This window comes from Cnephaeus nilssonii, assembly GCF_951640355.1.
Source record: "Cnephaeus nilssonii genome assembly, chromosome: 1".
NCBI classification, from domain to species: domain Eukaryota; kingdom Metazoa; phylum Chordata; class Mammalia; order Chiroptera; family Vespertilionidae; genus Cnephaeus; species Cnephaeus nilssonii.
The window spans coordinates 68134026-68206114 of NC_137072.1; positions in this window are offsets into that span (position 1 = coordinate 68134026).

Here is a 72089-nt window from a genome sequence, read left to right on the forward strand (position 1 = left end):
TGGAAATGGCTAACTAGGTGGGGATACAGTAGGATACCTCAAAGCTTAGCAGAGACCAAACCACTGAGGAAATAAGACAGTGGCTTTGGTTTTATTAGCACCACTCTGGACACAGTTTATGAATAATAGTCATGATTTTCCCATAATCTATTAATTCTTCTTACTACTTAGTGACATCCATGCTTAATTAAGACCATTTGACAATCTAAGGAAGCCAGGAGCAATTCAGCTGAAAAGAATAATTCTGCATTAAAAATAATCTCAGTAAAAGAGGCATGATTGTGGTAGTGTTTATACTACTTTGCAGTTAAATGCCTGTATTAGTTTCCTAACGCTGCTATAAAAATTCCCACAAACTTAGTGACTTAAAACAACACAAATTTATTATCTTCAGCTGTGGAAATCAAAGTCTGAAATAGGTCTCATTGGGCTAGAATCAAAGTGTTAACAAGATTGTATTCTTTTTGGAAACTCTGGAGGAAAATCCAATTTTTGCTTTTTTTTAGCTTTGAAAGGCTGCCCACATTCCTTGGCTCATGGCCCCCTTCCATCTTCAAAGCCAGTGAATGCAAGTCAACTCTTTTTCACTTCATATCACTCTGATACTCTTCTTTGCCTTCTTCCTCCACATTCAAAGGATCCTTGAATATCTGGCCTAGTCAGATAATAAATGATAATCTTCCTATTTTAAATTCAGTTATTTAACAATCGTAATTCCATCTACAACCTTAATTCCTCTTTGTCTTAAATAACCTAAACTTTTCATAAGTTCCACTGAGTAAGATGTGGAAATCTTAAAGTGGGGATGGGAGTGAGAACAATTATTCTGTCTACAACATGGCTACAACACATTATAATGAAAAAAGCACAGATCTAGGAAACAGTTTTAGTTTGAGCCCTAGAACTAACCAGAAATAGTAAATTAGACAAGTCCCTTCAAATTTCAATTGTTTCTGGTGAAATGAAAAGATTGTCTTAGCTGATCTCTAAGGCTCCTTCCAACTCAAATTCCCTTGATCCTATGAATACAGTACATCTAATTAAACCTTAGAGTTAGAAGAGATTAGAGCCTAATTCATCATCATAAAATATATGAGTTGAAAGCTTAGCAGTGTTATGGGAACACAGAGAAGGGTCATTAATAACTCTTCCTGAGTGGCTATGAGTGATTTCATGGAGTGATAAGGTCTGAGCTTACATGCTCCTGGAGTCAAGGACAGAGGCCCTCTGAGCAGGGGAACCAGAGTAGAGGCACAGGGATTGAAGGGGCATGGGCTATGTGGAGAGTAGTGAGAAATTCCATGCGGACAAAGCATAAAGAAAGATGCAGGAAAACAGCTCGGAAGTGTAGAGTTAGAACAAACCGTGGTGTCTTCTATAGGCAAAGGAGAGACAGTGTGTGTTGTTGTTTTTTGTTTGTTTTGTTTTTTCTTAATTAAACAAAGGAATGCCATGATAGGTTTTGCATGTGTTATAAAGGTCATGCAGAGATAATGAAAGAGGTTCTTTTTACCTGCTTTACTCTATTGAACAGTCTAGCTAGTAGTGTTTCATTAAAATAGCTTATCAGATACCACAGCTTTTCTTAAAGATCTAAAAAGCCAAAAAGAGGAATAAAGCATTTTTGCGTCTAATCTTACTATTGTTTTTCATATTTATAAATATCTACTTTTTAAATAATAAAAACATATTTTAAACTCACCTTTTAAAAACAGAATTATATAAACTGAGTAAGGTCACCAACATAAATAAAGTTAGAGAATTAAATAAGCTTTCAACCCAAAATGCATTCAACCCCACTGAAGTGACAACTTGCCCCATTTAGCCACCTTTTGTGGGAAAATACTTCTTGAGAGTCCAATCCTATAGGTTCTTATTTATTCTCTACTACTTGGTGGTTTAGCAGAGTCCAAAGTCATAGGGTATTTAATTGTCAATTAACATGATCTCACCTCTTATCAGAAGCACAAAGATTTTGAATGAAGAAATGTGTTATTTCAATTGACTCTCACATCTTCGCGAGAAGTGTTTAGATAAGATAGGACTCTTCTCCTTCCTCTGGTCCTCTTTGTCTAAGCTTCCTTGCAACAGGGGCATAGTAGCACTTATCCAGATTGCCAGGCATGTGGGAAAAACCAATTCCATATATGCCTAAGCACAGAAGGTAGGATTTTCTGTTCCTTACAGCAAAACAATTGATACATGTGACACCTAAGGCCTTTTAAACCCTTTCTGACCTCATTCCCCATCCCTCTCTCCACCCGCTCTGCCCAACTCTGCCCCTCTTGGCACATGTGCCACTGTTAAAACGCCCATTCATCCTTAAGGACCCACACTGAACTTTCCATGTCACATCATACAAAAAGACTTTCTTAACTCAACACTCTATTTGTTTACATGATGTTCCTTTTACTAAAGTGTGAGCTTCTCTAGGGGAAGAACTGGGTCTTTTTTGGTTTATCTTCAGTGCTTGGCACAGCAATTACAAGTGTGATTAAGTTATCAGTAAATGTTAAATGAAGGAAGGAATTGCTACTCTGATTCTTGTATCATGCCATTAAGGTAAATTACTGTCAGTTTAATCTGCACTTTTAGCATGAAAAAAGGTGAAGAAAGCACAATATGGTGAATTTTTTAAATTGGCATAGCCCATTTTTTATCTGAAATTTTACTGCTGCATTTGAAAGTTTCTTCAAATACTGCCTTTAAAAAAATAATTTCACATATCAGACCAAACAGAAATGTTTACTTAAAATACTTTTGCAAAAATCTCATCTTTGTAAAAACAATTTTAAAAAAAGAACTTTTTTTCCTCACCAACACATTCAATTTCATTCTTTGGTTTTACAATCCACAGAGGAGTAACTTTCAATGTTCTGTTATATTTGAAACTGGGTTTTCCCCCAAATTATGAAATACCAATAATATCAACAGGACAATTGATACTTTATGTCTAAGTATGTTTATTAAATACTTTGATGTGCTTCATGCATAAGTTAACTGTCCTTTCACTACCCAATGTCAATTATAACATCCAGCTCACTTGAAACCTTTTATAATTCTCTGTACATCTTCCACACGTTTCTCTTCCCACTTACTCGACTGCTCTCAAGACTCCTATATCACCATCATTCCTCTTTCAACTCATGAAGTCCTTGCTCCATTGATTATTTATTCTCTTTTTTTATCCTCAAACTTCCCCATTTCATTAACTCCTGCCTTTCAACAAATTCTGCTTTAGTTTGGGATCCTTAGAAACAGACCCTTTATACAAGGAGTCCAGTGCAAATATTTTATTTAGGAAATAGGGAAATAGGGAGGGAGGGGAGTGGTGATGTGACCCTTTAAATAGTGAAAACAGCAACAGGCCTTCCTGTTTCTGGTCTCAAACCTCCACCACCACCCCCCTTCCCCCATTCATTGTTCTCACTACTACCAGAATAATTTTTCTAAAATGTTTAATCATCTCCTGCTTAAAATTGTGGTAAGTAACCACAGTCTGATCTGATCATATAACTGGGCAGGTCCTGGTAGGTAGTCAGGCCCCAGGCATATAACTTTCTAGTAAAAGGTTTATCTTTGCCTTAAGCAAGCCCTGTCCATTGTTTCTGTGCTTATAGGTTAACATGCCTTTGAAATTAACTGTAGCCACCTTCAAGAGAGCACATTATCTTAACTATCCTGTTATGCAACCCCCACGTTGCTTCCTCCCACCTCCACGTAATGTTCCTTAATTTCAAAAACATAAAAGAAGCTGTAATTCTGGGGAGCATTTGAGATCTTGCACCCCAGCATGTTGTCAGTTTGGCTCAAATAAACTCTTATAAAAATCATCTACAGGTTTGGACATTTCTTATGTCAACAAGATCCTCCATGTTTCCTATCATCTATCAGGAAGAAGGCAGGCTGATATGAAAGACCCTTCTCTTCCTGCCTCTGCCTGTCTTTCCAGGTGTGCTTCCCACTACTTCCTCAGCAAGCCACACGAAGCTTCCTAAATGCGTGCTCACACTACCATTTGTGTATAAGTGATCTTATCTCCTCTCAACCCCTATAACTGGACTCAATCATATACATTTTTTAGCTCATGTCAGTCTTTTATTTCTCCTGTGAAGCTCCTCAAACTTCTTCAGGCAGACTTATGACCAGTTCCCACCACACTTTCACATCCAAGCCCAAGCCTATGGCACTGCCATTATTTGTTTGCAGGTCTAGCTCCCCTGCTTAACCTGCAAGGTCAAGGAACGCCCACAGCAGGGTGATGCTATGAAAGGCCATGTGAAAACAAGCTTTCATTTATTTAACAATTACTGAGCTACCTCAAAAGCAAAACTACAAGGATCACAATGACACAGACCTCCTGAAGGAGTTTTCATTATAGAAGGAAATTTGAATACAAACAACTGGAAAGCCAGGCATAGAACTACACATTTTATAACTAAGGTATAGTTAGACAGTTGCAAAAGTTTGTGGTTGAGAGAGAAAGCCTGTGGCCAAAATATCTTACTTTCACCAATTATAGCTTACATTGGACTTTTCCAAGTTTGACCTGCTCTTAAATATTCAAAATTTCCTCTTTGGAAGAAAATATCCTTATTTAGAAAACAAACAAACAAACAAAAAATGAAGGGCTCGGTTATCTTGACTGATGTTTATGGTTACTCTCTAACTCTCATTTCACAAATCCAGACTTCTCTTTTGCTTATTTTCATCAGTGTAATTTCATCAAAAAAGGCATATATCATTTAATTCATTCATTCATTCATTAAATACATCTTGAAAATTTATTATACAAAATAAAAGGTGACTAGAGATAAATCATAGGAACATTAATAAGTTAAGTTTTCACCACATTTACTACATCTCCAAGGGGTAAACATTTTCACCATTAACAGTTATGACTATGTATTTTAAATAGAAGTTTGTGACTTTTTATTGCTATTTTAACACTGTTTTTTGCCTCCACTTAAAGATAATTCATTTTCTTTGTTCTACTTGTAGCTTTCTGTTTCAATGACAACTTTGTAATACTCAAAATAAGGTAGAATACCTAGACTAATTGTAGATGAACACGGAGGGAGAAACTTTATTATAAGTAAAACATAATTTGTATTTAACACTGTTTTGTTGTTGTATTATTGTTATTGCATTTTCTTGGAAGTATTTCTAAGAATCAACTATTAGAAGCAAGTTTAATTTGCTGAAATGCATAAATGGTCTGCACTTTAAATACTGGAGGTTAAGAAAAAAACAAACACATCTTAAAAATCCTTCCCAATAAACACAAAGAAAAACTGCATGCCATCAAATGACACAGCTGGGAAGAGAGAGAGTCTCTATACTTAATAGGAATTGTTAAGGTTTTGCACCTCAGAAGTAACTGTTATGCTCAGCATTTAAATAGCCGCAGTCAATGAGAAGAACAAAAATATTACTTTTCTTCATGCAGCATTTTTTTATTTCTTATTTGTCTGGAATAATATAAAATGCCGCAGTTACCCTGTAATGCCTGTGAACTGAGTTATTAAATAAATGACTCCAGCCCTGGGCAGCAGTGGGCCATGACGTGCAGCTATTTGCACTCACAATGCAAATTCCGCTGGATGGATGAGCCTGGCAGCGTACATCCTCTCTGGGACACGCATTAGCCTCACTTTACAGCTGTCACCAATGATATCTGTTATTCAGCTCGACCTGGGCTTTGAGAAAGAATTCTATGGCCACTGATGGTAAAACATGGAACATGATTTGAGAAAAAGAAAACCTATTTGAAAAGCTGACAAACCAAGTGGGAAAAAAAAAATCACCATCTCTTCATCTTAGAGGATTAAAATGTAATAATAACAATTATAATTACAGATTAGAGCCAGACAAAGGCTCCCCATTGAACCTTACCCAAAAGGGTTCTGTGACAGCTTCTCAGACTGGTCTCCAAACCATACGTTTAACTTGTGTCTAAGCTGCAGTGTGCCCCTCAGGTACATAACTATCACTGCTTTCAGTGTGCTCCCCTGGTGATAGTGCATGCATTCCAATCCTCCAAGCAAGTGAGGGGCCTTAGTTGTCCCAGGTGCATTGCGATCATTTAGGGGCTTTGAGGGAAGAGGTGCACCCCTTACAGGACAGAAGCTGACTTGCCAGCGGCACTCAGCAGCTCACCAAGACGTCTCCTCTCCATCCTTGGAACGCCTATAATCCTTTTATCTGCACTTGACAAAAGTCCCTCTGTGAGCTGTATTGTCTTTCTTCTCATACATCTCTCGTCCTTACCCATTAGATTTACAATTTTGACACAACTGAGAAATGCCTCTTTTTTTTCTCATACCTAAAACAGTATTATGTATTAATTGCCTTTTAGTACACTGTTTTTTTAAAACCTTTAATAAATATCTGGACAAAACGTGAAAACCAGTGATGACGCCAGACTGGCGATCCCTGTGTCCACAGTTCTTCATCTGCAAGGAGGCCATCTTGCTCCCTGAGGCTTTATTTACACTGTTAAATGTAAAACAAGGGTTCCCCTGTCATCTGTGAATTAACTCAGATATTCCTGTTAGCAGAAAGCATCTTGCCAACAGCTTAGAATTCCTGAGTCATTCCAAAACTTCGGTACTCAGAAATGTTTAGATTGCTATTTGGATTTACGGTCAACACATATCATTACCACGCTAACCAAACTCAACAGGTATTTGATAATATATTCATAGTCTTTTAAAGGAAATCTCAATACCTGGGGAGGGGAGGTGGAGGCAGAAAGAGAGCTTCTTTAAAAATGAGTGGGCTTATAGCATTTTTCAGTGCGATGTTTCCTGAACAGCAACTGACCTGAAATATCTCCACATGGATCATATAAAACCTTTAACAAGACACTTCTCAGGAAAACAGCACCCCAAAAACACACGCATGTGTGAGGACACACACACCACTCACACACAAAACACTGTTTTTAATAGCCAAGGGCACTTTGGCACAATGCGGGGCGGTGGTTGTCAACATAAACAGATGGTCAAAGAAGTGGGCAAACACTTCGTGTGAACTAGTTCCATAAAAGAATTTTTTTTTATTTCATTTTAAATGCCATACTTACTCAACCAGCTTTCAGACAAGATGATACATGTAGCCAGTTGGAAAGGGTTCCCTGCCAGGCTTCTGTGTTTTTATGACAAAATTAAAAGTCCACAGATGGAATAACTCAAAGCTAATTCTTACAGAGTTTATTTAGTTAGAATGGGGGTGGGCTGGGGAGAGAATACCATATTGCTTCAAATTAAAGCCACATCTATAAAATAAGAGATTTTTAATTGGGGAGGGAAGACATGGAAACAGCTTTTTAAAGAAATACCATAACTGTTTTTTTAAGTGAGTAGACTTATTTACCCATTAAAAATAGCACCTTCCCCCAAAGAGCTTGAGGATCATCTAGGAAATTCCAAACCCAGCCCCCAGAGAGCTTAGCATCCTTTCCATCAGTGCCTTGAAAAATATCATTTTGCCACTTCAGCTGCCTTCTAAAGACACAATCTTCCCATCGTGACTTCACTAGCCATTAAGCTTCAAAATCAAAAAGAGCCCTGGCTGGTGTGGCTCAGTTGGTTGGAGTGTCCATCAGGTACTCCAAAAGGTGGCGGGTTCCATTCCCAGTCAGGTGAGTGCAGAAGCAAATCAATTGGTCTCTTTTTCTCTCCCTCTCCCTCCCTCCCTCTCTCTTTAAAATAAAACAAAAATAAATAAACACACACACATACACACACACACACACACACACACACACACACGACAGAAAGGCCCTTGCATGGGAATTATGGGAAAAAAGGTGCTGTCAGAGAGGAAATATATAGGACACCAGCTGTCCAGGCATTGTTCATTCTGTCAAAGATTTGTGACTGTTAGAATATTTAGCTGTTTTATTTAATGAGAAAATAAAATAGACCTGATGTTTTGTCAAACATGGTGGCCCATGTCTAAACACATGAACTGTATGCAATACCATCTATTGGAGAAAAAAGAAAATGAAAAGAAAGAACCCAAAATTAGGGAAAGCTCTCAGATTATCCATATCAAATGGAATATGTTACCCCAATCTTCCAATTAAAACACACAAACTTAGGCATGTAAAATTAAGTTACAAAAATTAACCTGACAAAGAGATTTTATCTATAACTTTTTCAATGTAGTAAATACCCACTCATAAGTCCAGAAGCAAATGAAAAGGGAGGGGGGCAAGATGTAGTCAATAAGATAATTGTTTAGGCCTACAAAATATTTTTTTAAAAGTTTTCATTTTTTGCCAATTAACTGATTTCACTTGATATAATCAACTTGCTGATTTCAGGTAAATTGAAGTGTCTATCTACACCAATAAAAGAGAAAGATGCAAATTGACCATACCTTCGTGACACCCACCAGCCAATCTGGAGTGAGTATGCAAATTAACCCAACAAAGATGGTGGGTTAATTTGCATATGCAGGCACAGAGCGTCCGGGGGTGGGACGCTTGCATCATTGCCATGGTGACAATGCAGGCATTCTGCACCGCCCCAGCCACTCCAGACCTCTGGGCAGCGTGGGAAGGCAGAAGGGCGGCTCCGGCCAGAGCGAAGGCAGTGCCAGCAGCCAGGGGAAGGAAGGCCCATTCTTGCACGAATCTTCATGTATCAGGCCTCTAGCATTATATAAAGGAAGTAAGCTTTCCTATCAGCTTCTATTTCTCTTCTAGAAGTATACTAGTATGTACTTATTTCCACAAAAGACCTTTTCACTGCCAAAGGTTGGAGGAGGGGAATTCTTAGCAAAACACTACTTACAACATTTGCTAGGAAACAGAATACTGCTCTGCTCCCCAAGTCTCAGGGAACATGAGTAAGCTCTAACCAACGCATAAAGTAAAACCCTAAAGAAAATATGCATTTCTTTTCTCCTCTACTTGGCATTCTACAATTAAAGTCAGGAGTGCTACTGTGTTTTATATGCAGAGATCTGAGTGAATGGATCACATTGAATCAGAACTTCTATGTCATTCACTGAAGGGTTCGCCTGTGATTTCAATTTTTTGAGGAGAAAATTGGCCCTGTTATGTGACATTTCCTGTTTTACATTTGATTATCCTTTATTTTTGGAATTCTTCTTTGTGACTTCATTTGTTTTCTCTAGGCTACTATCCATAAGAACCCCAGGCAGCATCTTTGTGGCTATCATATTTTTAAAAAACTCCCTACCAGTAAGAAAGGGCAGTTTTTTCAATCATTACCTACTATTTGAGAAAATCACTACATGATTACCTTAAATATTAGTATTTGTTTTAATACAATGTAGACTTCATCAAAAGAAATAGCAATATTCAGTAGTTGATAAGTGTTCTGCAGTCATTAGAGTGCTAGAACAGGCAGGCTTTGGATATGTTTTGACTGCTGAAGAACCATCAGGTCTTTAAATAAAAGACAGAAGCTATCTCTGTCTTAACTGGCTGTTAATAGAAATGTAGGTGACCTAGAAAAAGTGAAAGCCAGTATTTTGGATGCTTACCAGTAAATGTTGTTGTCCAGGGAGCGCAGATTTTAAATTGTGAAAGAAAACTCAGCAGGTGGCACACCTTAATTCTCACTTAAAATTATTTTTTTATGAGACCTAGAAATCCCAAACATTATCTTACCACAATGAGAAATTTAAAACAACCTTTAATGATAGAGAAACAGGTATATTGCAAACAAGATGGAACTCAGTAGGATACAATGAATGGTATCTTGGGAAGAAAACAAACAGCTCAGGCCCAAGGAACTGTCAAATGAAAAAAAAATGACAATAGTCAACACAATAGCCATCCAATATGAATGAGTCAATATTATACCTATTTTTTGTCAGACTGACAAAAATATATTTGTGTGTGTGCCATAGAACTTGAGTAATTAGTGTGCTGTGAGATGCAAAAGGTTGAAAATTTATGTCCTAGTGAAATCTGAGGGAATCCTTTTTCTGCAATGGTCAAGACTATACCTTTTATTAGAGAAGAATTTACCCCAAATGTTAATTATTGACTCATGAAAAGAGTTCCCTGGCCAAATATGTTTGAGAATCTCTGGGTTAAAGAGGTTTCTCAATTTCAGGACTTCTTAAAGCGTCAATATACTAAGGTTCAAAATAAACCTAGCAGGAGCCTTCTATTTTTAGTTTCCCAACTTATTTGACCATGAAACCCTTTTAAACTAGTGTGAGACGATGTTCCACAGAAGTCACTGAAAATGGCAGTTATTACTACTGTGTCTTTTCAGGACCTATTATATCTAACTAAACTTTACTACCTGAATAGCAAACACTTAAAAACATTAGTTATAGATCATTTCCTTCCACAAAGAATTTGTTTCTTCCATTTTAAATCCTTATAATTACATGGAACTTTCCCAAAACAGGAACTTTTATCCCAACATGACATGGTGTTTAAAGAGAAAGTGGGGGAGAGAGTAGAAGCTATACCGTGCATCCTAGCAACCCCCTTGAGATGAAAAGTTTTACAGCTATTATTTTTCTTCACATCCAGTGGACTCACACATTACACAAAATGGTGCTAGGATCCATGCAGTTCCTTTAGTACACTCCAAATCCAGGTTCACAGAGGAAAAACATTACCATCACAAAAACAAGAATAGGGGGCCAGATACTACTTTTCTTAACTATGTTTAGATAATTCCTGTAAAGACATGCTAGAAGAAGGGCTCCATGAGGTCAGGGACTTGGCACACTACGGTTTCCACAGAGCCTAGAACAGGGCTTGGCACAAGGTAGATGCTCAATAAACATTTGTTGAGTGACTGATTAAATGAATAAATCCAAAGTATTTGATAAAAATATTATAGTATAAAATTATAGTTTATATTCGGCTCTAAGATATTTTAGGCCACTAAATAGATAATAGAGAAATTATTTATAGAGTTGCTATTGGCACCAGTTATTGAAAAGCACTTTATTATTCTTTCTCAGAATAAATGCATCCATTAGAATGGTGACTGAAGTGCTCATTAGTCAACCTGAATACTAAAAGTGGTGGAGGTTAGCTCACTCAAAGCCTGACCTTTCCAAACATTTTGCTTCTTAACAAAACAAAACAAAAAATAGACAACACTCCCCTCCCTAATCTTCCCTCTTTGATCTTCTCGTTAATTGGGGAGCAATCTCTCTTTTAACTTTGCCAAATATTGCAGAGTATTTTTCAGTAAATGTCACCATAAATTGAAAGTGACATTAACATGGTAGATGTGTTTCATTTTCTGATCACGTGTAATGAACTTAGTCATCGCTCCTGTGCTTTCCCTATTAGCACTGACTTTCCAAGTTGATAATGGGTGGCGGGAAAAAGACTCCTTTAAGCATTCTCACCCCCTGGCCTTACCAGAAGCTTAATTGTTGCTATGAATACACAATGGAGATATTTTAATACCTCAAAAATAAGCATTTATGCTACTATTCTGATTGTGTTATACCCTCATTATTCTCATATTTAATACTGCAGAAATGATTACTTTAGCATGCTGGGAAAACCAATCAAGGGAAAAACCAAAATGTCTGTGATTGCTAATATCCTCCACCCATAGGACAATCTTTGTCCCACCAGGTATTACTTGTGACTCTGAATATGTCATTTAATTTTTCTGATTCTTGGCCTTGTCTCTAAAATTGAAATACTATGTGGCTCATGGAATTTCTTTAAATATTAATTAAGAAAAAATATAAAATACCTCACTGAAGATATGTCCAGTATTTCCATTCAGACGCTTTATCTGGAGTGCCTGGCAAAATTAGGAGTATCGGCAGATGAGCCTTAATAAAAGAACTACATTTTAAAAATAAATCCCCTAGTAGCCACAGACTGAAGTGGCCAAACCACCCACAGACGAGTCTTAACTCCACAGTTTAGTGCAAAATTAGTATCTTCCTAAAGCAAGCGTTTTCTTCATTTAAAAGCAGGCAAAACAAGAGGACACAGAATCAGGAGCAGGTTACATAGCTTCAAATCAGCAGCACAAGGTCAGAGACTAATAAACTATGAGACTGTTAACCAAGAAACTTAACTATAATGTGCCTCTGGGGTAAAATTCCTCCTTAATGGAAACCACCTTATGGTCTTTCAGTCTCCTTCCTGTTCACTGTCGTCAATCATGACCACAGCGTGTGTCATTTCTTCCTTGAACTTTCTAAGAAGTGAAGGGAATCTCTCAGAGCCGGAGGTAACCAATACTCCTTTGAGTGAGGGCATGGAGTCCACCGGTAGCTGGACAGCCGTGCGTGGGCTGTGCCCCCCGCCTCGCCCACTCAGGGCAGGTGCACAGGCAGCCAGGAAGTCCCAGATGTGAGCCAGAGCAGCTGCCTCTCTGCCATCTCCACAGAGGAGAACACTGAAGACCAGAGAAGTGGGCACGGGCTGTCATGGACAAAATCTAGACTCAAAGGCACATCCTCCATACCAAATAGGAACACATTCCAGGCAAGCAGAAAATAATTCTGCATCCATTCACCTATAATATGGGGGAAATGGTCTATATACACTAAGGATTTGTAAACTCACCAATGTTTTGAACTGTTAGAGGAAACATATGTGGCCCATATATAGTCCCTCCTCATATTTTATAATTCCTTTTATTAGTATCACTAAGGTTCAAGTTTTGTAATTTTATTCTTTCACCTGAAGCAACAAATTCCATTCTTTCATTTTCCACGAGTTAACTTACAGAACATGTACATACTCAAAATCACCAGGAAATACTCTCATCATCTTTTATCGGTAAATAGAATGCTCATTGTTATATGTGCTCTGGGTTTCTGCTTGGTACAGGACCAAAGAAATGTTCTCTTCCATTTCCTCAGGAAGCACTGCTTTATCATGAAAACCAACATTTTCTCTCATTCTCCTGCCTTAGCCAAGACGCTCTCAAGGATTAAGGCCACTGTGAGGTCAAGCAGATTAGGAAAGACCAGCTTGGCTAAAATGGTATCTGAAACCATGATGTGTACAGCATTTCTGGAGAACCTTTAAAGAACAACACTCCTTAGGAGAGGTTTTGGAAAAAAAGTAGTCAGCGATATGGCAAAATCACTGAATAAACTTCAAAGAGAATATTCCTGGATTACTGCTTTAAAACTTACTTTACCAATTTTATTTTTAATGTTCAGAGTTCTGGCATGGAAAAGAGTGGCTACACAACTTTCCCCAAGTCAAGCTGCAGAATTTTTCCTCTCTTCTTTGTAATTATTATAAATGACTGCTAGTTCTCTACCAAAAATAATTCTAAAGAGAAAAAATATATAGAACATTACATGTGAAAAAAATCAAAATCCTATACTTTCTTTTCTGTTTTACATCAACCGTTGTTGTTTTTTTTTTACCTTTTGACTCCCTTCACCCATTTGCCTCCATGAGCTTGGTATTGGGGTGTTTTTTAAGATTCTACATATAAAAGAGACTATATGGTATTTGTCTTTGTCTGATAATGTCCTCGAGGTCTATCCATGTTGTTGCAAATGACAAGATTTCCTTATTTTTACAGCTAAATAATATACCTGTGTATGTGTGTCTACACCACCTTTTCTTTATGCATTCATCCATCAATGAACACTTTCGTTGTTTCCCTATCCTGGATATTGTAAATAATGCTGCAATGAACATTACGGGCATATGTATTTTTGAGTTAGTGTTTTCATTTTCTTTGAATGAATACTCAGAATTGCTATTCTAAAAATAGAAGTAATGGTAGTTCTATTTTTAATTTTTGAGAAATCTCCATATTGTTTTCTCTAGTGGCTGCACCAATTTACATTCCCAATGATAATGCACAAAGGTTCCCTTTTCTCCACATCCTCACCAACAACTATTATTTCCTGTCTCTTTGACAACAGCCTTTTAACATGTGTGAGTTGATATCTCATTGTGGTTTTGATTTGAATTTCCCTGATGATTGATGACTTTGACCATATTTTCATGTACCTGTTGACCATTCATATGTCTTCATTGAATAAATGTCTAGATCTTCTGCCCATTTTTTAAAAATATTGAGCTATGTCCTTGGATTGTTTATGAAAAATTTTCCTGCCCAGATGACTTTCTGAGCTTTTGTAAATATCATAAGTGATATCTAATTATGGGTATTACTTACATAACATTAAGGGGTAATATGAATTGTGATGGTTAATTGTATGTGTCAGTTTGGCTGGGCTACAGGACCTAGATATTTGGCCAAACATTTCTCTCGATGAACATTTAAATCAGTGGATTTTGAATCAAGCAGATTACTCTCTATGATATTGGTGAACCTCATCTGATCACTTGAAGGCCTTAAGAGACCAAAGACTGACCTCTCCCTAGCAAGAAGGAATTCTGTCATCAGACTGGCAGCTCTTTCCTGAGTCTCCAGCCTGTCGGCCTCCTCCACCAAATTTTGGACTAGCCAATCCTCCCCAATCACATGTGCCAATTCATTAAACTAAATCTCTATGTACTTGTATACATGCTGTTGGTTCTACTTGTCTAGAGAAGCCCGAAAAACACATGCACAAAAATAAAAAATTGATCCTTACCCTAGCTGGTTTGTCTCAGTGGATAGAGCATTGGCCTGTGGACTGGAAGGTTCCAGGTTTGATTCCAGTCAAGGGCACATGCTCGGGTTGTGGGCTCGATCCCCAATGGGGAGCATGCAGGAGGAAGCCAATCAATGATTATCATCATTGATGTTTCTATCTCTAGCTCCCTCTCCCTTCCTCTCTGAAATCAATAAAAATATATATATTTTAAAATTGATCCATTAGTATCTATTTTAGATCTACTTTTATAACTGAAATTTACACATTATCTCCATATTACCATGTACTATGACTTCAGATTCACAAAGACTTCAGCAGGTTCTGGAGAGCTACATGTGTTTATTAATTTACTAGAGGCCCGGTGCACGAAATTCGTATACGGGGGTGGGGAGTTTCCTCTGCCTGGCCTGCACCCTCTCCTCATCTGGGACATCCCTCTCGCAATCCGGGACCTCTGGCTCCTAACCACTCGCCTGTCTGCCTGCCTGCCTGCCTGATCACCCCTAACCACTCTGCCTACCTGCCTGATTGCCCCTAACCACTCACCTGCCTGCCTCATCACCCCTAACCTCTTGCCTGCCTGCCTCATCACCCCTAACCTCTTGCCTGCCTGCCTCATCATCCCTAACCACCTCTGCCTCTTCCCCTGCCACCACGGCTTCGTCCGGAAGGACGTCTGGAATGATGTCCAGAAGGTCATTCGTCTATCCAGTCTAATTAGCATATTACACTTTTATTATTATAGATGAAACCAGCTGGTAGGGACAAGACTTTGTCATCTCTTTCCTTTTCATTTTACTCATGGCAAGATCAGTTCACGTGGACCTAGTCTATGGAAAAGGCAGATAGCTCCTGGACCCTGTAAGGAAAGACTGTATAAAAAAGGGACAATGTAGCTCTGTAGTGAGAACATTTTCCTTCTAGTCTGGATTAAATATAGCAGCAAGAGCAGCTGGAATCAAGGGAACGAACAGCTCTAGCTCCCAGTAAGAGTCTTAGATGGAGTTTCTATTGTCAGGGAAAGTGCTGTGGGCTGAATTCATGTGAACTCACATTACAATAGATATATAAAAAGGAGCAAGAGAAAAATCATAACAGAGAGATATAACAGTAAAGCCGATTTTTTACAGCAGTTACCTCTGAAAAAGCTACGTGCACAGTCTATTGAGCATTGTGGCCAGAACTCCCAGCTTCAAGGTCTCCACGTCACAGATGGTTTATCAGGAGAAAAATGATAATGGCTTAAAACTGCATGGTTTTTTATTGTTAATGGGGGCATGGAAAGGAACAGACTGATATACCACGAATAATGAAAACATCATTCTCATTGTTATACAGCACAAATTACAGATGAAACAAACTGCTAACTCCCGTTAGCAGTTTCAACCATTGTTGAAATAAGAAGTTTTATGATTTTTAAGGACAAAGATAGGAGACCTGCCTCTTATCCCCACAATTCTCCACACCTGTGATTCTAAGGCTACTTGATTAATGTCTGGTGTCATTTTCCAGGGAAAAGGAAAGAACATGATAACTTGGGAATTTTCTTCATGCCTCATGATGCACACAATCAACCATCTTCGGTGCTTTTTTGCTACTAGAAGAAATATATCAGCTGAGACTATTATGCAATTGGGCACATAAGTTACCTGGTGCCAAATAGTATTTATAGTGACCATGCCTGAGATAAGAACACCCATGTATTTTTAAATAGGATATTCAGGACTCACCTTCCTTCAGACTGATCATAGGCAGAACCTGTGTCCAGAATTAAGCAGCAAACTCTTTCACCAAACCCTAATGGGCAGTGTGTGAATCCTTATACATCAAGAATATCATTTGTCCACAATCATGTGCTTAAAGAAAAAAATATTTTCCTTTCAAGAATAATCTGTCTCTCTTAATTTAAAGAAATCTAATCATTATATTTGTCTAAATATTCCTTACATGCTGGGCAGTGGAGTGGGGAGGGACAATAGATAGTTCCTTTTGAATATCATTTGCATTGGAATAAAAGGTCAATTTCAGCTCTTTTGTCTATTTGAGCTCCTGAATATCTTTTGCTTTTATGGAAATTATGACACACATTGTGATTAATGTGATTTTCCCTTATTTAGAATCCACAGATGTTTTATACCATCTTTATTAATGTACATCTTGATTTATGTCATACTTGATGTTTCAAAGCTAAAGAGGCAACTGCTAAATGAACGGATATAACCATTTGTAACTCAGCCATGGTACAGCAGCCTGGAATCTTTAGATACAAACATTTCCATTTCTTCCACAGTCTCTATGTAGCATTGATATTGTTATAATTAACCTGGTTATCCTATCTAATAATAGAGTAAATGTAAATTACCATCACTCCGCTACGCCCACGATTGGGCGGCGGGAGGCTGGGGGGCGGGACTCGGGGTGGCCTATCAGGCCATTGAGAGGCGCGGATCTGCGGCCTCTGAGGGGGGCTACCCTGCTGTTGAGAGGCGCAGGGGGCGGGACTCCCGCCCCCTGTGCCTCTCAATGGCCAGATCCGCGGCCCCTGAGGGGGCCTGCCGCGGACACCCAGCTGCGCCTCTCAACGGCAGGGTAGCCAGGTGTCCGCGACAGCCCCCCTCAGCGGCCATTGAGAGGCACAGGGGGCGTGAGTCCCGCCCCCTGCGCCTCTCAACAGCAGGGTAGCCCCCCTCAGTGGCAGTGGACCATCAAAAGTGGGAGAGCTGGGTGCCTGTCTGATCCGGCACCAGGCCTTTCAGAAGCCTCCGCCGAGCCGGAGGCTTCTGAAAGGCCTGGTGCACCAGCGGACAGGCACCCAGCTCCACCGCGAAAAGCAAAAGCATGTAGGGGACCCTACACGTGCATGATTCAATCATGCACTGGGCCTCTAGTTTATTAATAATAAGAAAGTAACAAAGGGAATGCCAAACACTATTAGCAAGTCATTTGGGCAGCTTCACCAGGAAGCTACAACTTTGCGCTCCCCAGGGGTCCAACAGAGGGAAGACAGCTGCATGCCCAGTAAAGTTGAAGGAACTAGCAAAGGTACCTGTCCTTCAGTCACATCTGAGAACAGGTCATTGACCAGAACAGACATGATCACTGCAAAAACATAAACTGATGAACAAAAACAGATCCAGAGACAGAGAAGCATTGATCAGACCGTCAAACCTCAGAGGGAAGGTAGGGGAGGGTGGGGGTTAGGGGGAGAGATCAACCAAAGGACTTGTATGCATGCATATAAGCCTAACCAATGGACACAGACACCAGGGGGGTGAGGGCATGAGTGGGGGGTGGGGGGGCAATGGGGGGATAAGGACACATATGCAATACCTTAATCAATAAAGAAGTTAAAAAATACAGATGTGATCTTTTAAAAATATAAATAATATCATGTCACTCCTCTTCCCATCTAGGCTCGCAAAAGTTGCTTTTAGTGGTAATAGTTGGGTTACAATGATGCTTTGGGTCTCCAGGTATCAATGAGCAACAAGTTCTTAAGATTTCTATGTATTTCCATTTATTCAGCATGTAGTTACTCAAGCAAATTGCCATGGGTGTCTTTTGGGAGGCACTGCCATGCTCCCCTCTAGATATACGGCATCTCATAATGCATTCTGGATCTATACACAGGCTCAGGTCTAGAAACTGGGCAAAGGATGTGCCCTCGGCCTCTTGCTCATGCATTCCTCATATTGTTTTTATTATATAAACTAGAGGCCTGGTGCACGAAATTCGTGCACGGAGGGGGGTTGTCCCTCAGCCCAACCTGTACCCTCTCCAATATGGGACCCCTGGAGGGATGTCCGACCGCCCGTTTAGGCCCGATCCCACCGGGATCGGGCCTAAACGGGCGGTCGGACATCCCTCTCACAATCCAGGACTGCTGGCTCCCAACTGCTTGCCTGCCTGCCTTCCTGATTGCCCCTAACCGCTTCTGCCTGCCAGCCTGATCACCCCCTAACCACTCTGCTGCCAGCCTGTTTGCCCCCAACTTCCCTCCTCTGCCAGCCTGGTCATCCCTAACTGCCCTCTCCTGCAGGGTTGATCACCTTCAACTGCCCTCCCTTGCAGGCTTGGTCCCTCTCAACTGCCCTCCCTTGCAGGCCGGGTGCCTCCCAACTGCCCTCTCCTGCTGGCCTTCTTGTGGTGGCCATCTTGTGTCCACATGGGGGCAGGATCTTTGACCACATGGGGGCAGCTATATTGTGTGTTGCAGTGATGATCAATCTGCATATTACTCTTTTATTAGATAGGATAGAGGCCTGGTACAGGGGTGGGGGCCAGCTGGTTTGCCCTGAAGGGTGTCCCGGATCAGGCAGGGGTTCCCTTGGGGTGTGGCGCGGCCTGAGCGAGGGGCCTGTGGTGGTTTGCAGGCCGGCCACGTCCCCTGGCAACCCAAGCAGAGGCCCTGGTATCTGGAATTTATTTTCCTTCTACAATTGAAACTTTGTAGCCTGGAGCGGATCCAAGCCTGGGGCTCCCTCTGAGGCCGAGGCCGGCAGCCATTTGTGTTGGGGTTATAATTGAAACTTTGTTGCCTTAAGCGGGTGGGCCCAGCCAGGGTGTGCAGAAAGCTTTGCTTCCCCTGTTGCCGGCAGCAACCCTGGCCTGCTCTCTCAAGCTCCATTCTGCCGCCATTTGTTTGAATTTGTTTACCTTCTATAATTGAAACTTTGTAGCTTGAGTGGAGGCTTAGGCCTGGCCAGGGCAGGCGGAAAGCTTGGCTTCCTCTGTTACCTAGGAAACCTTGCTCTCTGTGGCTGTAGCCATCTTGGTTTGGTTTAATTTGCATACTCGCTCTGATTGGATGGTGGGCGTGGCTTGTGGGTGTGTCAGAGGTATGGTAATTTGCATATTTGTCTATTATTAGATAGGATTAACCATTACCCTTGTTAATCACTCACTTACTCTGCCCTTATGGACACTGTGGTGAAAATGCGGGTACCTCTTAGATCTCCTTCAAAGAAAAACCTGTCCCCCAGCTGTCAGGTTAAGTCAGTGGGCAGCCTTTAGATGTCCTAGAACAGTGGTCGGCAAACTCATTAGTCAACAGAGCCAAATATCAACAATACAACGATTGAAATTTCTTTTGAGAGCCAAATTTTTTAAACTTAAACGTCTTCTAACGCCACTTCTTCAAAATAGACTTGCCCAGGCCGTGGTATTTTGTGGAAGAGCCACACTCAAGGGGCCAAAGAGCCGCATGTGACTCGCGAGCCACAGTTTGCAGACCATGGTCCTAGAACATTGCTACTCAACACAATAATTACCTCCATTCAACTTCATATACTTATGTGCTATTACCTGGCTTCTGTTGTTTTGGAATCCTATTATCCCCATTGCTATCAGTGAGCCCAGTTCACAATGGCACCTCCTCCTTTCAGCCCTGTGCTACGGTGGCAGCAGCAATGGACTTCTGAGTGAGACAAGTACCTAGTATATACTAACATCTCATTCGTAAATCATCAGTCTCTCCCACGGCACATGGTCGCCTGGTGGGTTTTCCAGGCTTGCATAAGATATCTAGTCAAGCATGCACACTTCTCTGAGCTTTTTTTTTTTTTTATTTCTAGAGTGGCCTGTGAGGATCCCTACATTTCCAAAGGAGGATCTGTGTGGTAGGTCATAACATTCCTTTATCACTTAGCTAACATTATAATGCTAATAAGTATAAGGGAACAAAAACTGCCTTCCCAAAATATGCCACTTTGGCAAATTGATCATTCGAATAAAAGTTACTTGAGAAGCATCTGGTGCATGAAGGACCCTCTGACTCTCTTCTCTGTCTCCCTGAAAGGAGGAAATAAATCTCCCATGTGAAAGCCACCCTCCCTGCGCCAGGAGGTAAAGTGACATCCTCATTCCAAAGATAGGGAATTCAGGGCCAAGAAGGCTTAGGCTCTTCACCAACTAGTACCCAAGCCTACGTTTCTTTGTCTTGTCAGTTCTTCACAAATCTATTGTTTGTCTAAAAAGTATAAAAGTTACCTACTTTGGTCCTTTCTTTAGGTCCAATATCAAATGAGGCCTCCATACGTATGAAACTAAACTTAATTTTTTCTCCAATTATTCTGTCTCACATCAATTTAATTGTTATACCAGCCAGAAGAACCTAGGAGGGCAGAATAATACTTTTTGTTCTTCCCTGACATAAGTGATATCATGAGTTTGGAGCCCAGGTAAGCAGTCTGATTCAGAATTCATGCCCTTTACCACTATTTAGGAATATCTGAGAAATAACCACATAGAGACAGTTTCCGTTCTTTCATCCTGAAGTTAAATGAAGTGTTTGCGGGGGTGGGGGGGAGGCTAGAAGAGCCAGGGGTCACTCTTCACTAGTATATATCAATGCTTGTAAATCTAGGATAGGGCAAAGGACAGGGATAGCTGGAAAAAGCTGCTGCAGATGATTCTAATAACCTTTGTTCATCACTAGAGGCAAGAATCCTTTGTGTAGCTGAAGGAGAAGCTGTCAAAGAAGCATTCGTAAAATAAGCTTTGAGTAGTGTTGATTTTCATCATGTGTTTAAATAAAGCTCATTTGTGTGGCAACCAGACACTTGACAAAAGTCCACAAAATAAATAACTGCTTGACCTTTACAGGGAAGTGTTATACAACATGTAATTAAACTGCCAAATGTGTCCTAAAATAAAACTTCTCCCCCCCCCCCCTAAAATAGCTTAATTTGTACTTTTTGCAACATTTAGGGGCCTTATTAATTTAAAAAAATAGTTTCAAGAGTGATTCAAGGATTGGTGCAGCCACTATGGAAGTTTGTAAAAAAAATTAAAAATAGAACTTCCAGATGACCCAGCAATCCCAACTTTGGTATTGATCCAAAGAAATCCAAAACACTAGTTTAAAAATATATATGCAACCTTATGTTACTTGCAGCATTATTTATAACTAGAGGCCCAGTGCACGAAGATTTGTGCAAGAATGGGCCTTCCTTCCCCTGGCTGCTGGCACTGCCTTAGCTCCGGCCTGGAGCCACCTTTCCACCTTCCCACGTTGCCCAGAGGCCCGGAGCGGCTGGGGTTGGGCAGAACACCTGCATCCCACCCCACCCCCTGCCACTTGGTGCCTGCATATGCAAATTAACCCACTAGCTTTGTTGGGTTAATTTGCATACTCACTCCTGATTGGCTGGTGGGCGTCATGAAGGTATGGTCAATTAGCATGTTACTCTTTTATTAGGTACATAGCCTAAATATTAAAGCAACCTGTGTCTATCAATAGAGGATTGGATAAAGAAGATGTAGTACATATATATAATAAAATATTACTCAGCCATAAAAACATTGAAATCTTACCATCTATGACATTATGGATAGACCTAAGAGGGTATTAAGCTAAGTGAAATAAGTCAGACAAAAACAAATACCATATGAGATTTCACTTACAAGTGGAATCTAAAAAACAAAATAAATGAATAAACAAAACAGAAATAGACTCATAGATACAGAGAACAAACTGATGGTTGTCAGGTGGGAGGAGGATTGGGGGAGAAGGGTGAAAATGTGAAAGGATTAAGGAGTACAAATTGGCAGTAATAAAATAGTCATGGGTATGTAAAGTACAGCATAGGGAATATAGTCGATAATATTGTAATAACTATGGATGGTGCCAGGTGGGTGCTAGACTTATCAGTGATCAGTGGGATCACTTCGTAAGTTATATAAATGTCTAACCACTATATTGAACAGCTGAAATTAAATATTGGATGTCATCTGTAATTGAAAAAGAAAAGTGATTCAAGGAAATTGCTTCAATGTCAGAAAACTGGTCTTGTGAGGAAAATTTGTATTAAGACATAGTATTTTCCCACTAATTTCCTTTTATATTCTAAAGAGCAGTCACAAAATCATTGAAAACACTACTTTCCCAATGCTAAAATGATAAAACTACAGATTATAACTCAGAATGAGGAAATTTAAACTCAAGGAAAAACTTCTAAGCTCCTGATTTATACAATTTTTTATCAATTTTATTACTTTCTACCTTTTGCAGAATCATATTCTCCTCAGGGTTTTCAATTTCTAACCTGACCAACTTTCTATACCCACAGAAGAAAACTAATAATTAGGAATAAGGAAACTAATAATAAATGCATACTTACTAGGCTTTGTGCTAGCACTTGCCCACATAGACTCTCCAAACAACAGATCAACCACATGTTATTTGTATTACTTTTTGTAATTCATTTTGGCTAATAGTGCTTTACAGTAGATTTGTCATTTTAATCATCATTTGCTAAGTATTTCTAAATATACATCCCAGAACCAGGAGAGAGGCAATCTAAGATTAAACACTGATCATGGATAAGCCACAAAGTAAATAATCCATGAATGGATAGTAATATTTTCACTGAAAGTATAAGAATTATGTTATCTTATCCAATAATGGTCCTATGTTCACATTAAAATAATCTATGATTTCATCCCAAATCCATATTAGATGCTCAGCACCTGTACCTCGCCCTTCATAGCCTTTACTATATGATGACTATGTAATTATTGCTTGTTTACTTGCTCATATTGTATCTTCAGTCTAGATTCTAGATTGTAAATATCTAGACATTTAAAGATCAAGAATGCCGAGACTATTTCCAGTGTCATGCGTTATACCAGCCACATAATAGGAACATAGATATTTATTGACCGAATGAAGAAACCAACTCTGAAAGAATGTTTCATAGCTTGGGTTTCAGTGAGTGCTATAATATTTAAATATTCATTTACAAAATAATCTCAATTAATCAATGACATGTTTTTCTTGTTTTTACCCAAATCCAAAGTGTGTTTTTTCTCTAATATTCAGGATTGCTTTTTTTTTTTTTAAATCCAGAGCAGAGAAAAATTATCTACCTTATGTCTCATAGATCATAGCTATAAAAATACTGAGAGGGGAAAACAGAGGAATGAGAGAGCCTGGTGGTCATAAAACAAATGTTCTATGCCTTATTTTTTTGAAAACATCAATAAATTTCCTTAAGTTTTCTTGATGTTTTTCTAGGCCTTCATATCCAAACTCTCCATCAATTACAAAAAGACTGACTGAACACAGTCCCTGGCATTGAGCCAAATACAAAGGCCTTTCCGACCTCAGTATTTGAACATTCTAGTCTGTAAGGACCCTTCTCTCCCAGCACTCACACGATTGCCTCCTTTTCATTCTTCAGGTTTCAGTTTAAATGTGTCTCCTCAATGAGGCCCTTTCTGAATATTCTCTCTCAGTAGGTCCCCCATTGTTTTATTTTTTTCTTCAAAGTACATAATATTATTTACAATGATCAGTGCACTAAGGTGTGTATTTGTTTACTATCTCTTTTTCCCTTATACCCAGCTATCCCATGATGACAGGGGCCATGTTTGTCTTATTTACCTTCGGATCTCTAGCACCCAGTGCAATACCCAATACATAGTAAACACGCAAAAAGATAAGTCTTTAATCAAAAATGATTGCCCTGACCAGTTTGGTTAAGTGGATAGAAACTCGGCCTGCGGACTGAAGGGTCCCAGGTTCGATTCCGGTCAAGGGCATGTACCTCAGTTGCGGACACATCCCCAGTAGAGGGTGTGCAGGAGGCAGCTGATCGATGTTTCTCTCTCATTGATGTTTCTAACTCTCTATCCCACTCCCTTCCTCTCTGTAAAAAATCAATAAAATATATTTTTAAAAAAGTTCTCAATATCGTTTGTATCACAATATTATCTTACTATTGGCATTAGTTTATATTGTTCTATGAATATGAAGATGTAAACTAACAAGGGCAATATAATACAATGAAAACTAAAATCACAAATGCACAGAACCACAGAGAAATGAATAGAATGCAAATGATACTAAATGCAGTCTTTAATCATTAATCATTTTTAAAAATATATATTTTATTGATTTTTTTACAGAGAGGAAAGGAGGGGGATAGAGAGTTAGAAACATCGATGAGAGAGAAACATCGATCAGCTGCCTCTTGCACACCTCCTACTGGGGATGTGCCCGCAACCAAGGTACATGCCCTTGACCAGAATCGAACCTGGGACCCTTCAGTCCGCAGGCCGACGCTCTATCCATTGAACCAAACCGGTTTCGGCTATTGAAAACTTTTTAAGATGAAAATGAAGTGATGTTTCATGCAATATTAATATTAGTATGTTTTAATGTGCTCGAAACTGGAAAAGCTGATCATTCACATCTGTACTTCTCTAGTAACTAAGACCCTATTCTCAATGTCATTCTCAGAAAAATTTTTGTTCCTGTTACATATGGCTAGACAACAAACCACCTCAAAACCTAGCAGCTTAAGATAGCATTTATCTTGTTCACAGCTACATTCTGAGCATGGTTAGACCAGAACAGCTTGTTTCTGCTCTACTCAGTATCAGCCTAGTGGCTTAAAGTTGGGTCTGGAATCATCTGATGACTTGTTCATTCACATATCTGCCACCTGGGCTGAGCAGACTCAAATACAGCTCAGGGATGGAGGCCCTGGAGCCCCTCACACATCTCTCTCCAACAGGGAGTAATTTCCATGCGGCCTCTCCAGCATGATGTCTTCAGCATGGCTGGTCTTCTTACACTCCAGTTTAGGGGTATTATTGGCATAAGTAGCTCTCCTAATCCTAACACATTCAGGTAAAATAACAGCTTGCCTCAACTAACAGCAATTTCTAGAAATAGCCAATGGGCTTCCCCCCAAAAAAGATAAAAAAGCAAGTTCATAATTTTTCAAGGGCTCTATAAACTATGGAGGCAAACCCAAGCTACTTTCAGGCAATACCTAGAAGTCAAACAATTCTATGTAGAACATTAGATGGAGTAGACACCTTGTGATCACTATTAGGGGGAGGGGAGAAAAGTGCATCCAAGCAGTCAATCCAAGCTATTTTAGTCTTCCTTCTAAATTTCTAAAGAAAACAACTTTACGTCTGGGAGAGGGATTTTCCTCTAGTATCTCCGGGCCATTTACAGATGAGCTGAAAAAATGATTTATACATGTTTTAAATTTCTCCCGGTTTTTGAAAAAAGAAACATTTGGTGAAATCTGCTTCTCTGCCCTCCCCCAGCACACCCACTTCCATGATTGATTCCTTATCCAGTTCACTCAGACCTCACAGCAGCTCTGGCAGCACTGGAGAACTCCAGCGCGCCTACAGGGCCTGCTCCGGGTTTGTGCAAAGGGAGAGCAGCAGGAAAAGTGGTCCTCCTGTCTGAGGAGCCCTGCTCTCCTCGCACGCTTTTCCACCTACCCAGGGCCTCATCTTCTTCATTTGGGGAACCATTTCCCAAGCCTGCAGTTTAGGGCGGAGGGGCGGGAGGAGGGGCTTGGATTCTGTGAACAGCTGGGGCCCATCACTTCTCATTGCAGGTCTTGGGGAGACGTGGTTGACAGAGTGATGCACAGAGCCTGTCCCAGTTAATGACTTCACCATTCTCCATCATTATCCCCATCATTAGGAAATTAGGAGGACAGAAGGTATTTACTGTAAACCTGCCACCTCCCAAGGAGAGATAAATAGAAACTGATAAATGGGCTCTTCTGGTGCTGTTCGTCTATTAACCTTCTGCTTCCCAGCTCCGGCATATGCATGCCATCCTGCCATTAATATCCAGTAATTGGCATGGCAGCGGGCAATGCAATCATACCTTTACTGTGAGCATTCCCTCTGTGCGGTGTGCCTGCGCGAGCACACAATTACGTTCATAATGAAGCTTTGCTAAACAGTCCGGTGGAAAGACATTAGGCAGTTGTTCCCTAGCCATAGCGCCAGCCTCCCACAGTCATTCAGAGCTTAACTCTTCAGCAGCCTGGGCACAGGCTACCTGCCACTGCTAATCTCGCGGCTATCTTTGCCTGCCTTCCAATCCATTCCTTAAAGGTGTAATCTGGGTTTTTGTTTTGTTTCAAACACCCTTTTCTTTCTTAACTCTGTCCTCCTTGGGAGCAAAGGCATAGCCAGACTATGAATGAATGGGAAGTGCCTAATCTGGTTGAGTGCCTGGTACGAGGCCGGAATGGAGTTTAGTTCATGTTGTGGCCGCCGGTGACCACCCGGAGGCGATGCCCCTCATTTGTTACCAGTTGAGAGCCAAGCTGTTTAGCGGTTTTTCCCAAGGAGAGTTGGCGTTCTTTAGTGCGGTCCAGAGGATAAGGGAGAGGAAGGATGTATTCCATCAAATTGGTCGTTGGTATAACAACAAAGCAGAAAGGAGAGTAATAACCTTGGTGCCTTGTGTTAGGAAGACATGGCCCTCCGTGTTCGTCTAACTCACAACTCTCGGGCATCTTGAAGGAACACGAGTCCCAGGAGGCCCTGAAAGAGTTTGTAGAAAACTGAGGTCCACAAAGAGCTGCCCCATTCTGTCCTCCATCTGCTCCCACTGTGGCTGCAAAATGAACATTTGGTCTCTGCTTCCCTGACCTATTTCTTCCCAAGTTACATTCCAATGTTTACTCTGAAGACTTTTCAACAGTGACTGCAGTGGGCAGACTGTTTCACAGGACAACACATGAAAAGCAAAGATGAGTTATCTACTAAAAGTTTAGGGCACATTCTAGAAAACACATCAAGCTGGTCTTAAGCAAGGCCCTGAGGGGTAAAAAAAAAAAATAGTAAAAAATAAATAAATAAATAAGTTACAAGGGGGAGGTGGGGTTGGGGAGAGGTAATAACAGCAAAGAGATAAAAAGCAATAAAAAGACCAAAGGGAAGAAAATGACATGACAATCTTATTACTGGTGTTCAGGAACCATAGCCTCTCTGTCAGAAAAATACCAGATCACCCATTTGAGAACTTCATAAAACTAAATGATCAATAGATTATAGCTCTGGCCCTCCTTCCACACAGCATAAAACAAATAATAATATCTCCAATAAATATAACAAATAGGGCAGTCTTTCCCATTTCCTGCAGACCCCTGACTGAACATGCTACAGGAGCTTTTCATTTCCTCTTCAGGAGGACACTAAGCAGCTTGTCAGACTCCCAGTCAAGCACAGCCTCCCCAGCTGTCCTCCGAGCATCCACCTTTACATACAGAATCTGGGCGTAGCTGGGCAGCCGTGCACTCCTGGAGGCTTTCATTCTGCAGAAGTACCTGGGGGCAAACTCTCTGTCGGTCAGCCTTCTAGCAACTAAACCTCTCCTCGCTGGAGTAATAATAAATAATATTTGTCATGAGGGCCTGATCACAGGTTAAGAGATTGACGTGAATTCTGCCCCTTCTTCGCCATTCCTTGTTTCTACCTGCCTTTATATTTTTACAAAGCCTTTCGCAGGATCCCTTCTGGTTCACAACAAAGCTCAATGCAGTCATCATGAGAAGATATTAGGATCCCCATTGTACAGCAATGGAAACAAAGACTCGGAAAAGGCAGGTGAGTCTCTCAGGTCACACAGCTGGAACTGGAGTCCTCTCTTCTTTTCAGGGCTGCTACGCTGCCAACTCCAGCAGGCACCGTTCACAGCGTTCTATGTGGCCAGCACTCCTGCTGCCTAAAAAGCTGCACGTTATAGTGGGAAAGACAAAGAGCTTTGGAATCAAGGACCCAGTTTTGCCACTTACTAGCTGCATTAGCCCAGACAGTTTTTAAATTTCTATGAATTTTAGTTTCCTCATCTGTGACATGGGGTCATAATAATAGCAATCCCTACAGCACAGGCACATTAGATTAATACATGACGATCTATGAAAAACACTTCTCAGAGAATTTCCTTCTCTGTCTTTCCCCTCCTCCTTTATGCTATAAACACTGTGCCATGGTGCCTCTTCAATCCAGAGAAAGCTTAGTATAAATGTATTTTGCAATATTCTAGCTTTATGGAACATAACAATGACTCTCCTTTTATTTATTTTTTAAATTTTATTTTAGAGAGAGGAAGGGAGAGGGAAAGAGAGACACATCAATTGGCTGCCTCCTGCATGACCCCTCCTTGGGATGGAGCCCACAACCTGGGCATGTTCCCTGACTGGGAATCAAACCAGCAATCTCGCATGCAAGGGATGATGCCCAAGTAACTGAGGCACACCAGCTGACTCACCTTTTAAATAAAATAAGATTAACCAGAGTATTTCATTTCCATGCCATGCCAGATGAATATTCTTATGATTCCAAGTCATCCCCAATCAAGAAACAACCTCTTCTTCATTTGTCAATGTAGAAGATACACAAAGGTGTTACAGGCTTTGACTAAAGGATTAGTTATATTCAAGGAGTATTTTACACAGTATAAAGTAAGAATACAATTTAAGACATATTAGAATTCTGCCATCCCCACTACAAGAAATTTTTCTCTGACTTTTCTTCTCTTTAGTACTCACTTGTTACCACGAGTGCTATAGATCTGCTCTCTCAAGTGTATTCTTGTCATTCATTTTTTCCTCTTCCATTTAAGTTTATCAATCCCGATTTCCAACATTAACAGCTGACAATTCTAACAAACCCAGCTTCTTATTAGGCTGAATCATTTAGTTCTCTGGGATTCAGCCCTCACCTTTAAGATCATGCTCAGGCTCTCTTCACTTGGGATTCTCATTTGGGCAGGATACCACCTTCTCTCACCGACTAGCTTTTGTAAACACATGGGAGTGATTTCTAGTTATTAAAATGACAGGGGCCAAGTTCAGCAAGATGCCTGGATACTAGACTAATATACAAGAATCAGTTGTAATTCTAAATACTAGCAATAAACATTCTGAAATAAAATAATTCCATTTATAATAACATAAAAAAGAGTAAAAACTTAGAAATAAATTTAGCAAAAGAAGTGAAAGACATTGCATACTAAAAACTACAAGACACCAATGAAGGAAATTAAAGAACTAAGTAAAAAAGGAAGATATTCCATGTTCGTGGATTAAAAGATTCAATATTGTTAAGATGGAAACACTCCTCAACCAGATTTACAAATTCAATGCAATCCCTATCAACATCCTAACCTCTTGTTTTTCAGACATGAATATATTGACCCTAAAATCCATATGGAAACACAAGGAACTCAAGATAGCTGGCAACAACCTTAAAAAAGTTTTGGAGGACTCATACTTCCTGATTTCAAAATTTACTACAAAGCCACAGTAATCAAGACAGTGTGCTACTGGCATAAGGATAGTTATATAGATCAATTGAATAGGATTAAATCCAGAAATAACCCCTAACAGATTTTTAAATTGATTTTGAGAGAGAGAGAGAGAGAGATCTGTTGTGCCTCTTATTTATGCATTCATTAATAACTTCTTGTATGTGCCCTGACCGGGGACTGAACCTGCAACCTTGGCTTCTTGGGACAATGCTCTAACCACCTGAGCTACCCAGCCAGGGCCAACCCCTAAAAAAATTTTTAACAAGGGTGTCAGGACTATTAAATAGGAAAAAAATAGTCTTTTTAACAAATGATAGTGGGACAACTAGATATCCACATGCAAAAAAAAATGAAGTTAGATGATTACCTCACAACATATAAACAAAATAAAACAGAAAAACTCAACTAGATCATAGAATCAAATGTAAGTGCTAAAAGTATAAAACTCTTAGAAGAAAACATAAGGATAGATCTTTGAAATCTTGGATTAAACAATTCCTTAAATATGACACCAAGCAAAAAACAACAACATAGATATGAATCAGACTTCATCAAAATAAAAAATGTTTATACTTCATGGATACCATCAAGAAAGTGTCCCTGATAAAACTCACAGAATAGAAGGAAATATTTGCAAGTTATGTATCTGATAAATGGGCTTGAAGCCACAATATACAATAAACTCTTACAGCTCAACAGTTAAACAAAAGGAAAGAAAAATAATTAACCCAATTAAGGAATGGATAAAAGACTTGAACATTTTTCCAAAGAAGACACAGTGAATAACACATAAAAATGTTTAAAATCTTTAGTCATTAGGAAAAATAGAAGTCAAATCCATAATCAGATAACATTTCACACGCACTAGGCTGGCTTTAATAAAAAATATAGGTGCTAACAACTGTTGGTGAGGATGTGGAGAAATTGGAACCCCATGCATTGTTAATGGTGTAAAATGGTGCAGCCGCAGTGGAAAACTGTCAGACAGTATCTCAAAAAGTTTTTTTTTTTTTTTTTTTTTAAATTTCTTTATTGATTAAGGTGTCACATATTTGTCCTCATCCCCCCATTCCCATCCCACACCCCTCCCCTTGGATGCCCCAACCCTCTGTTGAACTTAAGCATTGGTTAGGCTCATATGCATGCACACAAGACCTTTGGTTGATCTCTCCCCCCTCCCCCCACCCTCCCCTATCCTCCCTCTGAGGCCCGATAGTCCGATCGATGCCTCCTTGTTTCTGGTTCTGTTCTTGTTCATCAGTCTATGTTGTTCATCATTTCCCCTAGATGAGCGAAATCATGTGTCACTATAGATATACTTATAAGAATTGAATGTGCGACGAGCAATAATAGTTATGCTGACAGGCAAATGAATCAGTCTGTAGTGAGTTTCTTTCTGGACCAACAGTTCTTTTGAGACCCAATATCAATGTCCACCGGTTCCCTATGAGTACATGTCGGCACTGACCCCTCAGCTCTGGATGGTGGACAAATGGTGGTAATGCAGGTCCGACTCCCTCTGGTTTGGTCTCGGCTGGACCCAGGGGCACTGCTTCACCCGGATCCAGGGGCCCACGGCCTCGCCCGGACCCGGGGCCAGGCTCACCCGGATCCAGGGGCCCGCGGCCTCGCCCGGACCCGGGGCCCAGGGCTCACCCGGCTCCAGGGGCCCACGGCCTTGCCCGGACCCGGGGCCCAGGGCTCACCCGGCTCCAGGTTAAACATAGAGTTACCATAGGACCCAGCAATTCTTACTAAGTATATACATTAGAGAATTGAAACCATATGTCCACTAAAATATTTGTACACAAATGTTCACATCAGCTTTATACCTAAAAACTAAAAAGTAAAAACTGCCCAAATGTCCATCAATTTATAATGGATAAACAAAATGTGGTATATCCATATAATAGATTAATATTTGGCAGTAAAAAAGAATAAAATACTGATATATGCTACAACATGAATAACCTTGAAAACATTATGCAAAGTTAAATAAACCAGTCACAAAGATCACATATTATATGGTTCCATTTACATGAAGCGTCTAGAAAAGACAACTCTGTAGAGATAGGATTAGTGGTTTCCAGGGAATGGAGGGTGGGGGAACGGGAGTGATAAAAATGTTCTGGAAATAGATAATGGTAACGGTGAATGACTTTTGAATATACTATATATATCATAAAACAATTATATACTTCAAAAGGTATGAATTATATCTCAATAAAGTTTTTATTTTTAATGATACAAACACACTACTAACAATTTAGGCAGGGACCAAGTATACTAGACATTCTGAAATATCATGAGAGTCTTGTTCAACAGACATTTCAAAATGAAACACAACTGGCATTTATTTCTGAGGTAAATTCTGTTTTTTCCCCTCATTATCACAGTTGTAAAAAATCAGTGCTCTGCAGTAGAAAAGGCACCAATGAAGAAAGATTTGGATACTAGTCTGAACTCAATTACCAGAAAATCAGGCAAGTCATTTCACTTCCCTGAGCCCTTTTCATCATCTAGTAGATAAAGAATGTGCTGGTTCATTTTATCTGTCAACTTGACTGGGCCACGATGTCCAGTAATGTGCTCAAACATTATTCTGGATATTTTGGTGAGGGTGTTTGTAGATGAGATTAACATTTAAATTGGTGAGTAATGCAGACTGCCCTTTATAACCTGGGTAAAGAAAGAATTTTCCGTTTCTTTACCACCTATGATTCATTTAGTCAATAATTTTATAATGAATATATACTATGCTATGCATTGGACATTGTGCCAAATTCTAGGAACCCCATAGTGAACAAGGCCAAGTCCCCCTCTCAAGATCTCACAATCTGGTAGTTGAAATAGAAAGAATTCTACAAAAACCTCCAGGCCTTACCCTCTCTTAGATGCAAATGAAGTGGCTTAACTTTGATGCCTAAATTTGACATGATGCTTACTGCCTTGAACCTACATACCTCGTGGACTTCAGGTCTGCTTTTCAGCCTCCTGAGTGACCTAAGAATTCCCGGGGTGTTCATGAAGGCCTTCAGTGTTAATTCCCCTTTGGGATCCTGTAAAGCTACTGCTGGCTGCAGCATGATACCATCATTGCTTGAGGCACCTCCACATGCCCACCAGTGTTCAATTTTATAGTCTCAGCCCTGCAAAATCCTTGAACCACCACAGTGTTGCCTTTGAGCTGGTGAGATGCACAAAATATAAAACATGCCCCAAGCCCTACCTCTATATTGTGCCTTGTCACCTGAACTACCAAACAACACTTCTTATGCCCCAGGGCTCACAAAGCTCTGTCAGATCCAGTCCCTGGGACAGGTGGGGAAGAGATATAGTGTTCTCCACTTGCCACTCTTTCCTGTCCCTGCTTAAAAAATATTTCTTCTCATGGTAAACCTCATTCAACCATTTGAAGGCCTGAATAGAACACAAGTTTGACCTCCTACAGCAAATGTCCTTGAAACTTGAACTGCTGTATCAGCATTTCCCAGGTCTCCAGCCTGCAAGTTCATTGTACAGATTTTGAATTTGCCATCCTATATAATAAAAGCCTAATATTCTAAGTGTTGTTGACCAGTTGACCATTCAACCAATCAAAGCGTAATATGCTAATGATATGCTAAGGCCACTCAACTGCTTGCTATGACATGCACTGACCACCAGGGGGCAGACACTCTGACTGGTAGGTTAGCTTGCTGCTGGAGTCCAGCTGATCAGGACTGAACAAGACGGGTCAGACACGCTCTGGAGCCCTCCAGTGGTCCCTCCCTGGCCCTGATTATGCACCGGTGGGGTCCCTCTGCCTGGCCTGTGACCTCTTGCAATCCGGGACCCCTCAGGGGATGTTGGAGAAGCCAGTTTCGGCCCCATCTTGCAGGCCAGGCTAAGGGACCACACTGGGGCACGAATTCGTGCACTGGGCCTCTAGTTATCCATAATCCCATATGCAATATGAAGCTTTAAGGCCTTTTCCATCTCCGGCAACATCAACATTCAAAACCAGATGGGTACTGAAAGTTGGAGGTGCTTCTAGAGGGTTTTGGAAGTTCCCGCTGATCTTTATCAATTCCACTGAAGATAGTCATTTGATAAGTGTCTACGGAAATAATACTTGCACTGACTCACCTGCCTCATAACTGTCCTCTAAAGCCAAGGATGGAATATAATGGTCTCTAAAAGTCTATGCAATCAGAATACAAAAGCAGGTGTTCACACAGCTTAAGGACAGCCAGATCTCAGAAAACTAGGTATAGGTGGAGTTTATGTTTATCTTTGGCACACCTGGCTCTCTATTTTAAGCATGCTGCATATTTTAATGGTGGAAGTGCAGGCACTGAGGCGAGAGGGAATGTGACATTTGGGAAATAGGCTCAACCCAGAACACCTGACACAATAGTATGTCTGTAACCATTTACTTTGCCATAAGTAAAACAAGTCCAGGTACCTTACAGAAGCTGAAGGCATGAGTTTCGTCATCAGCCAGAGACACTAAATTCTCATTCTTAAAATAGTCAATTCTGTGACTGACTATCCAGATGTATATTATTCAGAGCTTTTCATTTTCTCTTTATCTGGCAACGTGAGTTTTTGCCATTTCACAGCTCATTTGCACCTCCACCAGCTTTGCTACACTCATTACTATCTCTGGCAAAGTATTTGGTGAGAGAAGCAGTTGATGCAAATGAGAATTTTAGATTTTCCACGCTCTCCCTTTCAGTCATGACCATGGATAATCAAGAACTGACTGTGCAAAGAGCAGAGAATGCAATTAGGCATTAGGTAAGGACAGCTTCACACATAAAATCAGTAGGAATGCCTTAAAGGGAGTGTCAAGTAAAGAGGAGTAACTGTGAAATAAGATGATATTTTCTTGTTAATGTTTCCTTATGCTTTCTGATGACTTAAGATAAATGATTTTTTTAAATTAAAACCCATTTCACAGTGGAGAAACACATTTATTGAGTTGCAATACCTAAAGGATATGTGGTGATTTTAGTAGAGCTGCCAGGAATTATTCCATTCAAAAAGTGAGTAATTAAAGCCTGATAAGTTCCAGATATACACTGAGTGGCCAGATTATTATGATCTATGAACACATAATAATCTGGCCACTCAGTGTATATCCTATATAATAAAGGGCTAATATGCAAATTGTCTCCTAGACCAGGAGTTCGACCAGCAGGCAGGCCAGCCAACTGCCCATGTCCCCTCCCCCTGGCTAGGCTGGCCAGACCCCACCCATGTACAAATTCATGCATGGGGCCTCTAAAATATATATATATATATATATATATATATATATATATATATATACACACACACACACACACACACACACACACACACACACACTGACTGGCCAGATTATTATGCATTCAGAGATCATAATAATCTGACCACTCAGTGTATTTCCAGGTAGGCACTGAGTCTATAAAGATGGTAAGACATAGCTTCTATTTACATTTTTGGAAGAGGCAGTTCAGCAAGTAAATTGTTTTAGTTTAACTTGGCTAATTCTATGATAAGGAAATCCCCAGAGTGCTAGGAGAAGACAGAGGGACATTTATCCACATCTGGAAGGTCAGAAAAGTCATTTTGTAGGAAGTAATACCTAAGTTAAGTAGTAAGGAATGATTAGGAGTTAGACAGTTTAAGAAAAGGGAAAGGTAATTTTAGACAGAAATAATATGAGCAGAATCATTAAGAATTAGGAGAATTAGTTGTTTAAGAACAATCATAAGCAGTTCCATATCTTTTTAAAAAATCTTTATTGTTGAAAGTATTACATATGCCCCCCTTTTTTTTCCCATTCACCCCTTCTAGCCCGTCCCTCCCTCCATGCTCCACCCCAGGCCTTCGTTGTTTGTGTCCATATCTTTGATTCTAAAGTGTGAATCATTTTCTCAATCCGACAGTGAGAAAGGAGACATAAGTCAGTCATGGAATTACCTTAATTACCCTGGCTAAGAAACTTGCATTTCAGCCTAACCCAGTAAATGAGAAGACATTGACAAATTCTAACTGTAAGTGGCTGATTACAGTCATGTTTTAAATTTATTTATCATTCCAGAGAGATAATTTGGGTAGATTTGAATAGCAGAGAAGATGATCTAAACAAGGGAAATCTGTTGAAACCATTAACAAAGCTAAGGTGTGAAGATTTTAGCTAAACAAAGGAAGTTCAGGTGAGGACAAAGGGAAAGCCTTGAGAAACAGAAGACAAATTGTCAGGATTGTTGAATATCTGAGGATAGCAGGAGAGGAAAAGAAAAGACTGCAATCATTCCTAGGATTCCAGACAGGAAACAGAACAAGAAGCAAATGGAGAAGATTTTGTATTTGATGAGTTCAGTATGGCCATGTTGAGACCAAAGAGAGAGAACAAGCATGCTGTTCATATTAAAGTGAAATCCAGATTAAAGTAGAGCTGGATATGTATGTGTGTATATATATACAGAGTGCCCCCCAAAAATGTATACACACTTTAACAGCTGATAGCTCAATTTTGAAAATGAAATTTATTTTAATAAACACTGTCTTTATAATTATTCAAAGTGTGTATATACATATACATACACATACATACATACATATGGGAGTCATCAGCATAGTTCAAATTATGAGAGTAAAGAAATTACCCAAGGAAACAGCATTAAACATTGGTTCTCAACTCTGGAGGCATATTAGAATCAATTGAAAAGATACTTATGCCCAAGCATCACCTCAGGCTACTTAAATCAGAATATACGTAGGTTTAGCCGTGTCTGGAATTACTGCATAAGTGATGAGCCTGAGTGTAGGCCCGTGAGGAAAACCAAAAAAAGGTAGTCAGAAGCACATGAAGAGAACCAGAAGAAAGATAACCTGCCACTACTTTAATATTTCCAATGGTATTTACTAGAACAGAATGAATATGGCATAAACATTGCTTTAAAATACTGTGATATACTACCATTTTGGAAATCCTTGACCACCACTACAATAGCATCCCACTTCAAGAGTTCAAGTTCTAGTTTACCAACATAGAATTAATTATCTGACTATGCATATGTGTGTGAGTGTGTGTGTATGTGTTTGCAAAAGTTTCATTGCCTTTAAAATATGGTGAACAAGCCCTAGTTGGTTTGGCTTAGCAGAAAGAGCATTGGCCTGCAGACTGAAGGGTCCTGAATTCAATTTTGGTCAAGGGCACATGCCAGGGTTGCGGGATCGATCCCCAGTGTGGGGCATGCAGGAGACAGCCAATCAATGATTTCCTCTCATCATTGATGTTTCTTTCTCTCTCTCCCTCTCTCTTCCTCTCTGAAATCAATAAAAATATAAAAAAATAAAAATAAAATATGGTGAACCATATATTATTTTAACTAATCAGATATATTCAATAACTACAAGAATTTCAAAATAAATCAAAGTCCTTTGAAAAACAAACAAAAATTCTTCTTGAGAATTTATCTGTTTAACTATTTTATTTTTTCTTTGTGTTTTTTTCCTAAAGGGCTGTTCGTTGGGAGATGGGAAGGAACTTGAATACATTACACATTAAAATTTAAAAATTAATGTACATATTTATACCTATATTTATAATATTCAACACACAAGGTATACATGGCATTTTGTTCCCCCAAATTATATTATCATTTTATTGATAAAGGCAATATAAATACACTGTTTTTGGATACAACTAAAAATGTGACTGTGACCTCTACAATGGTAATTTATGTATTAATTTCCATCCATCTCAGAAACTGGCAGCGTCCATCAATTATAGCATTAGTTGCCCAGCATTTACAGCTGCTAAATGCAGAATTAGCGTATAAGCTACTGTCACTCACCTGAAATTTTACAGTTCTAATTAGGGAGCTAGGAAGGCTGTCAACAACTAAATGCCCAACGACTGGCCTGCAAAGACAGCACTTCCAACCCTCCCCCAGACCCACTCATCCAGTTTTGTCATGTCATTTCTTCCTAGTTCCGAAATCAAACTGTTGGAAGGAAACTCTTTGGTGTCTGGCGATATTCCTTAACAAGTAAGACAAACACTGGACAAACAGACCCTCTGAGCCCACCTGCAGTCTATAGAAAAGTTGGTCATATGCCCTTTTACCTTTGTCCCTATGCCATTGGATTTTGCAAATTCTGATGTGCAAAATTTCTGCTCTCCCCTGAGAGAGCCTTTCCATTCAAAATGGGGAAATAAAACAGAATAAGAGACAATCATTAAATGAAAGAAAGCAATTATAGTGATAGATTCTAGGAAAACAATTAAAATAGAGTTAGGGGATTGAGAATGAATGGGAAGCTACGCTGGGTTTGGTAGCGAGGAAAGGCCACTCTGATGCTATCTGAGCTGAGTCTTTCTTTTAATCCAGGACTCTTTATCACATTGAATTCACTACTGATTTTCTCTATAAAAGATTTTGAAAATAAGACTTTGAAGAAGTGTAGAATTTATACTTCTTAAATACATGCCTTCTCTCTCATATCTATGCCTTCTTAAATGTTATCTTAGCTGCATATAGGGAGCGGGCAAAAGTAGGTTTACAGTTGTAAATACATGAAACACAGTTTATTCTTGTATTATTATTTACTAAAGGCCCGGTGCATGGACACCAGTGGGGTCCCTCGGCCTGGCCTGCACCCTCTCGCAATTCAGAACCCCTTGGGGGATGTCAGACAGCTGGTTTCGGCCTGATTCCCGCAGGCTAGGCCGAGGGACACCACTGGTGCATGAATTCGTGCACTGGGCCTCTAGTATGCATGTAAGATCTTTGGTTAATCTCTTCCCTCCCTCCTCCCTCTCCCCTTCCCTCTGAGATTCATTAGTCTGTTCCATGTTTCCATGCCTGTGCATTGAGCGTCTGCCCCCAGTGGTCAGTGTGCATCATAGCTACTGGTCGAATGGTCAAACAGTCGCTTAGGCATAAATATATACTATTACTAGTAAGTAATTGTATTATTTACTTATATTCCAACTGTAAACCTACTTTTGCCACTCCTGTATACTCTTTTGCATCCTCCTAACCTAGCTAATTCTCACTTACCCTAAAGGTTCACAGATATCTATTTGCATGAATCACTGGTACTGGGGAAAAGAGACCTGTTTGTTTGTTTTTATGAGTGGCTCAGTTTCATAAGAGTGAATTAAAGTGAAGTTGCAGGCAGATAAAAGATAGTAAGTGAACCTTTCAAGCATTCTTCTCAAATAGCCTGACTTACACAGAAACTGTGTTTAGGTCAGTCAGTGGTGGACCCACCCCCAGTTCTAACACCATTCTGGGTTTAGGACACTCTCCCCTCAAGCTCCCCTAGGGAGGACTCCACTCTTGAATAATCTCTTTAATTTCCTTAATGGCTCATAAACAAAAAGCTATTATGTCTTTTCTGCCACAACCCTTCCTTCATCCCCATAAGGAGGACCTAAACTTTAGGAATCAACACCTGGTTGCTCTCCTGAGTGGTTGGGGGGAGGAGGGAAATAAGGTCCAACAGGGGAATCCTGTCAAATAAAGCAAAGCATCGAATGAAAAGGGGACAATAATAACAATTAACATGTTACTCTGTGCCAAACATGTCATCTAATTTAATCCTCACAACACCTGGGAGATATAATTCTCAGTTTACAGAGGAGGAAACTGAGGTACAGGGAGATTATCCAATATTTTTAAAGTTACACACTTAATAAACGATAGAATCTAGACTTGAAGCTAAGAATTACAGTTCCGCAGCCTTTACAATTAGCCATTACACCACAATTCTATGACTTATTCTGTCACAAAAGTTATTTGGGAAAATGATTGAAAGGATTTGTTCTCTAAAAACTATCCAGTAGATACAGCCACTTTAGAAGGCAATTTGGCACTTTCTTACAAAATTAAACATAGCTTTACTATACAATTCGACAATCCGTCCCAGATATTTACTCATCTGAAATGTTATGCCCACACAAAAACCTGCACAGGAATGTTTATAGCTTTAACCATAACCTCCCAAAACTATAAATCAACCCAAATATACTTCAATAGGTGAATGCTTAAAAAAAAACACACAAAATCTGTGACACATCCTTACAACTGAATATTATTTAACAGTAAATAACAAATGAGCTAACAAGTAACAAAAATATATGAATAAATTTTAAATGCCTATTGCAAAGTGAAAAAAAAAGTCAGTTTGAAAGGCTATCTACTATGTAATTCTAATTCTAATTACATTACATTCTGGTAAAATAAAAACTATTGGGACAACACAAAGGTCAGGGTTCAGGAGAGAGAGGCTGAAGAGAGGAAGCACAGTGTATATGTTAGGGCAGTGAAACTATTCCGTTTGACACATGGTGGATATATGACCATTTGTCAAAATCCATAGAACTTGGCAGCACAGAGTGAACCTTAACGTAGTCAAATTTTTAAAAAAATCATGTAGGAGGTCAGGGGATTCTGACTTCTGAAACTATGTGATACAACTTCCACTGGATTCTGCCTGGACACTCACTTTTGGAGCCCTGCATCATGACACATGCAGTCTATAACCCTGAGGCAGCCATATTGTGAGGAAGCTCAGGTGACATGGAGAGGGTGGCGCACTAGTCAACAGCCCTAGTTGAGGTCCCAGACATCAGCCAGCATCAACTGCCAGACATTTAAATGAAGATGCCTCGAGACAATTTCAGCTCCAGGCCATCAAGTTACCACTATATTAAGACTTCCCATGTCAGAGGGGAAGGGGGTTGGGGACTGGGTGACAAAGGTAAAGGAATTTAGCAAAGAAAAAAAATATAAGCACAGACAACAGTATGGTGATTATAAGAGGGAAAGGGGACTGGGAGGAGATATAAGAGGGTAAAGGGAGGATAAATGGTAATGAAGGGGAGATTTGATTTGGGGTGATGAACACACAATACAATATACAGATAATGTATTATAGAATTGTACACCTGAAAACTATATGATTTTTTTAACCAATGTCAACCCAACAAATTCAATTTTAAAAAAAATGACTTCCCAATAAAGTCTCAGACATGGTGGAGCAGAGATAAATAATTCCTGCTATGTTTGTCTGAATTCCTGACCCATGGAATTCATAAACTTAATAAAATGATTATTTTAGGCTACCAAATTTGGGGGCAATGTGTTACAAAGGCATAGCAACTACAACAACTAGGAATGAATTTACAAGAAGTGTACCAGATTTATAGCAAGTGCTCCTGGAAGACGCAGCCAGAGATTTAAACAAGGACAGAAAACATTGTGTTGGGATGGAACATATGATCTCTGATTTCTAATCCTAGCTCTGTCACCTACTTTCTATGGGAATGTGAGCAAATTATTAAACCTCTCCACTACTCAGTCTCCTCATCAATGAAATGGGAATAATAAAAATACCAATCTACAGGGCTAGTATAAGAATAAACACTTAGACTAGTGTCTGACATGTAGTAAGCACAATACATGTTTTGTTGTTCTAGTTGTTATCATTATCATTTCATAAGGTGTCAGATCTCCCTCAATTAATCTATAAATCTAACATGATCTGAATTAAAATTCTCACAAGATTTATTTTCAAATCAGATGAGTGACAATAGCTGTATTACAAAAGCCTCTATAATTAAATTAAAATAATAGGACTTCATTCAATGCCACTAAAACTGATAACGTCATTTATGTAAATTTTCAAAACAGCCAAAACAAATAGTATATACTGTTTTGGGACAGATGCATATGTAGTAAAAACATAAACCATGATGGCGATGATTTACACCAACATCACACTAGTGAAGTTGTATCTGGAGAGAAGAGAAAGAGAAATGGATGGGGAAGGGGTCTTAACGCTATCTAATGTTATATGGCTTCAAAAATAGAAATCTGTAGCAGTTTTAGCAAAATGTTGATATCTGTTTCATCAAAGTTGTGGGCTTATAGGTATATTATTTAATAAACTTTATCTTTAAATATTTCATAATTTAAAATAAACATTTTAAAAGTAAATTGCCTCTCCATATTAACAAATTATTGGTGAAAATTTAGTATTTTTACTATGTCTTTACTGATATACACAAAATCTCAAAACCCCATAGTCTATTTCTAGAAGAAATTTTCATTGTTCACTATTTATATCAGAAAGTTAGAGGTTGGAGTGTGTGTGTGTGTGTGTGTGTGTGTGTGTGTGTGCGCTTGGGGGTAGGGGAGGTCAGGGGGAGGTCAATGGGGGGGGAAAGGAGACATATGTACTACTATGTGTAATACTTTAAACAATTTTTTTTAAAAAAGCTAAACTTAAAAAAAAAAAGTAAATTACAGAAAATTCTAGGGAATGTGTTTTAGAGAAATACCCCTTGTCAACTTCCAAAATTTAGATTAAAAGTAAATGAATTTTCAAACGTATAATGTTGACATCTACAAACTTATAACCAAACTAAATTATGACTTTATGGGTAAATGTGGGAGGGTCATCTTAGCTACGTGGTCATTCATACTGTCATAGTTGGCAGGAATGTGGCTCCCCCCCTGATGACTAAAGAACTCTCAGGAACTGTTAGCACTATTAGTCACTATTTAATTACTGATACCCAGTAATTACGTTAAATAGTAGAATGTAGATCTGGAGCAAATCATTGCAGCTGTTTAAGTATACAAACAAGGAAATATACCCAGAAAGTAGAACTCTATGTCTAAACACCCCGTGTACTACAAAGCAGGTCCGTTTGCTTTATGTCTTTCCTTAGGGGAGTAAAATGCCTACCAGAGCAAGCTCAGTTTAGGCCTCTACTATGAAACTAAAAACAGGACAGAGCGACAAAACAAAAGGGTCCTTAAGATGCAGTGTACCTATTAGGTCTTATGCCTTATAATGCTACTTTAACAAATGTATAAATCCCCATGACAGCTCATTCAATCTTCAAAATTATCCTATGCAGTTTGTGCCACTGGTATTAACATTACAAGGTAATAGGTCATAGTGCTTAGCTATACTAAAATATTAAAAGATGTCAAATTATGATTAACAAACTCCGTTCCTCAGAATAAGTATAAGCACTGTGTTTTTAAAATTATATACCTATAAAAAAATTTATGAATTTGTCCTCTTGTGCTATAGTTTCAAGTTGTCTAAACCTGAGGGTATTTGCCACATGGAGCTGTTTTGCCAACTCTATTGCGCTCTAACATAAATATTTAGGAGCACCAAGTAAGTATAGATGGGAGGGAGAGCCAGTCCTCCTCATCACTAGTACTTCATATTGGACAGGAGGTTTGCAGCTCTTGTGACTATCAACAACAACAACAAAATACTCAAGACTTATCACTCTAAAAGTACCTAAAGTCAGATGGAAAATTGTGAATCATTTCCACTGTTCTAGATATTCTGCAGTATCAAGCAAAAAAATGCAAGTTTTTAATCAACATGGAAAATATAATCCTATTCCCCTACCCACATAATTAGGGGTCCCACCGCCCCCAAAGTTAAGTGATAGATTTGCTTTTTTTTTTTTTTCTCCTCTCCTGTGGTCAGCGACTTTGCTTTCAGGTCCACATTTCTTCTTTTCTTTCCAGCAAATCTATGATACTAACGAATCTATGATTCTAAGGAAAAATATTTTTTCTCATATTTCAGGAAGTTCAAGGTAATATAGGAAGAAGTAGGCCAAGAAATTGTCATTTTAAACTAGACATTCCAGTTTTAATTTTACAAAAAGCATATAATTCAGATCAATTCAAGGCTTTAGGAACCATAATTGCATATTTTTTAAAAAGTTATACTTATTTCTCTTAATCAAATACATGGGATTAGGATGAAACAGTTAAGCGCTTGATTTGTTGCCCTCCTGTGGAGGTACCTAAATGATTAAAATACTTAAATCTTAAATGTACTGACTTCATGTTAATAAAAGGTTTTCTCGGTAATCTGATGATGATACTTTGGGAGAGACCATCTGCCATTTAAAGTACCATTGCCAAGAGCAGAGAGCTGGTACATTAAATGTGTGCTATACAATAAATGCCTTTTTCTCGGCTTCATTTCCTCAGTGGATGCTTTTAGGGAGTGGTGCAGAACCCAGTGCAATGCAGCAGGACCCCTGTCCAAGGTCCACATGGAAGCAAAAGTTTCCAGACCAGCGGATGAGGGGTCCGAGGTGACGCAGCTGGCCAGCTCTCCGGAGCTGAGTGGATGCTCGCTCCTGCCAGCAGCTGGGCTGCCTGGCCCGTGTGCCTCCCTGGCAGGCAGAGGGCCTTCCAGCATGGATGTAAAAATGGGAAGACATAAGTGAGGGAGGGAACAGGGGAGAGGTGTATTAACTCACAGGGAAAAGGACTCAGAAGGAAAATGGCCAAACAAATGCCTCATGTCTGACAGAATATTTCTCTGAAATAGCACTTCTTAATCCTCTACTGCAGATTATGACAACTCTAGCTGCACAGCTACTGGCTCAAAATTCATTTCAGCCTAATACTTACTGGAAAGAAGAAAACAGAAAACATCACTAAAACTTATCAATGATGTGAATTTTGTTGTTAATTTATCGCAGATACACATGTTATTACCACAGAAATGCAATGCCTCACTGCTTGGATGCCCCTCTCTTATTTAGGATCTACTCTTTGATTGATCAACATTCTTCACATTTACTCTTAATTACCACCATTTCAAGTTCATGGGGTTGAATTCCCATTAGTATAGTTGCATTAAATCGCCAGACTACATTAATTTAAAATATCCAGGGAAAAATAATACCACTGTAAAATTAAACAGCCAAAAAAAGTTAAAGCCAGCCTAATGGAATAGTCAAGAGAGGACAATTTGTGTGGATAGCCATAATTAGAATTGAAGCAGACTTTGGAAAGTTTCTAGTGTTAAATTTACCACTTGCATTTGGGAAATTGTGATTATGCTCAGGAAATTGGCATGATAACAGGGAGAAAGGAGAAGAGATGGAGAGAGATTTAAGAGCCGTGACACTAGTATTTATATATGGCTTCTGAAGTATTAGACAAAAATAAATGTTTTGCCAAAAACATACTATCAGTAATTGCATGTATGGCTGTTAATAGTCAAAAGAAAATCTTATTCAATGAAACTTTGAGTTTCAATAAAGTATATTCTTCAGTTACAAGGAAACAATAAAAAAATCAGAAATCAGATAAAATTAGCTTCAAGGGAAACATTTAATAATTTTTTCTTTAATGAAATTGTTGTAACATAAGTAAGAGAGGGGAATTCAAGCAGTGGTACATTCAGTCAAAATCAAGTACCATACTGTTTGATTTATTTATATTTATGACTATTCCATTATTTTTAGAAATGTGAGTTGGAATAGAAAATTTCAATTGATCAGTCTTGCATTTTAACTCAGGACCCCAAACCACTTAATCATTAAAAAAGAAGCTTAAAAAAATCATTTCTTTGTCAATTTTTATACTAATTTATAAAACTCTCATTCTTTGGATATACCAAATGCTTATATGATTTAAGCCTTAAGCACAAAGTACATAATTGGATATCCAAATAAATTGTGTGAAGTAGCCTTAGAGGAACATATTAAAAAGTACACCCTCAGTTCTTATTTTCAACTTTCCCTAGATTAATAGATGCCCCTACAGCTGTTAAGACATCTCATATTTTTTTCAACTTCCATCTCCAACATATCACTTCCTCTCTCCCCAGTGGAGATCTGTATTTTTATAAAATGGCAGCCAACTGAAATGGTATATATGATCAGAAATAAACTGTGATTCCACAAGCAGCGCATGGAAATTACTTTATACCTACAGACTTAGAGCATTACATTTAGGACAGATGGCTTCTTTAGGCCTGCTCTCCTCAGGGATAATGTAGTTGAAGCAGAGTTCAAGATATCCGTTCTTGTACATTTTAAAAAATAAATAAATAAATAAAAATAATCTACAACTTTAGCTGAGGGAGAAGCATATAGATCTTACACTTTCTCACATGGTTATTCTATAAGAATTATTTACAATAAGAGAAATATTTAAGAAGTAAAAAGATAAAATGCATTCATGTTTCAGTTGGTTAGTTTCATGTTTAGCAAGGTGTTATTAAGGGAAACAGCTGTGTCTTGATTCATTCCTTAACCAGTGAACAAATTAAAAAGAGAGAGAGAGAGAGAGAGAGAGAGAGAGAGAGAGAGAGAGAGAGAGAGAGAGAGAGAGAGTTCTAATCTGTGTCCTCCCCAGAATATTCCTGTGACTAGGGTAAAGCCATTTGTTTCACTATTTCCTCACACAGAAAAAGATAAAGCCCTTTAAAAAAAGTTGAGGCCTTTTTCCTGAACAGGAATTTTGAGAAACTTCTTCTACTAGAAAAAGTCAAAGGGCCAAACAAGCTTCTGAGAAGGGTGATGCACCAAGCAGATGTGGGGACCCAACATGGCAAATCCAGAACAACATGCCAATAGCTTTTTGGCTTAAGAATAATTTTAGGAGGAGGTAAGTTTTATATAAAATAATGACTGACAGACAATAGTAAAAATACTACTCAAAATAAATGACATTCTAAATAATATATTTCAATAGTTACTCTAATATTAATCATCAAAATGCATGGACATTAGTAAAAATTATTTTTATTTTTTAAATAGCAGCTATTTGAAAAATAAGAAATTATATGATGATGTTTGCATTAGTAAGCATGCAATGTGAGCCCTGGCTGGGTATCTCATTGGTTAGAGTGTCATTCCAATATACCAAGGTCGGGGGTTCAATCCCTAGACAGGGCACATTACAAGAATTAACCAATTAATGCATACATAAATGGAACAACAAGCTGATGTTTCTCTTTCTTTATCTCTCCTCCCTCTTTCTAAAATTAATCAATAATTTTTTTAAAGATAAATGTAGTATGGTAAAAAAAATCATTGAATATATTGGAATAATTGTATTAGGAAATGTGTGGAACTTCTATGAAGAAAGAGAAGTATAGAAGATAGCACAAATAAATAGAGATAATATTTTATATTTTATCCTAAATGGGAATCTGAGACTACAAAATTGTTAACTCTAGCCAAAGCAATCATTGCAATTAATGTATTCCTGGTCAAAATGCCAATGGGATTTAAATTTTTTAAGAAAGCGACAAAAATATGTTAAAGACCAAATTAAAAAACTATTGAAAAGGAAATCTGATGAAGAAATAAGAAGCTTACCAAGTGTTAAATCATGATATAAAAGCATAACAATTAAGTTACTGAGATACTGACAGAGGAATGGAATAAATCAATGGAATAAAATGACTGAAAGTTATTCTGTGCATGCTGGAAATGTGTCAATACAAACTAATGGGGAACTGCTCTCCTATAAGACATAACACTGACCACCAGATTGTAAGTTCATAAAAGCTTGCCAGAGACATAGAGTTTAATCCTTATGCACATTTCCTTGGACTATATAACTAAACCCATAACATCATTTTACACGAAAGCTTTTGTTCTTCATGGAGGACTTGTTTCTATTATACAATTATTATGACCTTCTTTCCTTAAGATCTCTGATCATAATTTTTTTTAAAAAAAGTCATAGGCTAGTTTTAGTAATTACACGATTAGTGCCATTATTCTATTTGAAATGATGTCTTTTTTTAAATCATGAAGAAGGAGAAGGAAGAGGAAGATCAAGAGGACGAGGACAAGAAAAGATGGGAGGGAGGGAGGGAGGGAGAGAGGGAGGGGGGAGGAGGCAGGGCAGAAGAAGGAAGGGAGGATGGAAGAAGGAAGAAAAGAAAAAAGGAAGGAAGGAAGAAAATAAATAAGTATAAACACATCCACTGCCTTTTATTTGATTCACTATGGTTCTTAATACTTTGAAAACTCTCAAAGAGCGACCACTTTTACATTATCCATAACGTGTGTGTTTTTAAAGACTACGGAGCACATGTTGTTAGGGACACAGTTTATTTGTAAAACCTTGACCTTCCGTTTTACTACCCTCATTTCAGAAGAATTAAAAAGTGATACTTAATTTTTATAATTTTAACAGAAACCATTCTTTCTAGGACTTGACCAGCAAGCCAGAGTTCTATGTTAGCAGCTGTATGAAACTTAAAATAAAAATGCAACTGGGTTATATGTAATTTTAAGAGTTTCTTTATGTTGTTTAAAATTATATCAGTCCCTATTGGTAGAGCATAGTAATTGGATGCTTTGAAAGTGTTGCAATAATTACTATTGATATATAGAGAAAATATCCAGTATATACATTTTATGTGTGTGGTTTTTTTTAAAAATAGCCTTTGATTCATTTGGTAAATTATTTATAAAATGTTACAATGTGAAGAAAGGACTATGTCACTACTTCAGCTCTATTATAAAAAAACCTACAAATGCAACGCAGGTAGAAATACTGTCAGCATCAAATCCTTAAGGATAGCTTGGCAGCTGTGGCTCAGTGGTATAGCATTGACCTATGCACCAAGAAGTTGCTGGTTTGATTCCCATTCAGGGCACATGCCTGGGTCATGGCTCAATCCCCAGCAGGGAGTGTGCAGGATGTTTCTCTCTCTCTCTCTCTCTCTCTTCCTTTCCCTTCCTATCTCTCTAAAATCAATAAAAACTTTTTTTTAATCCTCAAGGATAAAGAATTTTATCATGAATCTTTTTTCAAATAATGTTGAAATGTACGAATTCCTAATAAATCAGATTTGCCCATAGGTTTTCTGAATCCACAGGCTTCTCTGATAGCAAGTCACAATTTTCTATCTTACCTAATAAAAGAGAAACATGCAAATTAACCATCACTCTACTACACCCACAGCCAATCAGAGTGAGTATGCAAATTAACCCAACAAAGATGGAAGTTAATTTGCATATACAGGTGGAGGGGCTGGGAGGGGTGGGATGCCTGCTATGAGGGGGAGGGGGTGGCGGAGGGAGCTACTGGAGCGGTGCTCTGGACAGAAGTGAGGACTTGCCGGCTCCGGGTGGCTGGGAGTGAAGCCAGGGGAAGGAAAGCCTATTCTTGCACGAATATCATGTAACGGGCCTCTAGTTTTAATAAATCACATAGAAAAAAAAAAAAAACTTAGTAAGATTCTTATCTGTTGTATTTCAGTCAGCTTTGTGTGCCAATAGCCATACTAACAGTTCTTTTTTGTCTTATTTCATAATATTGCTATATTTCCTTATTTTCCCATATTCTTTCAACTTAATTATTGGTATCTTGAGTCTATCAAGCTTTGGGAGAAAAGCCACACTCCTCAATCATTTTGTCCATTTGTAATGACTAAGTGGTATCACACTGTCAGAAGTTTACTCTGAGACAGGTCTTAATTCATTCAAAAGTTCTAAACAATTTAAACAACTTGATTATTGTCAGTAGGCTGAGTTCAATCAGCCCTTGTGATTCAAAATGCTTTTCAGTTTCCTGCTTTACTAGTTGGAATTCAGAAACAGTTTTCTCTTCAACTCCGTAAGATCTTAAATTTAAGCACTCTATTTCCATTCATTCCTACTTTCAAGCTAATTATTTTCTGATCTTGTCTGTTTCATATACTTCCTACTCAAATGCAGCCATCATCACCAACACACACTACTAAAACTGTTTTTTAATCTCTTGCCCTAGAGCTACAAGTTCATTAGGTACATTATCTTGTTTTCACATTTCCATAAACAATTTACCAAATGTTTTGTCTCAACATAAGATAGACTGCCATCCTTCCGGTGTCCAAAAATAGTTTCTTCATTACCTCCACCCTAAAGTTAAGCCAATGTCACATATTTCAGACTTATGACGTTCCCCTTGGGTAAAGAATTTTGTATATGTTAGAATATGCTAGAATATATTGTATAAACAAACAAAATCTCATGCCTTATCATGTTCGGGGTGAGGGGCAGTAATGGCTTTGTTCACCGCAGCCCCTCAAAAATAGGGATGTAACCTTGATATATAGACTTTTAAGATTTATGCAGCAAAGAGAAAGTAAGATGGCAAACCATGGACAGGTTCTTTCTTTCTTTTTTGAAATAATTTACTTCGTTTATTTTTTTTTCCAATTAAAGTTTACATTCAATATTATTTTGTATTAGTTTCAGGTGTACAGCATAGTAGTTAGACAATCATATACTTTACAAATCATTTCTCCTGATATTTCTAGTACCTAAATGGAACTATATACATCTTAAAATACTAGAAAAAGAAGAAAAAAACAACCTAACGTTAGCAGAAGAAAGAAAATAATAAAAATTAGAACAGAATTCAATGAAATAGAAAAAAAAACTATACAAAAAATCAATAAAACAAAGAGCTGGTTCTTTGAATAGATTAATAAAATTGGCAAACCCCTGGCTAGGCTCACTAAAGAAAAAAGAAAAAAATCCATATAAGCAAAATGAGAAATGAGAGAAGAGAAGTCACCACAGACATCACAGATATACAATGGACAGTTTAAGGTTTTTCACAAGGAAGCGATATACATCAATAGCCTAAAGCAAGTTATGTGGTTGTAACCAGTACCACAGGGGACATAAGTGCTACCTTACCATGCATGCAGAAAGAAGACAGCTAGAAATATTTGGTGATTGACAATAATAAATTCCACCGGTTTTCCTTTTGATTATTATTGTAATTTTGCTAATGCAATACTTGAAAATGATATAACTATAAAAGAAGTAAAATGGCAAAAACAATACTGAATTCCTCAAAAAAGGCATGTATATCCAGTGTTAGATACTCAAGTTATTAAGTTCACTTGTCAGATCAAATCACAAATTCAGAACAATAAATAGCAAATGTCAAGTTTTTTAAAAATTATTAATATGCCCCTATATCCTTGTCTAAAACATAATGATAGTCAGTGATATGGAAGAATAAAATATATCTAATTATTTGCTGAACAAATATGAGGTGGATTGTTTCTATATAATTCTTTCAAATACTTATAATTTAGAATACCTTCAGATAAAATATTCTATTTATGCAGCATTCAATCAGTAACTTAATTACAAATATATAGGCATATTCTTTAGCATTTTAATAAAGTACTGTACAGGGTAGTAATTATTTATATACATCTTTTATCTATTCCTGTGAAGATTATAATTCACACAAAAGCAAAGTATGCAATAAACTAATCTAAAAATTTGAGAGCTCCTCATTGTATCATTTTAAATAGATGTTAATGGCAATAAATTGTGTACTTATTTAAATGACTGGACTTCAAAACAATGCGGCATACCATGGCTACATGCGGTACATACTTACAATTCTTTCAAAAACCTTACATTACCATAACTTACAAGACTTGCTTGGAAAACTACCTTGATATTCTAAAAAAATACAATTAAAGAACAAGATCTCTATATCTTAAATTAAAAAGACTTTATATAAAATTTCAAAAAATATTTAAGTGAAAGATTTAAAGCAATAGTGCTTAATTTTCCCCAAAACAACGAAGATAAAATTTTATACTTATAGCCAGATGATAGAAATAAAATATCTATACCTTTCAAACAGTCTTTTTATAAAATGTACATCAAATGAAGTGCTCGGGTGTGGGAACTGGCCTCTCTTCATCTACTGTATTTAGTGTATGGGAGAAAGGTAAAGGAAGGTAGAGTTTTTAGTCAACATCTCCAAGGCCCTGCAGTTGGTTCTATGGGCATGCAAAGTCCCTACTTACCAGAAGTTTATATCTAGATGAGTAAACAAGACTTGAAAATGCAACCAAGAATAAAAAAAAATAAGAATAAGAGGCAGTTTATACTAGTAAATATATATGAAATAAAGAGTAGAAAAAGAGCAGAGCAGTTGGAAATTAATGAGGAGTCCATAAAATTAGCTAAATAAGTTCAATGTAGACACCAATATGGCTAAAAAAAAAGAATCACTGAATTTGAAAAAAAACAATGGAAATTCTCCAATTCAAAGAACAGAGAGAAAAAAAAGAACAGAATATTTAAGATCATCTAGCATGCATGTAATTGGAATTCCAGAGAGAGAGAGAGAGAGAGAGAGAGAGAGAGAGAGAGAGAGAGAGAGAGAGAGAAGGAAAGAAAGAAAGAAAGAAGGAAGGAAGAAAGGAAGGAAGGAAGGAAGGGAGGGAGGGAGGGAGGGAGGGAGGGAGGGAGGGAGGAAGGAAGGAAGGAAGGAAGGAAGGAAGGAAAGAAGGAAAGAAAGAAAGAAAGAAAGAAAGAAAGAAAGAAAGAAAGAAAGAAAGAAAGAAAGAAAGAAAGAAAGAGGAAAAGAAAAAAAACAGAGGTAAAAAAAATATTTGAAAATAAATTAACTAAAAATTTACAAATTTAGTAGAATATATTAATTTACAGATCCAGAAAGTTCAACAAATACCAGTCAAGATAAATAAAAATAAATCTATATCTAGACATACCAGAGTCAAACAGCTTATGAGCCAAAGATAAAGAGACAATCTTGAAAGAAGCCTGAGCACAACATTTCAGGCGGTTTGGAGAATGTGAGGGCACCACAAAATTTAAGGCTGACTTCTCATGTGAAGTCATGGGAGTCCAAAGACATTGGAAAGGCACGTTCAAAGCATGGAAGGATAAAAAAAATATTTACAGCAAAGCTATATTTCAAAATTGAAGGCAAATTAAGAACATTTTTAGACAAACAAAAATTTAAGAAACTATCAGGAACACTGGTATACACTATAAGAAATGCTAAGAAGAGTTCTTCAATCTCAAAATAAATGACACTAAATGACAACTCAGATCAATAGGAAAGAATGAAGTATCAGAAATGGTAAAAGTATGAGTAATTATATAACTATTTTTTTCTTTTTCTTTTTTTGTAAGTTATATGAGTATATAAGGCAAAACGGTATCTTATGTTATTTGTTGCTTTATAACAGGGGTGGGGAACCTTTTTACTGCCAAAGGCCATTTGGATATTTATAACATCATTTGTGGGCCATACAAAATTATCAAGTTAAAAAGTACCCTGCTATATTTGGTCAAACATTTAATGAACTCACCCATAATGCCTTGGCAGGGCCAGACCAAATAATTTTGCGAGCCTTATATGGCCAGAGGGCCGGACCTCCACCCCTGCTTTACAAGGTGAATAGATACGATACACATGGAAATAGTTTTAAGAAGGAGGAGAAAATAGAAATATATATTGTTTCAAGCCTCCTATATTTTACAAGAAGTAATTAAAAATTATATCTAAGTAGACTGAATAGATATAAACTATACATTTTAACCTCTGCAGCAACCACTAAAAAATGCAGTTATAAATAGAAAAGTAGACATATAAAAATAGCATTTTAAAATTTATATTAACAAAAAAACGAGGCAAAAAGATGAAAGAAAAGAAAAAAACTGAATGACGAAATTTAAAACAAATAGTAAAAAAGCCTATCTAGATGCAATCACATCAATAATTATATTAAATGTAAAAGATGTGAATTAATTCATGTCTTTTATATAAATGATCTTGCATATAAATGACCTCCTACCTATAAGACCTTAAAAGAAAACACAATTACTGAAAGTAAAAGTTTAAAATTTTATTTGTAAATAAGAACAACTGAATATTAACATAATAAAATAAATTTGAGGATAAGTGCTATTTTTAGAGATAGGTATGTCATTATTATAAAGGTTCATGTATCCAGAAGGTAAAACAATTATCAATACAGTAGTCCCCCCTCACGCGGTTTTACTTTTTGCAGTTTCAGTTTCCCACAGTGAACTGCAGTCTGAAAATACTGAATTTCCCCAGCCATTGACATCTGCTCCCGGCATCCAGCCATTGACGGCCTCATGACTTGATCCAGGATCAGCAGAAGCAGATGCTCTTCCTGACATATCATCAGAAGGTCAGTAGTTGTCTAACGCTATGTCATAGTGCCTATATCATTCATTCACCTCACTTCATCTCATCATGTAAGCATTTTATCATCTCACATCATCACAAGAAGGGTGAGTATAGTACAATAAGATATTTTGAGAGAAAGAGAGAGATTGAAAACATTCATATAATTTTATCATAGCATATTGTTATAATTTATAAGTAGTTATTGTTAATCTCTTACTGTGCCTAATTTATAAGTTAAACTTTATCATAGATATGTAAGTATAATATATATGTTATATATTATTATATATGTTATACATATATATTACTTATACATATATTGTATTGCATATACATATTCATATACATATACATATATTGTATTATTATACTTTTTATACTTATTATACCTATTAATATTATCCTATCTAATAAAAGGGTAATATGCAAATTAACCATCACTCTATCACAAAGATGGCGGTGCCCATAGCCACAAGATGGCGGCGCCCAGTCCTCTCAGCCCTGCCGAAGTCCCCCAGTCCTGGGGCGGGCGGCTGCTGAGAGCGGGCAGCGTGAGTAGCCTGGTGGAATGCTTGCTTCATCGCCATGGCAACGAGTCAAGCATTCCACCCCGGCCACAGAGGGTCTCTAGGCAGCGGGCACGGAGTGGTGGGGGGACTCCGGCCAGGCCCAGGTGCGGATGGGCCTCTGGGCCACAGAGAGCCTCTGGGCAGCGGGCACAGAGTGGCCAAGCCCCGCAGAGAGCTACTGGCGCACGGATTCGTGCGCAGGGCTACTAGTACTTAATATTATTATACTTATATATATATATTGTATATAAAAGATTAATAGTATCTGTGGTTTCAGGCAGCCCCTGGGTGTCTTGGAACACACCCTCTGTACATAAAGGAGTACTACTGTATACAATAAAAGAGCTACAAAACATATAAAACAAAAACTGGAAAAAAAGGCAAATATGCAATCTTAGTTGAGCCTTTAACATGCTCTTCTTGACAATTAATAGAACAACCAGGAAAAAAACCCACCATCTATGATAATAGAGATCTGAGCAACATTGTCAACCACCTTAATTTACTTGACATTTAAAGAACACTATAATGATACAACTCCAGATTATACAATCTTTTCCAGTGCATATGAAATAGTAACCATTATTAATCATATACTAATCATAAATTTAGTCAATATAATTTAAAAGCTAAAAATCTTAAAATAGTATTTTCTCTAGACAAAACTTAAATTAGAAATTAATAAAAATAAAACATCTACAAAGCCTCAAATATCACAAATTAAGCAACTTACTTCTTAGCTTATGCAACCCTCAAATCAAGATAGGAATAATAAAAGACACTAGCAAACATTTTGAACTAGATGATATTGAATTAGCAACACATCAAAATTTTAGGGATGCAGCTACAAAAGTGTTCAGAGAGAAATTTACATCCATAACACGCTTAAGTATTAGAAAAGAGAAAAGGTTTATATCAAATCTTAGATCAAATCAAAGATCTCAGCTACCACACTAAAAAACTAGAAAAAGAAAATTAACCCCCAAGTGACTAATTTGGAATATTAGTCATTAATGTTAACAATTTCTTAGCAAGTTAAGATAATTAAGAGAAGATATCAATTAAATATCAAACAAAACTAATAGAGAAAACTCAATGAAGTCAAAACCTGATCTTTGAAAACATCAATAAAATTGAATAATCCTATTCAGATTTATCAGAAAACAACAACAACAAAAATGCATTCAAATCACCAATGTAAAAATGCAAGATGGCTCATTACTGAATACCTTATAGATATTAAAAGGATAAGGGAATTTTAATATCAACTGTATCCTAATAAATTCAAAAACTTAGATAAAATAGAAGAATAGTTTAAAAGACACCAACAATCAAAGCACATTCAAGAATTAGTAGATAATCTAAGACACCTGGATCTATGAAAAATTTGAATAACCTTTCTACAATGAAAACAACAGGCCCACATACCTTCCTGGGTAAATTCTACCTTATGCTTTAGAAAAAAAAAAAAAAAAGCACACTCTTCCAGAAATAGAAGGGGGGTGGGTAGCATTTCCCAATTCATTTTATGAAGCCAGCATTATCCAGATAAGAAAACCAAAGACATAAGAAAAGAACATTACAGACCAATTGTCTTCGTAAAAATATATGTAAAAATTCTTTTTTAAAATTTAGCAAATCAAATCCAGGAATATATAAAATGTATAAATACATCATGCCTACGTAGGATTTATCCTAAGAAAACAAGTTTAATTAGCATTTGAAAATCTATTAAAGTAAATGAGTATATTCCATATATTACCAGGCTTAAAAAGGAATGAAAAAAAAAAGCATCTGATAAAAATTGAATACCTACTAAATATTAAAAACTGTTAACAAACTAAAAAAATAAGGTAACTTCATGGATACAAGAGGGATATACAAAAAAACCCACAGTTGTCCCTAAGTTTAGGAACAAGGCAAAAAACTCACTGTTATCAACTGTATTCAGCATTTTTTTGAAGGTGCTAGCTATTACAATAAGGGAAGAAAAAGCATATGAACTGGAAAAATCTGTCCCAGATGAGACAATATTATATTAATGTAGAAAATCTTAAGGAATGTTCAAAAAGCTACTTACTAGTAAGGTTGCAAAATACAAGTGTATTTCCATATAGTAGCAATGAACCATTGTAAAATAAAATTGTAAAAAATACCCATCAGGAAATGTGAAATACCTTGAGATAAATTAACAAAATGGGTGCAAGACCTGTACACCTAAAACTACAAGACATTGTTGAAAATAATTTATAAAAGCCTAAGTAAAAACTTCCATTTTTGGCCTGACATATAAGAAGCTTGGGAGTTGCCACTTCATCAAAACAACAGGTAAAAGGTTGAACAAACTAAAAAATCAACAGCTCTTCTTAGATCCATAAGAGAAGTCAAATCACAGGGCAAACCTCTGCCCCCCAAAGTATAGCCACCGACAGGCAAATACAGAATATCACAACTTACCAGAGCAGAAATCCACAAGGTGAAACCTCCACGGGAACCAGGGCCAGAGGAGGACCATCTGAACTGTAATTGATGAATTGCTTGAAGCTCAGTGTGAACGAGTCTGAGAGATAAAAACACCAGAAAGACCCAGTCATTGGGGTGAGGGGGGAACCCCACACTTTTGTGAATTTTACCTCTAGGAGAACTACCAGTTCCTCACCATAAATATTGGAGAAAAATTCCCCTTGAGTTTCTAGCAGGGAGACAGGAAATACATCAGAGCACTCTGTTCTTAACAGGGTTTGCCTTCAGGAGAAACCAGTTAACCAAAGCTTAATCAGCTGGGGTTTTATCAGAGCCTAATTGAACTGGAGGAAGGCAAGTAGCCAGCCCAGCCCGCTGTAGCCATATTCAGGAACTTGACTAGTGTATTCTCTGGGGCCAGCGCTAAGGGGAAATCCCATTTCTTTGGGCCCAAGGAGATGGCTTATGTGTCTCTGAGATTGACAGATACAAGGGGATTAAGAAAAATAAATAAATATATTGTGGTCATATTTTCTTGCTTTGGAAAATAAGGATTTATAAGTATGAATGTAAATATATACACTTACACACACACACACACACACACACACACACACATATATTATATTTCCTAGGTCTCTTTGCTGAGAGGACCCATAAGCAAATAACACAGTGCACAGATCTTGGTTTCTAAATACCACTAAAAACCTAAGGTTCTCTAGAGAATTGGCTGATTTCAAGGCTAGGGTGAAAAAAAAAAAAAGTACATGATAAATACTAGAATATCTTGGCTTGCCAGAAACGAATAAAGTGCTAAAAAAAAAAAAAGAAGAAGAAGAAAAAGGGTATATGGCAAGAAAACATGAGATTCTGTTTAAAGAAACTCTCACTGGTCAAATACGTGACAGAATATCAAAATAAAAATGGCTGTAAAAAATTATAACCCAGTGAATAAAATGGATATTGTTGAGTTCATACTGATATGTACTAGTACACACGATGATTAAATAAAAGCAAGAGATGAGAAAAGTCTTGCTTAGAGTCAAATGTCAACTAACAATGTAGAAGGAATGTTGGCAGTAGAAAGTAGTTATTTAGCAACAATGAAAATAATAGTTTTAGAAAAACATCATCAATGCGTACTAATATTAATGGACGAAAGTTTGATATGAAAAATGAAACTTACATGATCTCAAACATCTCCCCACAAATACTTATTAATTGCTTTTATTTAATAAGTAAAACATACTTTTATAGTGGAGAAGCTTGGCAGACAACACCTTAACCAAGTGTTCACAGGGCACATTACCAGTGCAGGAAAGCTTGGTAGAGTGTACTTCTTGGTATTATACTCTGAAAATTATATAGCGCCATTTCTGTTGTACTCTACCAAATATTCGTAACCTAACCTTAGATAGGAGGAAATGTCAGACAACCCCAAATGAGGGACACTCTACAAAGTAACTCTTCAAAAATGTCAAGGTCATGAAAGGTAAGGGAAGACCGAGGAATTGTTCCAGACAAGGAGATTTAAGATTCATCAAAACTAAAGGCAGTATATGATTCTCATTTGGACCCTAAACCTCTAAAACATGTAATTGGAACCAAAGAGAAAATTTGAATGAATACTCACGTGTAAAAAACTAAAAAATACAAATTATTATAGAGAGTAAGACAAAAAACATTGAACTAGAAATTAGGAGCCCATTAAATCTCTGATAATCTGCAGTCTTGTAACCTCAGGATAGTCACTTACTTTCCTAAACCTCAAGATTATTTAGTTTAAAGTGAGTGATTAAACCACAAAGTCCCTTTTATTTCCAAAATTCTATGATTAAACTTCTTCCAATTGATGGTTAAAACCAAATTACTGGTACCTATGTATTGAGTATTTCACTAAGTGCAAAATCAATTATAAAATTTGTTGCACTACTATTTTGGGCTGATTTTGAGTTTATGTGGCAATGTGGAAAAACATCTAAAAATACTGCCATTGGTGTGTATATATTTAGTTGTTTTAGACTTAAAGTACTTCCTCTTTTCTCAGCATCTGATGGAAGAATCAGAGCTTCTTGATTCTTGCCTGTATCAAGTCTCAGAAGAAGTGATTATCAAAATGGTCACATTTTCCTTCTTACCCCTTTAGCGCACTCTTTGCTCACTTAGCACAGCCGATGAAGAAATCACACTAACAAGCTCCTGGGTTCATCACTCAGATGACTCAGGAAACTCCTCACCTTTGCCAGCCATTTAACATATGCTTGTCATTGGTCACAAGGTCAATTGAGTGATCACGTGTGGATAGATCATTGCAAATTCATCACCATTAGAAAAATAATTCACAAAGCACATCCAATTCAAAATGGCTAGCAACATCACTTTTCTGTATGAGCATGGGACATGAAATTGAGTTTCTTGGTGCTTTCACCATATACTATCTCAAAATCCTCCTCTTTGATTTCAGACTCTGCTCAAGTTTTATATCCCTGCCACTACTGTCATGCCCTCTAGTGATTAATACCTCCTTAGCTTTGTCACTCTTTAGAGCAGAATCAGGAGGCCTAAAATCCAAAATGCATGTATTATCTAGTTCTCCCAATTTTGTAATCTAGGTGAAGGTACAGGCCTTTCCACTGTCCCCATGTCATTGTGTCAACAAACCAACACACAAATCTGCTGCTGTGAAAGAAATACCTCTCTGACTGACTGGTCATGAGAGTAATATATTTGTCCCATCTCACAAGCGCAATACTGTAATAAAGCCGACTTTTCAAATAGGATGTCCATGTATTCAAAGGTATAATTTAAAAGCTTACTAGCCAAGGAAATGATAAGGAAACAAACGTGGCTTGACATTTCACTCTGAAGTTTCAAATAGGGATGTCCTTGAAATGCTCTCTTCTGAATGTGAGTCTAATGTGAATAAATACTGGGAATCAGAAAGCCATGGATTTACAGGGAACCAACACCATAATACCCTACATCGTATGGTAATGGGAGAGCGACAGCACAAACGTTTACACAGAAGGAATACACCTCTGAAGAAACAGGGCTCTGGAAACATGTAGAGGCCTCAGATGAGCAGAGGACGGTTCTGTGATTGGTGATATGGGATATAGTTCAAATGCGTGTTGGTTCTCATTCCCACTCTGTCAGAAGAAAGCCAAGAGACAAGTGTATAAAAAAAGGAGGATCTCGTTCTGCTTGAATATTATGTTAACCTATGAGCGCTAGTGCTCCGTTGGTCAGCTCTTTCAGGGCTTGCTGTCACCGCAACTCTGCTGACCTGGTAGGTCTGATTATGAATGATCAATGTGCCTATTTGCAATAAAAGTCTTTGCACAGACCTGGACCCTCAGCCCTTATTCACTCATGCAGATAATAACGGCAGTTCAAGGCAGTTGCCCATAACTCCAAGCTTCATTAAACAAAGGGAATGTCACCAAAAGTCCCTTTAACTATCTTTTTGCTGCTAGGCAGAGAAAAATTGGCCATTGTGAGGAAATGGAATTTACAGTGTTAATAAAATAAGGATTTGTGTATCCCTATGCTCTGTGTTGCAGCTCTATTTTGAGCTTCCACTGTTAAAACCCCCCACTTTAGCAGGGGGGCAGAGTGAGAAATGTGAACAAAGGATGCTGTGTGCCTGAGGTCAGATTCTGCTTGAGGAAACATTTCAGTGGAATTTTCCAGATCTTTAACAGGGAATGGGGTGCTGCCACTCCTCCCCATTCATTACAGACACAGCTAGTGCTAGATGGGTGTCTCAGAGGTTTGGAGGTTGGGGAAGAATGGTGGGGGAGGCTCCAGAGGAGTTCAGTGTGACTTGAAAAGAGGGTCCCTCTGTGGTACATCAAGACACAAAGTCTGCCCACTCTCCAGGCTCTGGGAGGGTGTGAAGTTTTGGTTACCCTTTTTCTCAGGAAAAACATATTAACAAATCACTGTTGTTTGGGGAAAGTGTCAACCTTACATGTTCCAATAAGGGATGGTCATCTATGACACAGTCCCTCATGGCTCATGCTCCTCACATGAACTCACACCCCACTCTACACTTTGTGCATCACTCCTTCATTACCCTCATACACATATTAGTTTCCCTAGCTGGTTAGAATACCCATTCACTATTTTGTCCTCTCCCTTAAAACTAGACTTTAAGGACATCCTTAAAATTTTTTTTGTTGCCTAAATAACCCTGCTATGATTTGAAATTCACAGAGAAATATAGTTTTGAATGACTGAATAATCCAAGTCAAAAGTTCAGGTTCCTTCAAAATCAACTGAATGCCCATTTCTGGATAATAATTGGTATTTGCATTCCAACTATTCTGTAATAAAGATTCAAAATGAAAACAACGAACATGTGAGAAATTGCCCATGAAATGAATCAAGTTACAAGTCAGATAAATTAGGCCCCACATAAAACATTTTTCTACAAGAAATTTTTGGTCTCAATCATTTGGAAATACTTTTTTCTGCTTTGACCCATAAAGAGCAGACATAAAGCCCAAGGTACACATACATGGCCACATAGAACATGGAAGACCAGTTATTTTGTGCTAATTCAATACTAAATGCAAAGAAAATAGGCTACCAAATGTTCCTGCCCATTCAGAAATGGACAAGTAAGCATCTTGCACACAGTAGTAGTCTTTGTAAGCAAAAAGCTTCCCTCCTGCGTGCCTCCCAAACATATAAAACTCTATGAGTCTATCTGCTCACACAAAGCCCAACACTTGTTTATGCCCCTACAAGTCATCTTATAACAGTTTCTGGGAAGGGATATGTGGAAAATTTCCCCCAAAAAAAGGGAAGGTAGAGGGGGGAGGGGAGGGAGATGTGGTAATTTCAGTGGTAATGAAATAAATAAGAATAAATAATATTCCTAAGATATTCCCTTGGAAAAGGATGCCACACAAAGAATTGCTGAAGGACCTGAATATGATTGGCCCAAAGGAAAAACTAAGGGAAGACAATTATATTCCAACATATGATGGTTGTCCATAGATGGGGAAGGTCAGATAGGGAATTAAAGAGTAAAAGTTGTAAGGTACTGGTTGCAAAGAGATTTTTTTTAGAAAAAAAGGAACTTTGAATCACTAAAGCAACCAAATTTGTTCAGAAGGTTGTGACCATCTATGGGAGATACTTGAGGAGGAGGCATTACTAAAATAGGTGAGAGGTTATTTTTAGACGATTTTAAAAATACTTTAAACATTAAGAATTTTACAACTATGATGAATTGAAAGCTAAGAATGTTTGTGAAATAAGCAAATACGTAAGAAAACTTACCAAGCATTTGTTTACTCCTCTACTGTCATCTTCAAGGCAGACTTGAGTCCCGCTTGGCCTTTTCAGCAGGGCATAAGTCTCTAAACCAGGAAGATTGTGTGAACTTTATTTTCATGAACTTTAATTTTGTTTAAAGAATTTTTAAAAGATCAAGCAATGACAGTGTACTATTTTGTAAAGTGATTCCACATATAGAAACTCCCTATGGCATTAACCATGTCCAGGTTTAAGTTATGCAGTCTCTTGGTTATTTGAAATAGGATGGTCATCTCAATTCAGTTTGGATAAGAAGCCCATTGTTCTCATCTTAAAGCTCAGGATAAGATATTCATAACATCTCCTCCTCTTTCCTCCCACACTCTTCCAATGCCTGAGACGCTTCTGTCCAATACTATCCATTCAAACTGAAAGACTGACTGAGCTATTCAAAGCTTCCTCTCGGGCACTTAGGGCTTTGTGCTATTGTCCGGCTGTATGAGACTCCAGTGGATTCTGTGTTCATCCCACCAGCTGGAATACACATCTTTAGCATTAGCATTTCTTTTCCATGACTTTTAATCCAGGCAGCTCAGGGTTTGTTCTGTTTGGGACCCTGAATTATGTCCTTGGCCTCCAGTATTGAGATTTAATTCAGCATATTTCTACTAGAATATAAATGCTTGTGGGTGAAATTATGCATATATGGTGTGAAGGAACTGTTCATGTTTTAGTATTTTTTTATCTTCCACAGCACTTAGCACAATGCCTTGCACACAACAGATGCTCTACCAAGGTGTGTGATACTCAACTAGTCTTTTTTCACCTATCCAAGAAAGCGTTGCCTTAAAAAGTAAAATGATGCTAAAATGATAATATTTACAAAACATCATGCACTGGAATAATATTTTGATACTTTTTATTCTTTTCAACAGTAATCAATCAATTTACTATTGATGTCTATTAAGAGATTTAAAGTACCTGCTCATCTACTATTTAAAATCAACAACCTTTGTTTTCTGGAATGAAAGTCGAAAGAATAAGAAATCATGACTAAAAAGAACAAAATCTATTTTTGAGCAACTTCATGATTTCCCTACATGGGTACTACCTGAGTCACTAAATATTTTCAACAGAAAGAGATCTTAGCAAGTAATAAGTCCAACTTCCTAAAGCAAAAGATAAGACTGTTCTATGTTTACAAACAACTATTTGTGTTGTTGTTTTTAAACAAAAAGACCAAACTCTTGGTTAGATTGTTAGAAAGAGAAGGTGGGGTGGGGTGTAAGGGTGGGGGTAGACGTATAGAAAGGCAAGGTCTTTCCTCTCTTCCTTAGGTTGTTCAGTAGACATTGACAACCCCTGGTGGGGCCACCTGAGTTTCTTCTGTGGTGGAGTTTGCTCAGTGCGTAACAGATGATGATGATGATGTGTTGACGAAAGTTACTGCCCATGTTTTCATCTAAAGGACATCTCCACTCTGTCCTCCAGAGTGGGCAGCATGGACAAGTTGCTCCTCTCATGGGAAGAGTGACTGATCTAATGGAGGCATTTGGGAGAAGTAATTGAGTACCTTCGATACAGCATCTTCTGGGTCCCTCTCTTCAAGAGCCAGCTTGACTGCAGGATGCAAGCCTTTGGGCCACTCTCCCATGCGGTAGCTTAGCAGATCAAATCCTACCTCTGCAAGATGGGGCCTGTAGTTCTGAGGAGAGAGGAAAGGCTCATCCAGTGATATATGAGTAAGCCCTCTCTGGCCGTAAATCGAAAGTAATACTCACTAATTCAGCTGTTATGAGTAATAAAGATTTCTGTTTGTCTGACTTTTAGGTCCTATTTCTCAGTTATTGCCAAATTTGCAAGAAGAAATGAACAAAATTTTTTTAAAGTCTCAATGTTTAAGCTTAGGAATTAAAAAACTATAATTATGATCTATCTTTTGAAATTATAATAGTTTAAAAAACCAATATAGAAAGTTATAAGGTAAATCAGATCCAAGTTTTCAACATTAAAATAATCTGTATTCTGTTTTTATACTATGTTCCTTTTAATAAAACAGAAAAATTTGAACTGTTATTACTAAACATGGTATCCATTTCTTGTGAATAAAATGTTTATATTGGTCATCATATTAAAAGCATACATAAATTTATAATTTGAAGGATTAAACAACAGAATAGTTTCATCACTTTACCTATGGCAGCTTCATAATGAACGTTAACTCTCTTGCTGTGGAAGACATTAGTCCCAGGTAAATCACATGTGAAACACAGCCATATACTTTCAACTACCATCTTTATTATCATACCAAGTAATACTTTTGTATGCTTTTCAAAATATTTTCACTTATATTCTTTTATTCAACCCTTTCAACAGCACCATAAGTTGGGTAGGAAAAATAGTTTCATCTATATTTTACAATAAAAAAAATTCACAAAGAGATTATGTGACTTGTTCAAGTAACTCAACCATTAGTATATAAAAAAGTTGATACTAATAACCAAGTGTCCTGCCTCCTATTTATACATATTTTTATATACTTATTATATTAGATACTTGTAAGGGAACATTAATTTTAGGTGACTAGAATGGTATGATTTGTTTGGCTTCCAAGAAATTAACAATATTTATTGAATATGTAGCACATTGTTTAGCAAAGAATAGCAACAATAATAATAATGTAAGGCTCTACATGTGTTAAGTAGATGGACTGATGAATGAATGGATGGATGGGTGGAAGGATGAATGGATAAATGTGCAATAAGCAGGCCTAAAGATAGAAGAATAAAATGTGGCTCTTAAGGAGGACAAATGTAGTGACACAAAAATAGCTAGAATACACGTTGCTATGTGCTGTAATAGAGACAGGCCCATTGTGCTAGGGGAACAGATGACAGAACAATTCATGATACCGCATTTTGAGATTATTGTACAAATGTTGTACCATTGAACCATTGAAATGCTCTTTATGCTGTAAAGAAAGGAATTGGAAGTAATGAAGCATGAAAGGCCCATTGTCAGAATTTTTCAAAGAAAGATACCTTGGAATCCATGAAAATCAACAAAGAAGCTAGGAATTTGAAAACCCAAAGAACTTAAATGAAAAGCCCAGCCCTACATGTTTTTTATTAGAGCAGTGACATCCAGATGGGGTGGAGGGCAGAGGGGAGACGCATAATGTCATGTACATGTATATTTAGTAGTAAAAGAAAGCATTGAACCAAGGCATTAACCAGACACATTTCTAACCTTGACACGAGTTGCTGATGAAATGGCCCTAAGAATATACACCACAATTGGCCTTATTTTGACCTGAGTTAGCAAGAGCTTTTAGCAGGAGTTTTGTCATGTAAATACCCCCTTGAACAAGAACAGAACACATTGTTCAAGTGGCTCAGACAGAGCTGGCGGTCAGTAACTGCTACAAGAGAACTTGGGTAGAAGCAGAACAAGGAAAGGATCTCTTTCAGGAGGAGTGGTGAGTGTTAATGGGATTTAACAGAGTGAAAGGAAACTATTCTAGGAAAGATAATAGATGAATCCAAAATACTTTGGCATTTTAATCGAATATGCTGTTTAGGAAAAAAGCACAGTCTGCACCCCAACACCTGCTGGACCTAATGGACTCTGAAATGTTGTTTCAGAATTAATCAAGTCATTTAAAATCATAGCTGCAGTCTCCATTCACTACTCCTGTGCATAAATGTGCTGATCCCAATACTAATCCATGTCGGGTGACTTCTGCAATACATCACCATAATTGCCATTTTAGGGCTGCAAATTGGAGCTAAAATAACCAGATGCAAAAGAGATGGCCATATCATACTCTCAAGATGGATCTTCAAAGTTCAAGGAGAGTTCAAGCATGGAAGAGGCAATAGAAAGGGGTCAAGTGTAAGGGGATTGTTCATGTTCAAGAAGAATTAACTTTACAAATATATTGTTTCTGAGGTGGTAATTGTCCCGTCTTACAGTTATTCATACCTCATTTACTCGTTGCATTCTTCTCAAGCATTTAATGAAATGAATTTGATTTTGACAAAATATTCTATTTCAAAATTGCCATTAATTTTCAAGATATTTTATTCCCCTCTAAATTATCTGTTTTAAAGTGATAGAGACTGGATTTGGAAAATCTAATATTTCCCTAGCTAATCTTCTGGCAAGAGTCCATGTCAGTTTCAGATAGTTCCTTCCTAGCTTAGTCAACTAAGTCATTGAACTAAAAAAAGTCACCAACATCCCAAACACCCCAAACTCAAAATACAAGGTCAGAGTTCTGTCTCATGGGAGAAAAGATAAGGGAGTTCTCTAGCTTATCTGTCACATTTTCTCATTCAGGGGACGGTGATATGCAAATAAAAGCCAACCCCACGGTTATTTGTTTATATGAAATTGAGACAGATTTGGAAAATCAGGAGGCAAAAGAGAACTCCTGTGACTAGTTCAGTATCAAAGTTGTTTAAAAATGCCACTGTTACTTGCTGATTTGATTGAATCACCCTTTCCTTGATATCTTATAAAATAAATCACCATAAAAAGAATACAGTACCTCTATTTCAAAATCCAAATTTGTAAACATAGCACTCAAGTACCTTCACAATCCGGAGCCAGCCTACCTGTTTAATACTTCTATCTTCACAACTCTAGCACCCCAGCTTCTGCCACAACAAATGGCTCACTATTCCCCAAAGAATAAGTACCATGTCAACCTTGAAGCCTTTTCAAATGTTCTTCTCTGTATATGACATATCTCTCCTCTTTTTCCCTAGCTAGTTTACTATATTCATTCTTTAATACCTAGCTAAAATGTGGCCATGCTTGTCAGATCAGCCATCCCACAACAGAGCAGTTAGTTCTTTACATTTTGCTTTCCCACAGTGCAGAATGCAAGCCTGCATTGCAAGAACTTGTCACAACATATTATAGATATTTCTGTGTCTATTACCCCAATTTATATTATGAGGTAATCGAGTATATGAACTAGTTTTCATAATTGTTTGAATAATATATTAAATGTAAATAATAATTTGCAAAATTATAAAGCAATATTAAAATAGCAGTTATTTTGCTGTTATTTCTCACAGACATTCTATCATAGCATATCACAGATATTTCTTTGTGTCTAATCCAGTAACCATCAGAACAGGGGGGAGAAAATATTTGAAGAAATAATAGTCATCATTTTTCAAAAACTGAAAAATTATAATTAAACACAAGCAGAATAAACACAAAATCAATTCAAGACATCATCATTAAATTGCTGGAACTAATAATAAAGAGAGAATTATAAATGCAGACAGTGAAAAAGTCCATCATACCTAATAAAATGGTAATATGCAAATTACCATCACTCCGCTACGCCCACGATTGGGCTGACTGGAGGCGCGGGGGCGGGACTCAGGGTGGCCGATTGGCTGGCGGTAGGAGCGGGGGACGGGGACTCACAAGTCCCCGACCCCCGCTCCTCCAGCTTAAACGGCCGGCGCTGCTTAGGCCGGCGCTGCGGAAGACGCTGGTGGCGGAACTCGGGGTGGCCGATTGCGTGGCTGCTGGCACCAGTTTTCCGCCAGCAGCAGTTTTCCTCTGGCCACCCGCCCGATCAGAGGGCCTCCCAATCGGAATTCCTCTCGGGGTGGCCGATCGTGCTGGCGGGAGGCGCTCTGATCAGCGGGTGGCCAGAGGAAAACTGCTGCTGGCGGATAACTGGTGCCGGCAGCCAGGTGAAGGAAAAGTCTATTGCACGAAACTTCGTGCAATGGGCTCCTAGTATTAAATAAAACAGGGAACAAAGATAAAAATAATTTCAGATGCCAAAAGCAATATAATGCAAAAGGCAATACAATGACATTGTTAAAGTGCTGAAATAGGATGGTGGGCACACAATGCAATATACAGATCATGTATCATAGAAACATATACTTGAACTCTATATGATCTTATTAACCAATGTTACCCCAATAAGTTTAATAAAAATATAAACAAATAAAATGTTAAAGTAAAAAAAAAAATAGTAAAACTAGAATTGTATACTTGAAAAAATATCTTTAAAAATAAATGCAAAAGAAGTATATTTTAGAAAAAACAAACCTCAGAGAATTTTTTGCATCAGACTTCCTTTTAAAAATATTAAGAGTAATTCTTCAGGCTAAAGAAAATAAAACCATATTGAAAGGTCAAGATACAAAGAAATCTAAGAATTCTAATGCTGTAGATATGTGGTAAATATAATAGATATTTTAGTCATTTTAAAGTTTCTTTAAGAAATAAGTGTATGTTTTAAAAAATAGTAACATCATTTTGAGGTTTGTAACATGGGGGAAAGTACGATAAAAATAGAGCAAAAGATTGGAGAAGAAAATGGAAGCAGCTTTAAGATTATTATGATATGCAGAAAATGGTTTAATACTATTTGAAAGTACATTCTGAGGGAAATAATACACAAATAAGTGAAATGAAGCATATTAATAATATGAAATATAGCTACAAAATTTCAACTAAATTAATTCAAATGGAAATAGAAAAGAAGAAAGAAGAAAAGAGAATAAATCAAATAAAAAGAAATAGGATGATTTTAAAACTAACTTGAACCATTTTAATAATTATATTAAATATAAATTGTCTAAAGTTTATAGTAAAAAAGCAAAGATTTTCAAAATGACTCAAAAAACACACCAAAACCATATACTGTACACAAGAAATGAATTTAAAATATAAAGACACAATAAGCCAAACTGAGAAAGACAAATATCACATGATCTCTCTTAATTGGGGAATCTAATAAACAAAATGAATTGACCAAGAGAATAAGACTGAAGCATCAGGCATGGAGTAGACTGATATACCTCGATGTGGGGCTGGGGGAATGAGAAGAGATACACCAAAGAACTTATATAGTCATATTTATAGCCCATGGACACAGGCAATAGGGTAATGAAAACCTGGAGGGCTAGGTTAGGGCTGGGGGGGCGGGGAATGGGAGATATCTGTAATACTATCAACAATAAACAACTTTAAAAAAAAAAAAAAATATATATATATATATATATATATATATATATATATATATATATATATAAAGACAAAAAATAAACCAGTTGGACTACATTGAACTAAAAAGTTTCTGCACAGCAAAGGAAACCATCAACAAAATGAAGAGTCAACCTACAGAATGATAGAAAATATTTCAAAATCATGTCTGATAGAGGGTTAAAGTGCTGAAATAGGATGGTGGGCACACCGAATATATAAAGAACTCATTCAACTCAATAGAAAAATATTATAATAATAATATAACAATCTGATTTTTTTAAAACAGGGAATTCTTAATAGACATTTTTCCAAAGAAGACATACAAATGGCCAACAGGTACATGAAAAGATACTTAAAATCATAATCATCAGGGAAATGCAAATCAAAACCACAAAGAGATATTTCTTCACTGCTGTTAGAATGACTATAATCAAAAAGACAAGAAATATCAGTGTTAGTGAGGAAGTGAAAAAGGAGCCCTGTGCACTGTTGATGGGAATGTAAATTGGTACAGCCAGTATGGCAAACAGTATAGAGATTCCTCAAAAAATGATAAATAAACTTACCACATGATCAAGGATCCCACCTGTGGGTATTTGTCCAAAGAAAATAAAAGCACTAACTTAAAAAGATACATGTACCCCCATCTTTACTACAATATTATTTATTAGAGGCCCGGTGCACAAAATTTGTGCACGGGGGGGGGGGGGGTGTCCCTCAGCCCAGCCTGCAACCTCTCCAATCTGGGACCCCTCGAGGGATGTCCAACTGCCCATTTAGGCCTGATCCCGGTAGGATAGGGCCTAAACGGACAGTCGGACATCACTCTCACAATTCAGGACTGCTGGCTCCCAACTGCTCAGCTGCCTGCCTTCCTGATTGCCCCCAACTGTTTTTGCCTGCCAGCCTGATCACCCCCGAACCACTCCCCTGCCAGCCTGATTGATGCCTAACTGCTCCCATGCCAGCCTGTTTGCCCCTAACTGCCCTCCCCTGCAGGCCTGGTCACCCTAACTGCCCTCCCCTGCAGGCCCAGTCACCCCCAACCTCCCTCCTCTGCTGGCCTGGTCACCTCTAACTGCCCTTCCTTGCAAGCTTGATCGCCCCCAACTGCCCTCCCTTGCAGGCCTGGTCCCTCCCACCTGCCCTCCCCTGCTGGCCTGATCGCCCACAACTGCCCTCCCTTGCAGGCCTGTTCCCTCCCAACTGCCCTCCCCTGTTGGCCATCTTGTGATGGCCATCTTGTGTCCACATGGGGGCAGCCATCTTGTGTGTTGGAGTGACGGTCAATTTGCATATTACCCTTTTACTAGATAGGATACTAGCCAAGATATAGAAACAACCTAAGTGTCCATCAATGGATGAATAAAAAAAAATGTGTATATATACAATGAAATATTATGCAGCAATAAAAAAGAATGAAATCTCGCCCTTCGTGACAACATAGATGCACCTTGATAGCATTATGTGAGCTTTATGTGAAGTGAAATAAGTGAGACAGAGAAAGGAAAATAATGTGTGATCACAGTTATAAGTGGAATCTAAATCAATGCTCATAGACACAGAGACCAGACTGGTAGTTTTAGAGGTGGAGAGTAGGTAGTAAGTTAAATGGATGAAGGTGATTAAAAGATATATACTGCCCGGCCAGCATGGCTCAGTGGTTGAGCATCGATCTATGAACTAGGAGATCATGGTTCGATTCCCAGTCAGGGTACATGCCAGGGTTTTGGGCTTGAGGAAGCCGATCAATGATTCTCATCACTAATGTTTCTATCTCTCTCTCCCTTCCTCTCTGAAATCAATAAAAATATATTTGAAAAAAGAGTCTAGAAACAGATGCAAATACATAAGTAATTAATAAATTAAAAAGGCAGACATTTAAGATGTTAGGAGGTAAGTCACGAAATATTTCTGGTCTATTTGCTATTTGGATAAAATAAAATTAGAGCAGTTAATTTTAGATGCACTAAAGAAGTGTAAATATAACTAGAAAAATATATAGGTATTTAGAAATATATCCTATCTAATAATAGACAAATATGCAAATCGACCGCACCTTCGCTACACCCAAGCCACGCCCACCAGCCAATCAGGACGAATATGCAAATCACCCCCAACAAAGATGGCGGCTAATTTGCATATCAAGACAGCGTAGAAAGAAGCCAAGAGCTGCAGAAGGGAGCAAAGCTGCGGAGAAGCAAGCAAGCCAGGGGGAGGAGAAGGGAGGAGCAGAGGCGGGGCCGGGGGAGAAGGAAGTTGAGCAGGCGGGGCTGGGGGAGAAGGGAGGAGCAGAGGCGGGGCCAGGGGAGAAGGGAGGAGCGGAGGCAGGGCCGGGGGAGAAGGGAGGAGCGGAGGCGGGGCCGGGGGAGAAGGAAGGAGAGAGAGCTGGTGGGGCCGGGGGAGAAAAGCAGGGGGGCTGGCGGAGAACGCAGGGCGGGGGACAAGGGAGGAGAGCAGGCAGGGCGGGGTAGAGTGCAGCAGGAAACCCTATTGCAGGATTTTTCCTGCAACAGGAACGCTAGTAGGTATATAAAAAATATATAAGATCTCTATTGGGGAAATGGATAGGTCTAACCAAGTAAAAATTTGAAACTTCTACATGCCTAAGTTATGTGAACAAAATTTAAAGCAAAGTAACAAGTTAATTTAAGAAATATCCCAGCACATATAATAAATATAGGGTTAATATATTATTTAGCTCTTATAAATCAATAAAAACATTCACAGAGTGGATGAAAGAAAATATTCTATTAATACAAAAAGAAATCTCAGTAGTTAAAAATATAAAAATGTTCAAAGTTATTAGTAATGAGTATAATAAATGAAACATCAAATTGACAATATATGTCTCCTAATCTATAATAAGAAAAGCCTAGGCGACCATTGAAACCGAATGGACAACCAAACAGGCTGTGTGGGGCGACTAGGCCAGCAGGGGGGTTAGTGAGGGGCGACCAAATGACTGAGCAGCAGGCTGTGTCGGGCAACCAGGCCAATGGGGGGGGGGGGCAGTTGGGGGCAACCAGGTTGGGGGGGCAGTGAGGGGTGACCAGGCTGGTGGGGGGGTGGTGATTGGGGGCAACCAGGCCAGCGGGGCGGGGGGGGGGCAGTTGGGGGTGACCAGGCCAGCAGGGGGGGCAGTTGGGAGTGACCAGGCCAGCAGGGGGGACAGTTAGGGGCGATCAAGCAGGCAGGCAGGTGAGCAGTTAAGGAGCCAGTGGTCCCAGATTGTGAGAGGGATGTCCGACTGCCAGTTTAGGCCTGATCCCCGGATCGGGCCTAACCCGGCAGTAAGACATCCCCCGAGGGGTCCCGGATTGG